At 42.1% G+C, this 72,089-nt stretch overlaps 1 long non-coding RNA gene across 1 annotated transcript; it reads right to left on the bottom strand.

Annotated features, from left to right (window-relative positions):
- Positions 1–30,218: 30,218 nt before the first annotated feature.
- LOC136406017 (uncharacterized) lies at positions 30,219–63,548 on the bottom strand. The gene is made up of 4 exons (XR_010751608.1): positions 63,158–63,548; positions 57,916–58,187; positions 55,776–55,846; positions 30,219–30,283 (listed from the first exon to the last, which is right to left on the bottom strand). It is a non-coding gene; the product is annotated as an uncharacterized lncRNA (long non-coding RNA).
- Between the last annotated feature and the right edge of the window lie 8,541 nt (positions 63,549–72,089).

Raw genomic sequence — 72,089 nt, 5'->3', positions numbered from 1 at the left:
AGGCTCCAACCTGCAGATCAGAAGCTAATCGATGGGGGCAGTTTTATGCCTCTGAGGTTGTGGGAACTTGGAACCATTGTAAACCATATATATCTCTTGACAGAGCACGAGTTCAATAAAGACGGACCAATTGTTGGGTTTTCTGCTTTGCCACTAAAACTTAGAACAGTATTTGGCACATTCAATAAATATATGTTCAATGGATGAATAACAAGTGAGTATGCGATTAAATCAGTAAGATATATCCTTCTAGTCTTGATATCATAGCATAAGAGGGGTTCTACTGAAATAAAACCAATAGCGATACTCTCTATGGAATGCCTTTCATTAACCAGGTATTCATACACATTCATTTTCTCATTTACTCAACACAACAAAGGTGTGGTGTCTCTATCTTCAAATTACCCTAGGAGGGATCTGGGGTTCTAGGTACTAAGTAACTTGACTAGGTCTACTTGGCTAAAAAGTTGAGTAAGTTACTATGTACAATAATCTAGTTTTCAAAAATTGTCAGTAAAATAAGGGTTAATTAAAAGATAGTCAAAGTCAACATGTAGAAACAGTGACCTTGAAGTATAAGAAGGGCTATTTGTTTAATCAGTATGTAGCAAAGGCATTCCTGTCCACGGCCTCATAGTTAGTGTACGTGTGTGAGAACGAAATAACCCTTTCAATACTCCAGTGATTTGAGTATCACAAAGCACAGCAATTAGATACCCTGCTTAATTGGATTCCCCATTAAAATGCCACGTGTAAATTAATGGACCACGCCTGCCCCTCATCCAGAAGGTCAAGTCACAAACACAGTAAGCATAAGCTTTCAGAGATTTCTCCGTGTCCCATGCAAGAGTGACAGGTTGAGGTCCTGTTGTTCTGGGCTCTACCCCTTACACAGTGAGTGCTCAAATGCTCATTGTTCCATGGACCCATTATTTCACACCCCTGTCTACGCTGAGGCTAAACAAGCCTGAACCAGAAGCCTGGCCTCAGAAAGTGAGCCCAACCCAGGTAGTTTTGATGCTAAAATAGTATTGTTTGTAACAGAAAGAAAAGTTGCTATTTAAATTACCAACTGTCTTAGATTCGGAGGTTGGGGTTGGAGCAGGGCTCTGCGATGCTGCATCTGATTCCTTGCTTAGTCTGGATACTGGTTACACAGGTGTGTTCACTTTGTGAAAATGTATCAGACAGTAGGCTTCTGATGTATACACTCTCTGCTGTATGTTATATGTCAGTAAAAGAGTTTACTTAAAGATAAAAATAAAAATTGTATTGAAAAGGAATTTATGACAGAGGGAGGCAGAGGGAAAAATCATTTTTAATCTACCCATCTAATGCTGCAGGTCTAGCTACAATAATAGAATTTTTAGTCATTCCTATGCTCAGTGATTAGCTCAGCTATTTCCAAGCTGCCTGGCTGGTGGCAAATTTCTTAACTCTTCTGACCTCAGTTTTTTTACCTGTCAAATAGGTAGTTTAATAGCTATGACACTGGATAAAATGAGTAAACAGGACAAGATTCTTGCCATAGGTTTCATCAAATTAAAACACACCTTTAAGAATTAAAGTAATTTTTGCCCTGGCCGGTTTGCTCAGTGGTAGAGCGTCGCCTGGCGTGCAGAAGTCCCGGGTTCGATTCCCGGCCAGGGCACACAGGAGAAGCGCCCATCTGCTTCTCCACCCCTCCCCCTCTCCTTCCTCTCTGTCTCTCTCTTCCCCTCCCGCTGTGAGGCTCCATTGGAGCAAGGATGGCCAGGGCACTGGGGATGGGCTCCTTGGCCTCTGCCCCAGGCGCTAGAGTGGCTCTGGTAGCGACAGAGCGAAGCCCCGGATGGGCAGAGCATCGCCCCTGGTGGGCGGAGCGTCGCCCCCTGGTGGGCGTGCCGGGTGGATCCCGGTCGGGCGCATGCGAGAGTCTGTCTGACTGTCTCTCCCCGTTTCCAGCTTCAGAAAAATACAAAAAAGAAAAAAAAATTAAAAAAAAAAAGAATTAAAGTAATTTCAAAATTTGGAAATTTTCAAAGTACTCTAAAATGGGTAATTGATTGAATAATTTCTGGTAAATTTCTATAATGGATTAAGAGCAGAATCAGGAACAGAACGCGCTACTTTTTGGTATTGCAATCCTACCTTATTTCTGCACTATAGATCAATACTCAAACTTTGTACATTACAGGAATGTCTGGGAGCCCAAGGAGAGAACAAGTTCTTTCAATCATCCATCCAACAAATATTAAGATCCTGCTATGCATCCAGTTTATTGTAGGTTCAGACCAAAGTGTCAGAAATGACTGCTACCTTGACACTAAGACTCCTGGCTAGAGACCACAGGCATAATACACTGCTCACAAAAATTAGGGGATCAGGGAACGTGCAGATACTCCAGTACTTTCAGCCTTCTGTATAGTGCATTTTCACCAATAAAATAAAAGTTGGTTTTACATCTCATTTCCATAATAGAACAACTTTCTTTGACTTGTCATTTGCTTTTCTGATGTTCTTGTTTAATAAAAAAAATCAAATGCTTCTTTTTTTATTGCTTCATATTCATTTTGAAATATCCCCTAATTTTTGTGAGCAGTATAAATAAGGACATTGTGAAGTACATTGTATGGTAGTGAGTGTTATGGAGACACAGAGGAAGGGAAAGGAAGTGGTGGGTGAGAAAGAGGTGGACATGCAACTTTCAAAGCGAGTGTAGGACAGAACTCACTACAGCAACATTCATGGAGTCTTGAAGAAGGTGAAGAGGTAACCACTGTGGCTATCTGGGGAAGAGCAGGCCAGGCAAAAGAAAATTACATGGGGAAGCTCTTAAATTGAAAAGAGCTACACAAATATACATGGAGATTTAGCGCCGAGGTATCATCTACACCTAAATATGCAAGTCAGGGCATGAACCGGAAGCCCAGGTGGTTCAGTGACCCAGGCTGCAAGGCTAACTTCACTGCACAGACACAGGCTGACATGACTCCTGACCTCTGAGAAAGCTCTTCCCCCTAAAACTTAATGATTGCATTCTCTGGACATTTACTATGTAAAACTCATTCTCTCTCTTGGATGGAGATGTAAGCGTTGTGAGACCACATCTCTAAGGTGGGAAAAGAGGGTATTTAAGTAAACATCTTGTTTTGACATGAAGCCAAAGAATTTAAGAGGCAGCCTCCGTGTTTACTTCAATTCCCTGGACGCTAAGAGAAGCAGAGACACCCACCTCGTCCTGCCGCTCTGACGTCACTGAGCATGGGTATCTCCTGAGATTGAAGCATCCCTGTGCTCTGGGGAGCCCCATTTCCCTGGTGAGTAACTACAGCAGTCCTCTCTGAGTCCCGAGTTCACTTTCTGCAGTTTCAGTTACCAGTGGTCAACCATGGCCTGAAAATATTTATACTAAGGGAAAAATTCCAAAAATAAACAGTTGTAAGTTTTAAATTGCACACCATTCTGAGAAGCATGATGGAATCTCATGCCTTCTGACCCTCCCCGCCCAGACACAGATCACCCCTTTGTCTCACATCTCTACGCTGTCCACCCGCCCCGTCCATTAGCCACTTAGTCACTGTCTTAGTTGTCAGATTGACTGTCATGGTACCACACTGTTTATATTCAAGTCACCCTTTTTTTACTTAACAGTCTCTCTTCTTCACCTCATTTTATTAGCTTACATTATCACAAGAAGAAAGGTGAGGACAGTACAATAAGATATTTTGAGAGAGACCACACACATATAACTTCTGTTACAGTATATTGTTATAATAGTTGTTTTATCATTAGTTGTTAATTTCTTACTGTGCTTATTTTATACATTAAATTTTACCATAGATATGTATGTAGAGGAGAAAACAGTATATATATGATTGGGTATTTTCCCGTGGTTTCAGGCAGTCATTGGGGATATTGGAATGTAACTCCCAGGAATAGGAGGGCGCTGCTGTACTTCTGTTTTCTAGGAGTTGAGATGAGCGAGCCAAAAGACAATCTTCCATTGCCAAACAAAGGCCTCCATGTAAAACACTGTAAGCCCTCAATTTACTCTGGCAAAAATACATCTCAGTAGAGTCGTATTCGGAGTCTTACTAAATGAATCACAAAAATTATCTCCTTCCTAATTGAAAAAGAATGGTAAACAGAGTAAGAAAAGATGGAAGAGAACACCCACTGGGGGTCCTACAGGTCGAGTAACGGCCCTTAATTCCTGCAACAATCTTCTGTCCCATTTCACAGCGAAGGCCCTTGAGGCCCACAAGGGTGGGCAATTGGCCCAAGGTCACACAGATAAGAAAAAGGGCAAAGAAAGAGGCAGAGCTCCCCAGACTTCAAACTCTGTGCTCTTTCTCCTACTTTTGAGTTGCATTTTGTTGAAATGTCGAAAACACGGCGCGTTTGATATAACAGCCGTGTGCTCTCACTCCGCAGCCTTCGCGCCGTTCCGCTCCTCGGGGGCGGCAGAGAGCACAGTCCTCTGTCACTGAACTTGTCACACCACATTGTAATTATCTGTGTATACACCTGTCACCCCAAAAATCTGTACTTCTCATGGGTAAGAAAACGTTGCATGTATATTTATAAATACCCTAGCACACAGTGTATTCAGGAATATCTGAGTTGTCAATCTACCCAACAGAAAGTATATAAAGAGCATAAGAATATAAATACCCCGAATTAATTAATGGCTATGAATAGAATCACATTTGCAACCTATGATGAATTCAGTGTTGTGAATCCTTAGGCAAATGCATTCGTGGATCCAATAAAGATTTCTTGAGCGGCCACCATGGTCCATCCCCTGTGGGAAACAGTGGGGACAGGCTCGTGACTGACAGGACAGCCTCCTGCCCTGGCTGGGCTTCCACTGTACAGAGAGAAGAACTAGGCCACAACAAATCAATAACGTAAATGCAGCTTGTGATGGAAATAAATCGAGGGAGGAGAGGGCCTGCTTCCAGAAGGTGAGCACAAATGGCCTCTCTCAGGAGACGGTACATGTTTAAGGCGAGGGAAATGCAAGGGCTGAGACGGGCGGAATATTGGTATAAGGTAGGCACTCTGAGACAGCTACAGAGCCTGAGCACAGTGAGTGACGAAAAGGGGGTCTGCCACGAGGTCCCAGAGACAGTCACACACCAGCCGACGCAGAAGCCTGGCGGCCCGGAAAAGGTTACACGTAGGATAACAGCCACTCTGTCCACATATTAGAAGGAGATGGACCGCTCACAGAAGAATCAGCAAAAGACTGACACCATCAAGTCGTTCATACCTGTCCGCAAGAAGAAAAGGAAATATCCAATAAGGAAAAAAATTCTGTTAAAAAAAAGGAAATACTTTCAACAAATGCTTACATAGACTCTTTCCTTACTAACGTCCCAAAAAGTGAAAAGAAGGCATCGGCGAGAAGCAGCCATGCGCCTGGGTGGTCCATGAGGACAGAGCGGAACACAGAACCGTGCCCGGGAGGCCAGGGCCGACCCGCCTCCTCAGGAGCTCCGAGCGCTCAGCAGATGCTCAGGAAATATTCTCGAACTGTTGAATTATGCTGCATTCAGAATAACTAGGAAGGATAGGGGGTGGTATTTACAGGAAGAAATCTGCTACTGAAATTTTAGTAAACTTATTTATAATTGAGACTCCATGACAATAGGTCTGGTAACAGAATTTCCCGAGTTCTGAACTTAACGATGTTTCTGGAAATTCATTGTTGCTCCTGTTGTGTTGTGCATAATTTAAAATTCCCATTTCTTTGAAAACAAAGCCAGGTGAAGTAAAAATGTCTAGCTACGTGCTCTCTTCACACCTTTCTTGAATCCATCTTCTATGTAACTTCAGGCCCCTCTCTGCCAGCTCCTCCCTGCCCCCGTCCCCCCCCCCCCCGCCCTCCCCCACCGCTGCCCCCCTCACAGGTTTGTTACAGGAACAAGATGAGCATGTGAACGCACCTTGAGAATCATAGAGGTCATATATATTTTTAGAGCATTATTGTCGTTGGGGGTGGGGGTGGGGAGTAGTTAAGTTGCCTATAATTCAACTATTAAAGCTTGGTATGGCTAAAATATTAAAAGCCTTTCCCGGGCTAATAATTAACTCACCTGTTCTGTTGCTTATCAGACTGAAACACCTGTCTTTTCTGTTAATGTTTAAATTTATTTGAGAGATGCCATCCATGTTTGTTTGGTTATAATGAATGCACTGACGTCTGGGGCTTTTATCCCCTCCCCCCATCACCTGCTTGGGCTCTTCCTGTCCTCCTGCTTTTGCAGGAAATTATACTTGTCTTCGCCCTGCCATATCTTTAGGGACAATCAAGGAGGTTTGAGTCAGGAGAGGAACAAAGGCATCCACATATAAAAGAAAATGTCACTTTAAAAGGATTCATTCGTTTGACAAGAACCAGTAGTGAAAGAAAAAAGGAGAAATTTTATTATTGTCTCAATAACGTCCACCCCCAATATTATAGTTTTGATGGGAGTTATAATTATTAGTATGCCTAACCTACTCTATTTGGGCCCCACATTGATATAGTGAATTTATTTATATTTAAATTTCATGTTAATCTTAGCCTTTTTTATTTTTAAAGCCATTTATTGTCACCTAGGCATTTCCCTCAAATTATCTCATCTGAATTTCTCAGCTACCTCCTGAGACTGGTCAAGCAAGTACTTCATTCTTAAATTGTCCCTAGGCTCAGAGAGGTGAAGTGATTTGCCCAAGGTCACACAGCGGGGTACGTAGCAGAGCTGAAACATGAATCTCACTGATGTTATCTGGGCCAGCTTTCAAATGACTCTGTCTGGAAACCAGTCCCCCTGTTGTCTGGCTGCCAATATTCGTAAGCCTTCCAGTGTTACCTCTTGATTAAATCTCTGTAATGACTAACTTTTCTGTTATGAATCTTATAATGTTATGGAACATTCACTTTAAAGAGATAAAAAAGAAAACAAAAACATGTTTTCTGTATATCACCTACTTTCCAAGCTAAGCGTGGACTATAAGGTAACCTATAAGCGCCCACAAGCAGTAGGAAGTTCACCAAGGGCTCTGTCAATACAGGGGTTAAAAAAAAACCTTCACAGGAACCTGAAATCAAATCAGTCTCTAGTGTGAGAGAGTGTTGTGCTATGAAGTTATTTTTTTTTTTATATTCAGGCTAAAAAGATCAAAATACTGTAGACAAGATAAATTTACAGGAAATGGAAGTAAGGTCACCAGCTGACACTTTGCACAGAAATGCCAGGAGCCCCATCAGCACAAGGAAAAAAAATGGAATTATTCATAAGGTTGACTTTTCAAACACCTTCTTATCGATTTTCGTTGGAAAACAGCCTTTTGGCTGCAGCAAATACTGCCACAAATCAGCTGGCCCTAGAGCGAGCTATGCTTTGACAAAACTCGCACTGCCTTCAGGAGACCCACAGGTACAGAATCAGAGAGGTAACACCAAATGCCGGCACAACTCCTACTCAGCTACGAGATGAGACAATGGAGCAAAGGCAGCAGTGCGTGCGATTTGCAGTCGGAAGAATTAGCTCTTATAATTAAAAATTGAGCAGTATTAATACTGGCACAGAATCAAGTAGAGCTACACCAAAGCACACCCGTACAGCAAAGCATTTGAAGGTTAGAAAACTGATTTCATGGATAGAATTAAACTACTAATGAAAAAAGCAAAATCCTTCTTCCCAAACTGCATCCTGACTCTTCCTGGCTCTGGTGCCTACATTTTTTGTTTCAACTAAGATACAATAGTTTGTCATCTGAGAGATGTAACAGTTTCACTCAAGCAACTGTTAGTAGAGACTAATTTGGTCACCAATATCCCTCCAGGGAAAATATCTTTGCATTATTTTGTTACCGATGAAGGTATTTTCCCATACCTTTTAAATGACTAACAATTTTATATATTTTCTTTGGCATGATTTGGAAGATATTTTTACAGTTTTCTCAAGCTCCTATTGAGGCTAGAGTTGCCTGCTAACTAATATCTTTGGTCCTGTTTATTGCAACAAGAAAACATATTAGGGCAGGTGCAGGGTTGATTGGTGTAAGCATGGGTTTGAGACCTAGTCTTGAAATGAACTGCTCCAGACCTATTTTGCTTTTAAACCAGGCTACTGAGAACCAATGTAAGAGCAGCCCCTTTGTCTGTAGGCTTAGCTGACCCCAACCTGGAATGACCCCTAATGTGGCCACAGTGACACCATTGTTATAGGGATTAAATCATGGAACACACAATAGCCTGCTTTTCTCCTTTTGAAAGTTGGATTTTTTTTTTTTTTACTGAATTCAACCCACACCAGGAATTTCTCGACTCCTCCCACTTCATTCATATCCTCTCCCTAATTTTATATTTATATGCATTCCTCACCCCCAGAAATGATAAATTCATGCTTAGGGAGAATACATCACATATTATTTGCCTTTCCTGCAGACATTTCAGTGATTAGCACCACCCTTTGCAAATAGTCTGTATTAAAATAAACACTTACTAAATAAATAAATGAATGAAATACTGTGACTTTGAATAACTCAGCCTCTACGTCCGTGTCTCAGTTTCCAATTTTATTAAATAAAGGCATAAGGACTAGAGAAGTGGTGTAACATAATGAATGGGTAAGAGTATAAAATTTGGGGCCAGGGAGATCAGGTTCAAATGTACATCCATAGTATGACCTTGGGCAAATTACTTAACCATCTGAGCTTTAATATTCTCATCTGTAGAATGAAGATAATAATAATTTTGCAAATTGTATGAGAAAAAAATCAGTGAACAACTAAAACGACGCAACAAGTTGATGCTTCTCAGCTCTCTCCCTTCCTATATGTCTGTCTGTCTCTCTCTCTCTTGCTGAAAATAATAATAATAAAAATAAATAATAATTTTGCAAATTATAGTATTAAATGTAATAATGTATATAAAGTGAGTAGCATAAAGAATAGTTAAAATAATAATTATTAATAATTTAGAAGTTGTGGTATGGCTCTGACAGACTATAAATCTATATTTTCTTTAAAAAGGCATTCCACTAATCACTAATAACTCAAGAAAGACTTCACAAAATGACTCCCTTCTGCTCACTGAGTCCTGTGCACTTAGTTATGTTCTAGCCTCAGTAAACAGAATGGAGATATGGGGGAAAAAAAGAATTTTATTGTGTTGTCTCCCAGCTTACACTAAAGGTAGGTTGTGGAGTAGGGATCAAGAGACCAGAAAGAGGAAAGCAATTACTGTTAATTACATACAGTAGTTCAGAAAGAGGTAATAGAATTCATGATCCCATTATAGCAGAATATTACTATACAGTTAGCATTAATATTCAAAAATCATTTACCCCACTGGCATTCCAATCAGCGCTGTTGTTGTCAGATAAAGTTAGAAATCCTGCTTCGGGATTTTCTGATAAGAGAGGACACACAGATGCACACGTGACATACATACGAACACCGCTACACGCACATGCCTGGTCAGCTGACAGCACCTCCGAAGTAAGACAGACATACTTGAGGGAAAATTGAGCCAGTTTGTTAGCAGAGCCACTGAAAACCAAGAACCCGACAGATTTATTTAGTGCTAAAAACATTTCCATATTGTAAAGGATTTTTAAAGCTGAAAATGAAATACTGGGTGATTTGAGAGCCACAGACATTAGAGCATGTGAGTTTGCCACTTGTGCATTTTCTAGACATGAGATTAAGGTCAATTTATTTTTTTAAGTCACTAAGGTTTGTAAAATAATTTTAAATGCAGATATTGAGTTTTAATTATAGTCTTAATCTCTTCATTCATTATTGCATAGTTTTATTAAATGTTTTTACTTGTTTGCTGTTTGCCTCTCCAACAAGGCTCTCAGCTCCACATGCACATGAAATGTGTCTGTTTTACTCACAGCTGTGCCCCAATCATCTAGCATGAGATCAGGAACATGGTAGATGTTCCAAGAAATATTGGTAGAGGAAAAGAAAATGAATTTGTCTTAGAAGGTGAAGGGGACCTTGTGAAACACAGCTCCTGATGCCTTTCATCACGTCTAGAAGTCTGGTGGTGGCCAAGAAAGTCGGAGGGTTTCCAATGGGCATGGTGCCTTGTTCCTCCGTGCACCAGCTCAGTAAGTGAGACTAAATGAAGAAATTATTTAAACTCTGAGCTTCCAAGGGTTGTGGTAAGTAGTGAATTAAATAACAAATTAAAAGTTTACATAGTAGGCAATGGATAAAAATATTGCTTCCCTTCTTGAGATGGGTCAACCCCTTTTTGACCCCTAAATTAATGAATATCTAACAACTCTCTAAACTCCTACATTCATTTGAACTTCACATAACACTTTCCTTGGAGAACATCTGTGGTTATTTGTAAAGGAGAATTATTAGCCCCAAAGAAGAACTAACGGGAATGATTCTCCCTAAATTACATGACAGTTTATAGGCATAAGGAAGATGAGAATTTTAAATAACCCACTTCTCTTAAAATTATACACATTTTCATCTTCTGAGCATAGCAGTTCAGTTTCTTATATCTATCTTGGGAAGAATGATGACCTAGGTTAGGCAGAGGAAAATACTGCTCAGTAAAACCATATTCCTCCTGCCCCTCACCAAAAAGCATTTAATAATATTAAAGTATGTCTTTGAAGTATGCTCATCTAGTTTATAGTCAATAACTCTTAAGCTGATTCTATTCTGCAGAAAGTAATAGTGGCTTTTGAAGCTAACTGACAAAGGCTTTTATGAACCATCCTGATCTGTTCCACAGAAGAAAACTTGGCTCTCAGTGGACTAGGGAAAAACATCAGTCTATTTGTTCAGTGTCATATACCCAGGGCTTGGGGACGTATCAGCCATCTGGTAGGTGATTCACAGTATTTGTTGAATGAATAAATGAGTGAACCAAGAGTGAGCCTGGGTTGCAGGAGCAGATTGTTAACTGAGCACAGACCCAGAATATCATAGTATAAACAGACTATTTCTGACCTCTCGTTCAGCATTTCATCTGCTCCTCATGGAGAATAGGTCAGAAAAGATGTCTCTGTTGAAAACTTCTCCAGACACATGAAGTCAGCTGTATGCAGGTCATTTTGGCTGCACCCTATTCTAATCACTAGTACATATTTTCTTCCGAAGAACTAAAGTCTGCCTTCTTATAACTTCTATCCAGAGGCCCAAATACTCATCTTTCTCCCAAAAACTTGATTACTAAAAGCTTCGAGAGAGCTAGCGAGCCCCTGATATACAAATTCCTACTCGTCCACTGACAAGGGAAAGGTCTGGAAAACATGCTGTTTTAGATTGCACCTATAAGTCGTATCATAAGCATTTGTCTTAAACTTATACGCTACGTATATTTATTTCTAAGTTTTCACTCTCTGTATTCTATTTACAGATCTTATTTTTTTTTCTATTGGGTCCTGTGATTGGGTTTTTTTTTTTTTTCTATTTGTCATTTGAAAGAACAAGTTCTGGGAGTTGTGAATCTTCTCTAATTTTCTTTATGTAATCTCACTTTATTCAGTTCCACCTTTACTTTTATTATTCCTTTCCTTCTTGTCTCTTAGGATTTACTCTATTGCTCTTTGCCTCACGTCTTAATTTGAACTCTGAACTAATTAATTTCAATAGTTCTTTTTCTCTGACAGACCTTTCAAACTTATGACTTTCTTTCTAATCTGGATCCCACAGGTATTAACATGTAGTGTGCTTTCACGCCATTTAGCTTAAATATGTTACAGTTCCCCTATTGTTTTCTCCTTGTATCACAGGTCACGTAATAGTATGAGTAGTATGTTTTTTTTGTTTGGGGTTTTTTTTTTACAAAGACTGAGAAAGAGTCAGAGAGAAAGACAGACAGGTACAGTCAGACAGGAAGGGAGAGAGATGAGAAGCATCAATTCTTTGTTGCAACACCTTAGTTGTTCATTGATTGCTCTCCCATATGTGCATCGACCGGGGGGCTACAGCAGAGTGAGTGACCCCTTGCTCAAGCTAACGATCTTGGGCTCAAGCCAGTGACCTTTGAGCTCAAGCCAGTGACCATGGGATCATGTCTTATGATCCCATGCTCAAGCCAGCAACCCTGCACTCAAGCTGGATGAGCTTGACCAGCTCAAGCTGGTCACCTCAGGGTTTCAAACCTGGGTCCTCCACATCCCAGTTCAATGCTCTGTCCACTCTGCCACCACCTGGTCTGGCATGAGTAGTACATTTAATATGTTGTCTAAACTTTAGCCTTTGCTACTGGTTTCTAGTTTCTGAAATTATGACTATATTTCATGTCCTGAATGGCACTGATTTTTTGAAACTTACTAAGACCCTGTAGTTTAGTGAACTTAGTGAGACTTTGATATAGTGGAGAACAACTTTAAATAATAGTTTCAATGGATATAGGTTCAAAGTTATTTTCCATCAACAATTTAAAGATATTTTATTACTTTCTCCTTGCATCCTGTGTTACTGTTGAAAATACTGATATCACCACTCTTGCAAGTATTTAGTTTTTCCTTTCCAAAGTATTTAGGAGCTTTTTTTGTCTTTTACCTCCTCAAATGTCACTATAATGGGTCTAGGTATACCATATTTCCCCATGTTATAAGACGCTACCATGTATAAGATGCACCTTAAATTTGGGGCCCGCAATTTGAAAAAGTATATTACATAAAGTTATTGATCTCAAGTTTTATTCATCATAAAATTCATACAACTCCTTATCACTCTCAAAACTCCCATCCATTAGCTTGTCCTCATCTGTGTCTGATGACAATGAGCGCAAAAACAAGTGCGAAAAAGTGGGAAATGCAAGTAAAAAATCTACAACCACTATATAAGACACATCCAGTTTTTAGACCCCAAATATTTAGGGAAAAAGTGTTTCTTATATATGGGAAAATACAGTAGTTTTTTCTTAACAATTCTATCAGCGTCGTGATTTTTTTCAGCCTAAGGGTTCATACCCTTGTCCAATTCTTGGAAGTTCTCATTCATTATTCCTTCTGCTACATTCTCTCTTTCATTTCTTCTTTACTCTGCTTCTGAAAGTCCTTTTGGCCACTGATACTTCTCCTGCTGACCCCTCTTAATCTTTCTTTCACTCAGTCCCTCTATTTATCGTTTCCTGATATCTTCCGGAAGAGCAAGCACTTCTTGATCACACAGTTGACGTGTTTGTTCTTCAGCCATACTCATTTTATCGTTCAACACATCCGTGTAGTGACTTAGTTTAACAATGTCAGTTTTCAGCTCTAACTGCTCCTGCTGCTGCTTCATAATCGTCTGGTCCACTTCTTGTCCCCCACCTTCTCTTTCATCCCTTTGATTAAATAGAATATGTTTATGTTAAGTTCTTACTCTACATGTTCCGTGAGTTATACATCTTTCATCATACATTTTCTTTTTGTGCCTTTTATTCCTAGATATTTTTTTTGCTTTACCCATATCATTATTTCTTCATGATACTTTTTCATTTCTTATTCTTCTAGATTGACACATGCCTTGACCTATAATATTTACCTGGGATGGAGGTGTTGGGGCGGGAGGAAGTTTCTAGATGCTAGACTGTGAAACTCAGGGTGGGACACTCCAGCAGATTCATTATCTGAGAATTTCCCAAATACCTTTTTTTTTTCACACATATGATGAAGCCTTGGCATCTAATTCCAAGAATTGGGGGTTAATTTTGGAGGATCATAGGATGTTAGTGTAGCTCATTTTTTACTAAAAAGACCTGAAAAGTAACTGAAAACTAGAAGGGTCTACATAACAAATCTTGGGAAGTCAAATAAACTCATTTTTTAAATCTTATCCCTTTCTTTGATATCTTTAGCTTTGAAATGGCTCCAAGTGAATGTATCCTATGAATGATAACACTGTAGCAAAGATGATTAATTCTGTTTGAATATAAAAAGGCCCGTCTTACATACAAAATTTATGTATTTTCCTAAATATCTCCCAGAGCCTTCCTTAATATAGAGGAGGAAATAGAAAAACATTTTTCCCTAATAAACAATAGGAGATACTCTACAGCATGGTCTAACAAGGTGAGAGTAAAACCCTATTAGCCGAAACCAAAAGTGTAGGCTGTAACTATCTACAAAAATGAGTTACCTGCCACCAGACAGCTTTCACAGAAGAAAACAGAAGGACAAGAGCAAGTGAAGCCTCAATTTCTTGTCAGTAAAGTGAAAGGAATATTTGATCCACATATGCCCTCCTATTAACAATCAAATTGCCCCTGTAAAGGGGAGTTCATTCCATCTATATTTTAAATTAAGGATTGGTTTATAAGATTAATATGTTTAACAGTTAAGTGAGAAAAAGGTAAAAAAAAAAAAACAATGTAAGCCAGTGTGTGTATGTGTATGTGTGTGTGTGTTAAGAATAATAGCCCCCTCAGATATCCACGTATTAATCCTCAAATTCATGGATATGTTATGTCATGTGACCAAATCATGTTGCCGAGAGAATGAATGCTGCTAATCAGCTGACTATGAAAAAGGCCAGGTTCCCCTTGATGATCTGGGTGGCTCTCATCTAATTCCAAGAGTCCCAAAGAGCAGAGAAGCTTCCCAGGGCGGTCAGAGCGATGTGACAGGAGGACTCAGCCTGCCACTACTGGCTTTGAAAACGGAGGAAGGAAGCCACAAGCCAAGGAATGTGGTGGCCTCCACAAGCAGGGAGCAGACCTAGGAGATAGTCACAACCTTGGAAGGAATGAAATTCTGCCCACACACTCAATGAGCAAGAAAACAGACTGTCCCCCCAGAGCCTCCAGAGAGAAACGCAGCCCAGGGTGCACCCGACTGCAGCCCACTTAGCCCGGCGATGGAATTCCAACCAGCAAACTGGGGAGATAATAAACTTGTGTTGCTTTAAGCCACGAAGTATGAGATAAGTCGTTATGACAGTAATGGGAAAAACCAATACTAGAGAGGGACAGAGAATATAAGGAGATCACTAACTGCTGAAACAAGGAAACTCCCAAATTTTATTACAAATGGCTAATTAGTAAAAAATGGCACAGTGCCCTGTAGTAGGATCTTAGCAAAAACCTCAGAACCCATGCCTAAATTCTTTCCTCAAAGGCAGGCCATTCCCTTTCATGAATAGTATCAGGTAGTTTTTCGTGTAGAGAAGGAATTAGCTGTAAACATATGTTTCAGGATGTTCATGGTGTCATGGCACAGGGGTAACCCCAAGGAGGAGCGGCATACTGGAAAGAAGAAGGCTGCTGGGAACACGACCCTTGTACCATTTGCTATACACTATACAGTCTTCTCTTTCTTGTTTCTTTTTCTTTCTTTTCTTTTTCTTTTTTTTTTAAATAGAGGGAGGGAAGAGGGGAGAGATGAGAAGCATCGATTCATAGTTGCTTCACTTTAGTTGTTCTTTTTGTTGATTGCTTTTCATATGTGCCTTGACCGGGGGGCTCCAGCTGAGCCAGTGACCCCATGCTCAATTCAGTGACATTGGGCTCAAGCCAGCGACCTTGGGCTCAAGCCAACAACCTTGGGCTTCAACCCAGTGGCTTTTAGCCACAAGCTGCAACCAGGGAGTCATGTCTATGATCCCACACTCAAGCCGGTGATCCTGCACTCAAGCTGGTGAGCCAGCACTTAAGCTGTCAAGCTTGCACTCAAGCTGGATAAGCCCATGTTCAAGCCAGTGACTTTGGGGTTTCGAACCTGGGACTTCAGCATCCCAGGTCAATGTTCTATTCACTGTGCCACCACTGGTCAGTCCTGCCTCCTCTTTTAGCCAAGCCAAGCAAGAGGTAAAACATTAAAATTTCTACATGATCTACACATCTACGGAACAGCTGCCTGTTGGTTTCCATTCAAGTACCAGATCTCACTACCATGTGGCTGGGCCTGAATTGGCTAAATTCTAGTAACCTATCCCAACTCTGTCCACAGTTATTCTTTCATGGATAGGCAAGATGCAGACTTAAGATAATCAATGCACTGTTTCCTCCTGCATATCCAGGAGCCAGCTGGATCATGTGACTGATGCTGATCCAATTAGAATACCCCAATGTCTGCCCTGGAAGTATTAGGCTACAGACTTCTCTACCTAGAGCCGCTGCAGCCTGTGCTTCCATGAGGAACAAAGCCACATGAGGACATGTCACAAATGCCCAAGATCATGCCCAAGGCAGAGCCTAGCATAATATGCAAACATCCGTGGTACTTGTGCTTTCTGCACTGGTCAACTAAACGAGCCAGTAAATTTCCCTTTCTTGCTTTAACCATTTAGGCTAAATGTTCTCTCACTTGGAACTAGAATATTTCTACCTGGTAGACTACTCAAATACACCCAAAGGGCCACATTCCCTGGAGAGATGACAAAGGGTGCAATGACTGCCTAGTAAGGAGAGTCCAGCCTTAGCAACAAGACCACACAGCTGGTACAAGGGTATGGTACTTAGGATGCACTACATGTAAATACATATTTATTTATGCACATACATTTGCATATTGTCAATACGATTATTTATACAATACTATCTAGCCCAATTATGGTATAAGCAGTGAATTTGAATGAGGACGTTTTATTGTCTTTATAAAATCTTGAATTTAAAATCCACTTCCCTCTAAGAGTCAATGGAGCAGAGTGGACCCCACCAACACAAGCGGCACAGAACATGGTGGTCCGAAGGCGTGGACTTGGGAAGCAGCCCTCCTTCGGGACTCCGCTCTGCAGCACACACAGAGAGGGTAAGCAAGCCCCAGGATGACCGAGTCCTAAGAGAAATGCGACTCCACTCAACTGCGTGGCTCTGTTCTGGGCAGCAGCATCATAGACAGTAAAATCAGGAAAGGGCCACTCAGTTCAGGTTGAAGGCAAGTCACTTCTCTCTCAGGAGTAGGCTTGCAAGATGAAACTGCATGTAATTGAAATCACGCTTGAAAAATTTCTTACATTGTCCATAAAGCATGGTATACATTGTTTTGTGTCTTCCTCACTCAAAAAATCAACATGTATGCATGTGAATGTGCAGTGTATTTCATTATGTATAGACATCCTGTAATGTATATAAGGAACATGTAAGCAAAGCATATTTTACCAAAGACAACTGAATTAGAGTGAATGCAATGAAGCCCCAGCATATATGCAGATGAATACATATTCATTCACAGAAGTTGGGTGGTTAATTGGTAAGCTATAAATATACTCACAAATGTGGATATAGACAGTGACCTTTGACTTCTCCCCTCCTCATACAACCTGCACCAGAAGTGTCAGAAAATTCTTTAGGTTTTACTGTCAGATCCATTTGTTTCCACCTGCATTGCTGGCTTAGGTCACTACCATCTCCCACCTGGGTCATCAGGTGGTCGGCTCAGCAGTCACCCTGCTCCACCCTGACGCCTTCGGTCTCTTCTTCACACAGCAGCAAGCGTGACCCCAAAATAAAATAACTGAAATAGATTTAGTCCATTCCAGCCCTGTAAAACATTCCCAAACCATCCTAAATTATGAAAAAAGACATGCTTTTAATTAAGAAACTCACATGTATATTTTACCAATGCATAACAAAATATATGAAATAAAAGAAAAAAGTGTTAAAAAACAAAACAAAACATAAGCCCGACCATGCTACTCTGCTTAAAATGTCCCAATGGCTCCCATCCCAGAGTAACAACAAATGCCTTACAAAGACACACACAACCTGCTCAATCCGGTCTCCTCTTTCTCCTCTCACTCCATCTCATTGTCTCTCCCTGGCTCACTCAGCTGCCCCCATGCTAACCTCGCTGTTGTGCCTCAGACCCACTGGGCACATTCTCACCGTCAGGGCCTCACCTGCTTCTCCCTGCCTGGAATGCTCACCCCCTAATGCCCACGTGACAGACTCCCTTACCTCTCTAGGTCTTTACTCACAAGAAACCTTCTCAGCACTTTCCTTAGCATGTGCTACTACCAAACACACACACACACACACACACACACATATATATATATATATATATATATATATATATATATATATATATATATATATATATATATATATATTCATCTTGTTTATTGTCTCTCTGCTCCTTAATATATAAGATATATAAGGTTCAGAGGGCATGGATTACTTTAAATCTTTACATTTCCCTCAAAACCTCTAACATCTGAATAATGCCTAGATCATAGTGGCAAATAAATATTTGTTGAATAAATGAATACATGCAGATCCTTAATGGGATCCATTACTTTAATGCCACATAAAGAGAAGAAAAGAGTTCACTGGTAATGAGAAAGCCTACGTTGTTTACTAGACACAGTATGTTGAGTAAAATTGCAGGTTATACAGTATATTGAATGAAATTATTCAAATATAAAGAGTATACAGGAATTCTTATGAGTATCTCTAATGACTCTTAACCAGCAATAAGGCTCCCTATTTGACTCAACCAGCTTGGCTGTTGAGAAGAGATTCTCCTGCAGCCTTTATAATTCCAGTCCCCTAGACTGCATGCTCTATCTACTCCCTTCTCCTTGAGTGTGGGTGGGGCCTGTGACTTGTTTGTAACCAAGGGACTATGGCAGATGTGATAGGATGTCACTCCCTTATATGGCAAAAGTGAAGAGATTTGCTGATGTAACTGAAGTCCCAGATGAGTTGGTTTCAAGGTCATCAGAAGGGAAATCGTCTGGGTGGGTCTGACTTAATCAGGTGGGGGTTCTCACAAGAGAGACCGGGCCCTTCCTCGGGTGAGATATTCTCTTTGCCACCTTGAAGACATAAGCAGCCATGTTGAGGATGTCCACACAACTAGGTCCGGAGGGCAGCCTCCAGCTTAAAGAGACCAAAAAAATGGGGTACTCAGTCATAAACTACAAGGAAGTTCATCATGATAACAACTGAAATGAGAAGCAGGTTCTTCCCCAGTCGAGCCTCCGCATGAGAATGCAGCCTAATACCTGGACTGGAGCCCCATAAGACTGAGCAGGGGCCCAGCTAATCTGACCGCATGGGAAATTTAAGATACTAATTGTGCATTGGTTCAAGCAGCTAATCTGTGGTAATTTGTTTTTAATTATCTGTGGTAATTTTACAGAAAATGAATATCGGGAGCTAACAGAATAATTCTGGTACAGGGTTGATTTTATAGTTCACACTGTCGTTTGCTAAGATTCCCACACTTTATTTCAGTTGTTACTGACTGCAGAAACGCCATGCCTTTTATTATGTGCTTGCTCGAAGTAATCTTTGGGGCCTGAGTCTTCATTAAATTATTTTTACAGAAGGATTTGCCTCCTTTCACTATGTAATAAATGCCGGTTAACAACAATGGTTTCGGAACCAGTATTCTACCTTGTTAACTCTTTTTTTTTTTTTTTTTTTTTTGTATTTTTCTGAAGCTGGAAAGGGGGGAGAGACAGTCAGACAGACTCCTGCATGTGCCCGACCGGGATCCACCCGGCACGCCCACCAGGGGTGACGCTCTGCCCACCAGGGGCGATGCTCTGCCCCTCTGGGGCGTCGCTCTGCCACGACCAGAGCCACTCTAGTGCCTGGGGCAGAGGCCAAGGAGCCATCCCCAGTGCCCAGGCCATCTTTGCTCCAATGGAGCCTTGGCTGCGGGAGGGGAAGAGAGAGACAGAGAGGAAGGAAGGGGGGTGGAGAAGCAAATGGGCGCTTCTCCTATGTGCCCTGGCCGGGAATCGAACCCGGGTCCCCCCGCACACCAGGCCGACGCTCTACCGCTGGGCCAATCGGCCAGGGCCCCTTGTTAACTCTTAACCACCTCCACTGTTGCCATCCTTTCTCTTTTCCAGCATTGCCAGTATGAATATACCCATCGTGGTCAGAGGAACAATGTAACCCTTCCCTGCCAGGAAGAGTTACTTCCTGTTGGGAGTCTCTGCTGAAAATGAATTCACCAGCGCACAGAACCCTGCGCACTGCGGTGAGATTTGTCTCTGTTCCTGGTGCTGAAACAGCGAGGGGGCACTGCTGGTTAAGAAGCCCCCCACCCCAGTGGAATTCCAGTCTTGTCAATAGAAGCTTCATGTCCATTCTCCTCTTGTTTCCCTTCTCCCTACTCTGCCGTGTGCCCTGCAGACATCTTGAAGGTACAAAGTGAAATAAAAGAAGAAAAAAAGGAAGAAGGAGGGAATGAAAAGAACAGAAGGAGAAGGGAAGGAGGGAGGTGGAGGGGAGGGAAGTTAACGCTTCTGCTTTGTCATCTACTGAGCTTAATAGTTCCGTATCAATAATTTCACCCAATCTTTGTAAAATGAAGGAAATGAAGGTATCATTTCCTTCATTTTACAGATTAAAAAAAAAAAAAAGGCTGGGAAAGGTTGAATGATTCATCCAGCATTATAAGATTAATGGTTTCCATCGATGTTTCTACAAGTTTTCTTCAAAAGAAAGCTGTGTTTTGAATTGTTTTCATCATGTGTGTAATTCTGTTGTTGGCTTTTGTTTATTTTAAGCAATTATCATATGCGATGAGGTTATGCATTTTTCAAAAATCCTTATTAAATCCCAGGAAAGAAAATGTGTTAAAATTATAAAAATTGATATACACAATTAGCTAATTTGTAGGGGGAGAGTATTCACTGTACTGCAACATAATGAATGAGCTATCTGCACCACCAACAGCAATAACTTAATATTAACCAATTTTAAGTATATAATGTTTCTAATATTTTCTTCCTATCTCTAGGTTAAAAGTCATTACCAGAGTCCCAGAGTCTTCTGTTTTGTACATATTATCAGATGTCTGAAGTTGTCTCCTGTGGCTACAGCTAAAACCCAAGAAACACAACAACAAAGCAAAAATAAAACAGATACCATGTTGCCATTAAAAGTTGGTTCAGTAAAGCATCTGTAAGAATAGATTGTTGATGATTCTTCAGTGTTATATTTCCAAAACTTCAGAGAAGAAGCAAATGTGTTATAACTTAGGGGAATGAAGACTTTTTCACTGCACTGCTATATATACTTTATAAACTCATTTAATCCTCCCCCCCAAAAAAAACCCTTATGAAAATACTGTTCTTTACATTTGATAGATGAGTTAACTGGGGCACAGAATGCAAAATGTCCCCCCAGTAAAAGCTGGAGGCAGAATATAAACCCAGGCATCCAGGCTGCCGGCCTCTGCTCATAATCACTATGCATGTTGATTCTCGAAAGATCTGTCTTGTATCTGTTTTCTTATTCAGGATGTAGCTACAGGATTATGAAATCAGGAGACCAGTGGAAGAACATGAGAGAAATACAGCACAGCACAGCATCATAAGGTGATTAAAAAAAAAGAGAGAGGAGAGAAGAATTGAATTCTGATTACTTAGTTAGCTAGCTGTGTGATTTTGGTCAAGTTACTTAATCTCTCTATGCCTGAGTCTCCGTAACCATCACACAGCATTGACCAAAGTACTGTTTCAAAGGATTGTTGTCATAATTAAGAGTTAATGCCCCGTGCCCCATTCTTAGCACAGCACCTAACACCCCCCCCCCAGAACCAAACATTCTTTAGATCCCTTCTATAGATGCTGCTGCTCTCTCTTCTACCAAACAACTTTAGTGCATATAAAAATAAAGTGTTCAAGGTAAAACCGCGTTCAGAGATATGGATCACGCAGTACAAGGCTATGTGCTGTAACCATGGAGACGGTTTAATATTTTATCTTTAGGAAAGACAGTTTTCTAAAAGCCTTTCCATGAGGTCTCTATCCTTGACTGGTGCTGACAGCAGCTCTCCTTTTATTCATTTAATTAAATTCAACAGCTTTTATGGAGCATAGCCCTCCTCTCTTTCCTCCTAATTCAAGTTCTTCTTTCCAACCTGGGTATTTTTTTTTCCAAGCTCTTCCTCCCTCAGTCCAGTGCCTTCTGTCGCTAACTCTCCATCATCAAATTTATCTCACTCTTCTGCGCTGCCACCGGCGATAACTTTGTGACAAGCAAAAGCCAACCAGATCACATCCTTCCCTAAAATATTCCAGTAAGTCTCATAAGTTCCCAAAGTAAATCCACATTTCTTAGCTTACTGCACAGAAACCTCCAAGAAGCGTGTCTGCTTTCCTCTGTAGCTGCACCTGGAGCCATTCTCCTAATCTACAAGGCCTTGACCCCACCGAAATCTGTGTCCCTCACCCCCACCCTCACCTGCTGCTTTGCACCTCTGTGCTTTGCACATAGAGCCACATCTCTGCATAACGCCCTTCTTTCCAACTCTTCCCCAGGTCTTCCCGTCGCCCTTCAACTCAAATATCTGCTTCCCTCCACCAAGAACTCAGCATCAGCACCCAGGATTCAGGATGACTCGGTTGGCCACCTCCCCAACTCTGTTGAGTCCTGTTTCCTGAATGTCCCCATCCTCCCCCCCCCCCCCCCCGTGCTAACCTCAGTCACTATACCTGGTGCCCTGACACGGGACAGCTCTGAGAACAGAAACTGTTTTTCCATCTCTGTATTTCCAGGTCATGCCTGGTACAGACCAGGGACTACGTTTTCCTATACCTAATGAATAAAAACACAATTAAACTAATTGGAAACAGGTAAGTTCACGTGGAAATTCATAAACAAACGCACAGGACACTTCTGCAAGAGGTAGAAAGCCTAGAGAGCGCTGCATATTTACGCGACTGAGCGAAGAACAGTGGTAAGCTTTTCTCGTTTATCAAAACCTCGGTAAGCCTCCATCTGCTACGTGCCAGTGGTCGTAAGGGTAGCGAGGGTGAGTCCCCTGCACACACCAGGACTGCAGACGGAGAGCAGCCACCGCCTCTTTCTGTCAGGCTGTTACGTTAAAAAAAGAACCTGGTGGAAAATTAGTTTTTCTCCTATGAAATTCGAGTGTCAATAGATTTCATGTAAAAACAATTTGACTGCAAGCAATACATTTATGAATACGCATTAATAATATTCATACTCTCGTGGACCTTTGGTTCTGATCACCTTCCCCCACCCTCAGTTGGAAGCTCTCCACGATGCAGGAATAGCTGTGGTGCCAACGAGGACATATGGGCTGCTAAATCCAACATATGGGGAGACGTGAAAGAGGAACTTTAAAGACGATCAATTTATCATTTTTAGAATTTTTCAAGATACGAGCCCCGGCACCTCACTTGTCAACCCTCGCATAATAAGCACACCTACAAAGCTGTCCCTGTAAGTGTTAAGGAGACACATCAAGGGTTGAACATAGTAGGGTGGGTTATCTGTTGCAGGGTTTAACTCTCTTCAGTTGTGATGTTTGAAATAAAGCATTTCAGGGCAACAGAGAGATGGGTGGAGAGCAGACAGCAGCGAAGGCAGGGGTCTCAGCACGGTGACGTCAATGTACACAGGCCGTCCTCTGGGTCTTCGTCAGCCTCGCAGCCCAGATCCAATCCCACGGGGCCTTCATGACCCCGTGCCCCCAGGAAGCTCCAGCCTCGGGGGCCCGGCGATGCCACTGACTGACTTTGAAATCTGAGGACTTGTTAGCTAACACACAAAATCTGTCAAGAATCACGCTACACCCCGTATTAATTTAATTAAGGGTTTTAATAAAGCAGAAAATTAACCAAAGGATTGTCAGAAGGATATGTCAAAATCAGTCTTTACCAATGTCAACGTCCTGTTTCAGGACCCTGCCAGGTCCTGGCAGCTTCCCTAATGAAAGTCCTCAATCCGACCGGATGAAACAGGAGCAGAAACCTTCAGGAAAGGACAAAAATGAAGTCTCCCTCCTTTGTCTGTGGAAGAAGAGGTAGCAGCAGATTTGTTCCCTTTCAGGCTCGTGGTGAAGAAGAAGCCACCGCACTGGAAAGAACCCAGAGTACCAGAGGGTTCCCAGTAAACGCAAGTCACGCCGCCATCTTTTCCCCCAAAAAGCTTTGGGGACCCCCCTCTTCCCTTCCTCAGGAGGCGGGGCCCTCTTTCTGTCCCTTGTCATACCCCTACTTGTGAAGTAGAATTACATTAACTGTGGTTTTTCTTTTTCTCCTCTTCATTAAAAAGGAATTGTCTCATCAATTGTACGATCCCCAGTTCAAAATTAAGAAGAATTTTTGAAAATGAAAGGAAAATGTCTATACAGTGAAACTTACCCTTTGCCTGACCTGTGGTGGCGCAGTGGATAAAGTGTCAACCTGGAACGCTGAGATTGTGCATTCGAAACCCCGGGCTTGCCTGGTCAAGGCTCATACGGGAGTTGATGTTTCCTGCTCTTCCCCACTTCTCTCTCTTTCTCTCTCTCTCTCTCTCTCTTCTCTCTAAAATGAATTTTAAAAACACCCTTTTAATAATACAGTTCTGCACACTTGGATAAGCATATAAATTCATGCAACCACCACCACCAGCAAGTTATTAAACAGCTCTGTCCTGTCCCCAACTTCGCCGGTGGCTTTTTCCTGCCAACCCTGCTCCCACTGATCACCTTTGGAAACCACTGAACTGTTTTCTGTTCCTATGATTTTGCTTTAAAAAAGAAAAAAATGTTGACCCTGGCCAGTTACTCAACAGTAGAGCATCGGCTCCGTGTGTGGATGTCTCGGGTTCGACAGCCAGGCAGGGCACACAAGAGAAGCTCCCATCTGCTTCTCCACTCCTGCCCCTCTCCTTCCTCTCTGCCTCTCTCTTCCCTTTCCACAGCCAAGGCTCCATGGGAGCAAAGTCGGCCAGGGCACTGAAGATGGCTCCATGGCCTCTGCCTCAGGTGCTAGAATGGCTCCGGTTGCAACAGAGCAATGCCCCAGATGGGCAGAGTATTGCCCCTTGTGGGCATGCCAGGTAGATCCCGATTGGGTGCATGCAGGAATCTGTCTGCCCCCCCCCCATCTTCTCACTTCAAAAAAATACCAAAAAAAAAATGTCAGATAAGTGGAATCATACAATCCGTAGCGTTTTGAGTCAGGCTTCCCTCAGCGAGCCTAATGTATTTGAGATCCGGTCCTGCCCTATCAGTTCATTCCTACTTATAGCCTGGCACTGTTTCACTTGATGGACATACCATTATTTCTTTATAGCCATTCTCTGCTTGAGAGGCGTTCGGGTTATTTCCAGTTTGAAGCAATTACAAATAAAGAGGCTATAAACTCTGTGTGCAGGTTTTTGTATGAACATAGTTTTTCACTTCACTTGGGTAAACCTCTGACAATGGGATCTCTGATTTGCATGAAAAGCATAACTTTATTTTAAAGAAATCGCTGAACTATTTCCCAAAGTGGCTGTACTGTTTTTGCAATCCCACCGCCAATGAAGCCTCACCTATACCTGGCATTTTTAGTGTTGTTCTTTCTGAAATTTTACCCACTCTAATAAGCATATAGTGGCATCTCATGTGGTTTCTCATTTGCATTTCCCGAATGACTAATTGGTTTGAAAAGCTTTCATCTGCTTATTTTATATCTACATACATATCTCTTTTAGTGAAGTGTCTTTTGCTTTCTTATTATTGAAATTTTAGAGGTTTTTTTTTATATAATCTGAATAAAGATAACTTTATCAAATATGGGATTTTCAAATATTTTTCTCAGTCTGTAGTTTGTTAAGTCATTATCATAAAACTCTTTATAAAACATAAATTTTAATTTTAATGAAATCCAATGTACAAAAATATTTTCTTTTATATATCATCTTTTTGGTGTTTTATTGAAGCAGTCTTTGCTGAACCCAAGACCAAGAATTTCCCCTATGATTTCTTCTGTAAGTTAAACAGTTTTACATTTTATATTTTTTGCATGCTGTTCATTTTGAATTAAGGTTTGTACGCAGTGAAAAGTAGGAATAAGATCATTATTTTTGCATTTTATATCAATGGTTTCAACATCATTTAATCAAAAGTATATTTTTTATTCAATTGTCTTTTCACTTTTGATGAAAATCCATTACCCATATATGCATAGGTCTATTTCTGTAATAATTATTTTTTTTCACTAATCAATATCTATCCTTTTGCTAATATTCACACCTTCTTGATTATTATAACTTGATTATTATTATATACTAAGTTGTTAAATCAGATAGCGTGAATTCTCCAAATTTGTTCTTTTTTAATATTATTCTGACTATTCTACTTTCTTTAGCTTTCTGTATAAATTTTAAATCAGCTTAACAATTTCTAGTGTGCTCTGGTTTTGAACATTAGATTTTGCCTACAATTTTTTAGATGTGTATTTCATGGGGGGTTTTTTTGGCGCTACTGTAAGTGAACTGACTTTTAAATTTCTTTTTTCAATTGTCCATTACTGATATACAGAAATGCAATTGACTTGATATCCTGGTGATCCTACTAAGCCCATTTACTAGATCTATGGAAAGCTTTTACATATTGGGGGGGGGTGGTTTTCTATATTGATAATCATGTTATCTGCAAATAGAAGCAGTCTTAATCTTCCTATCCAAGCGTTAGGCATTACCATCCTTTCTCCTGTCTTATGTGGACTATAGTCAGTTTTCGATCATAGAAGAAAAGAATAGTCTTTCCACATTAAATATATTATTACGACCGATAAATAAATATATAAATGTATTATTACCTGCAGGCTCTTGGTAGATGTCCTATTCAGATTAGGAAAGTTTCCTTCTGTTTCTAGTTTACTAAAAGTTTCTTTCATGAGTTAGTGTTAAATTATACTAAATGACTTTTCTGCATTTCTTTAATGATCATATGGAGTTTTTGTTCTTTATCTGTTGATGTGAATTATGTCGATTGATTTTAGAATACTGAACCAGGATTCTATTCTGGTCGTACTGTGTTATCCTTTTTATTTATTGCTAGATTTATTTTGTTCAAATGTTATTAATTTTTGCATGTGTCTGCGTTCATGAGCTCTGTTGGCTTTCTTTTCTTGCAATGTATTTACCTGGTCTTTGTACAAAGGTAATGATGGCCTCATTGAATGTGTTAGAATATGTTTCCTACTTTTAACTTTTCCAGAATACTTGATGTAGACTTTCTACCATTTCTTAATCAAATGTTTAGTTAAATTCATTCATGAGGCCATTTGAGCTTGAGTTTTCTCCCTGGGAAAATTTTACCAAAAAGTGCAAACTGTTTACTAGATTTAAGAATACTCAGGTTATCAAAATTCTTCTTGAATGAGCTTTGATGTTTTAGTTTTTGCATTTCAAAGAATTTTATTATTTTATGTTATCATATTTTTAGTATAAAGTTAATAAAAATTCCTAAGTATCCTTTTAATGTTCATAATGTCTGCAGTAATTTTTCCATACTACTTCAATGTTTTAATCATACAAATATAACATCATAATGTGCTTTCAAATAATATTATGACACTTCACATGTAGTAATAAAAATTTATAATATTATACTTTCATTTCTCTTCCTTTTTTTTCTGATTTTGTTAACTGTTATACATTTTACATTTGTTATAAACCCACAATATATTGCAATGACTTTTCTTTAAAACAGTCAATTTTCTTTTAGAGTGATTTAAGGTATAAGAAGAAAATATTTTATATTTATAATATATTTAAATTTTCTGGTGCCCTCCATTACATTTTATAGATCCAGATTTCTGTTGATATTATTTTTCTTTTGCCTGGAAAATTTTCTTTACTATTTGTTTTAATATAGGACTGCTGGTAATTCTTTTCTTTTTGGTATGTCATAAAAACGTTTTTTTTCCCTTCTTTTACTGGGTAAGAATTTTAGCTTAATTTTTTGGGTTTTTTCCTCCAAAATGAAAGGTGCTGTTCCATTGCCTCATGCCTGTACTGCTTCCCATGCAAAAGATGCTGCTCTTCTTATAGTTCTAGAGATAATGTGTCTTTTTTCTATGGCTGCTTTAAGATGGTCCCCTTATCATTGGTTATAAGGAATTCAATTTTTGTGGGCTTTGTTTAAATGTTTGTTTGATGTTTGTTGAGATTCGTTGAAATCTGAGTTTATTTCTTTGCCACATTAAGAAATATATTTCCGGCTCTAAAGAATTTTTTTATTTCTTCTCCTTGCTGTCTCTTCTCTTGTTTAGGGACTCAAGTTTATACAGATTAGACTGTATCAATATCCTCTTCAGTTCACCAGTGCTCTGTTCATTTTATAGAGTCTTCTTTTTTTCTCTCTGCATTCCATTGTAGATTGCTACTATTACTGTGATTTTAAGTTCACTAAACATTTTATTCTGCATTTTCTAATAATCTTAATTCCATCCAGTGTATTTTTCACCTCGGAAATTGTTTTATCACCTCTAGAAGTTTGACATGCTTAGAACTGTCTCTCCTTAACATGCTTAGAATTGTTGTATCTTTTGGAACATAAAGATATAACATAAAGTTCTAACTATTTTCATGTTTTTTGTACTAATCCTGTCATTCATATAATTTGGGGGTCATTGATTTTTATCCTCATTATAGCTTTTATTTCTTACTCCTGTAATTTCGTGTAATTTTTTGTTGGGTGATGGACATTCTGTTGTTCTTTTAAATTCTTGAGTTTTTTTCTGGGACACAGTCAAGTTACATTGACATTCTTTGATTCCCTCAAGCCTTGCTTTAAATTTTATTTAGCAACACTAGAGAAGCCATTAATCTAGGCAGCCAAATGTCCAGGAACTGTCCAGTGTCCTGGGTGCTGACATGCTTTTTTATTCAGTCACCAAAGGATTTCGGGATAGTGCATAAAACATGTCCACAGAACAGATTTAATTTACACAGAAGTCAAGGCACTCCCTGGCCAGTTGGCTCAGCAGTAGAGTATTGTACCAGCATGTGGAAGTCCGGGGTTCAATTCCTGGTCAGTGCACACAGAAGAAACGACCACCTGCTTTTTCACCCCTACCTCTCTCCCTCTCTCTCTCTCTCTCTCTCTCTCTTCCCCTCCCACAGTCATGGCTCAAATTGTTCCAGCAAGTTGGTCCAGGGCACTGAGGATGGCACCATGGTCTCACCTTAGGTGCTAAAATAGCTCATTGCTAAGCAACAGAGCAGCAGCCCTAGATGGGCAGAGCATTGCCCCATAGGGGGTTTGCTGGGTGGACCCCAGTCAGGGCACATATGAGAGTCTGTCCCTCTGCCTCCCCATCTATCACTTAATAAAAAAATTTTTTTTTAAAGCATTAACAGTGAAGTCCTTAAAGTAAATAATGGATTCTACTTCTTAACTAACATGTTCCTTGGGCTTTGGTGCTGGGAAATATTCAGAATTCCAGTCACTTCTAGAACGCCCCACAACATACTCCCAGCAGCACTACTCCTGCTACACTGGCCTCGGCACTTTAGGAAACACAGCTCTACAGAGTTTTAGCTTCTAATTCTCCATTCTTCCTTTTACCTCCTTATACCCTATTGTCTTTTCCTGCCTCTGCCCACTCTCTTATAGACCCTATCATATCAAAAGGCTCATATTTTCACCCCCAGTGGAACTTAATGGCCCAAGAAGAAACACAAAAGATCCTGCTGCTTTCTGCAGGTTAAGAAGGGATGGAACCTGAGGAAATAAATGCCTGTCTACTGTCCCAGGAACTAGAAGGTGGCTGTGTTTTCTTTCTCACATAAATCAACAAAAGCAAAGGAGAGCTATGGATCTGAACATGTAGTATATATCAGATATATACCCCAAAGGGCCAGCCTTCTCTGAGTAAGCCAGACAAGTAAACCAACCTGCCCAAGATAGAATTAATAAATGGAAAAGCTAGAATTGAACCCTTGACTATCTCATTACTTTCTTGCTCTATGTGGACACTATTCCTGGCTGCTCTTCATGACAATACGTGCAAAGCATTCATCAGACACTTTTGTTGTCCATGGATGCTGTTGATTTATAGTCTACCATTTCTTTAGATGCATATAAACCAATGTGGAGAATTTATATTCTGATATTATTGATTACTGTTTTTTTAAAAAAAAAGTTCTTTATTTACAAAAAGATCATTTACTTACAAGGGCCCCAGGAAGTAAGTCCGGTATACAATACATATGTTATTTCATTTGTTCCTCACAAAAATGTTATCAAGTGGGTGTAGCTATTATTGTTCCCATTTTTTTCAGAAAGCTGAGACCTTAGATAAGCTTAGGTAGCATGCTCAATACCACACAGTGAATAATTAACAAAGCTAGAATCAAAACCAGGCAGAAAGACGCCAAAGATCCTCCTCACTGGGTTAAACTGCCTCACAGATGAAAATACATGTTTAAATGCCATCAAATCCTTTATGCCAGTGACTTTAGAGGGTACACACATCCCCTGTGGTAAAATGGCACTGACAACAGCCAGGACAATAGCAGTCCCTTGCATGATGACTATATTGTCCTGCTAACAAAGCATCTATATACTTACATTGTTTTGTCTTCTTACAACTTAAGGCTCCATGGGCCTCCTCAAATTTTCTCTCTAAGATATGAATTGTCCTTTCAGGGAGAGAAAGAAAGAGAGAGAAAAAATATATTACTGCAACTTGGTTCTCAAATCAAAACCAAATGACCATGAAGAGTGAACCCCGACATAGGATTTCAGTGTCCCAGATAAACCTTTCTGTAAGGAAGAAAATAACACTGGTGGCGTCAGGAGCATCACAGTAAATAGCAAACTACGCTTCTCATTATGCTTGGTCCTTGTTTTTCTTTAAGATGGTGCGGAATGCAATTGAAGTTACTCACCAGCACACATCTTAATTGATAGATATCTTCCTTCTGTTTTGTCCCCAAGAATTAATGTTTGTATTTAATATCATACTGTCATTATCTTGTTTCCTCTACACTGAAAGGAGTTGTCTGTTATTTGCAGGTGTGGAGGGCCAGCTGGAAACACCATTCCCTCCTCCACCTCCCTCCTCCCACTGATCACTAGTTATTACGCATAATTACATGGAAGCGTATATTAGACTTTATTATCATGCATGACATTGGGCTTAAGTAAATTAGAAATTTGCATATCAATTCAGAAAAAAAAAACCACTAAAATGCCATTCAGGACCTTTTATTTACATCTGGAAGATTCCTAGGTTTTAGAAAACTGCTTTTCTTCTCGGGTCAAAATTTAAAACGTGGAAGATGAACGAAGCCGGGGGGAGGGGGAGGCACTCTACATCCTGGGCTGCGGTTCTTCCTCTTTCCTCCTCCCTGACATAGCAACCAGCTGGGCACTGGCTCCTTAGTAACCAGGCAGGTCAGGCTTCGGCTACCTGGAGGCACTTGGCATTTATCTTATAAGGTTTCCGCCCCCTGAAGCCAGCAGGTAGCTAGCTAGGGGTTTCAGACATCTATAGCCAAAAGAAATGAACACCAACCATGTTCCCTGGAGTGTTGAGAAATAACAAGTCACAAACTGCCCCATAATTATTCCATCCTGGCCCAGCCTGTCACTTTTTGTATGGTGCCCTTGTCTTTCCTGAGCCTGGAGTGAGCTGACCCAAGCTGAAGAATTACTTGGGAACTTCTGGACCACAGACAAGGGTACTAGAGGGTGTCATGACCAAGAAGTGTGTGCGTGTGGTGGTGGTGGTGGGGGTCTTGTTTATTCCTGAATTGCTCAGTTTTAACTGTGTGGATGCTAAGTCATTCCTGATAGAAACGTATGTCCCTCAGCTCGTTAAGGCAATTTGTACAAGCACAGCTTTGCCTTAGGAGAGTAGGGCAGCTCTGAGAGAGTGTCGCTTTTCCTCATCAAGTTCCTTCCAGGTGTCATTATGCAAATGCTTTGTTTCAGCTCCATTGCCCTGTGCGTTCATTTATAAATTCAGAAACTCAAATACCAGGGGAGTTTTCTTTGAAATTTGTTTAAATCTATGCAGTCTTTTTGAAAGTATGATTTCTACTTATTTTTTTTAATTTTCACCTTGTAAAATACTAGTTATAAAAATAGATATGTTGGGACAGAAACAGAGAATATAATAGTTATGTAAGGGCAGGGTGTCATGTATGGAATTTTTTAAAATGCATAGCTTTAATACCAATATTAAATATATACTTCCTTAAATTTCAGATTATCACCTAATATCCAAATGCTTTTACACTCAAAACATGTAGTTATGGAGTAACTTCAAATGGTGTTAGTTTTAAGGTTGACAATTTCTACTGTGTAGCCAGAATGGAAATTATTATTTGGTTGAACAATTAGATGGCGCCTGGATCCAACCCCTGTTGACCTATAAAAACAGCAGTTTCAGATGGTTCAACCTAAACAATCCAACTGGTCAATAATCTTTTTGCTTCAAACAACATATATAAAGATTTGTCTGTCTGTACCTTCATCTTATTCCATGTAGGATATAAGAGGGGTGATAACATTCTATAGTTTTTTTCCCCTTAAGGTTAAAACTCATAATAACAAGAAAATGCAAGTAATAGTCTTTTGTTATTGTTGCTTTGTTTTGCTTTTTTCCATTAGTACCCTTTGGAGTCATTAGTGCCCTCATAATCATCCTATCTGTTAAAAACATAATGGAACACGTAAGAAAGGGCATAGCTTCCCAGTGCCCTAAAGGGAGACTTGTGTGGTCTGTTCAGGCACAAGGCAGCACAAAGGAATTCTCCTTAAATGTAAAAGGCAAGCCAAAAGTTTTACCTAGCTCTGGGGAACAGCTGCCCCGGGACAAAGAACCACAATCGATTGAAACTGAGTAGGGCCCTGGACGGTTGGCTCAGCGGTAGAGCGTCGGCCTAGCGTGCGGAGGACCCGGGTTCGATTCCCGGCCAGGGCACATAGGAGAAGCGCCCATTTGCTTCTCCACCCCTCCGCCGCGCTTTCCTCTCTGTCTCTCTCTTCCCCTCCCGCAGCCAAGGCTCCATTGGAGCAAAGATGGCCCGGGCGCTGGGGATGGCTCTGTGGCCTCTGCCTCAGGCGCTAGAGTGGCTCTGGTCGCAACATGGCGACGCCCAGGATGGGCAGAGCATCGCCCCCCCTGGTGGGCAGAGCGTCGCCCCTGGTGGGCGTGCCGGGTGGATCCCGGTCGGGCGCATGTGGGAGTCTGTCTGACTGTCTCTCCCTGTTTCCAGCTTCAGAAAAATGAAAAAAAAAAAAAAAAAAAAGAAACTGAGTAGGAGACAGAGAACGCAATTGTCCCTGTTTTTATGTCTCAGGGAGACCAGCATTACTGCGCCCAGGAGTCCCAGAGTGCCAAGGGCTCCTTCCCATCACACATTTAAGGACACACATTCTGATCCTGCCAGGCTGTGATTTTCTACACAAAGTGACAAATAAAACACAATAGTCATGAAAACCAGAAAACGGAAGAAGAGCCTGTTCTTTGGGTTGAAGAGCTGACTTCTATATTTGAAAGACAACAGCCAGGTGCCATCTTCAGTCTCTCACCGTTACAATTTACACACAAAAGTCAATTCTTTTCATAAAAGCAAGGAATTGAAAATTGAAAAATATTAAGTCAATCTCTACTAACGCGGTCATATGTGTAGATCTTTGATTTTTATAGAAACAGAGTTTTAAATTATGTATCATCTAATTATGTGTGTGTGTGTGTGTGTGTGTGTGTGTAAATAAATATGCATGCCTGCTTTTGTTGCAAAACCTCAGGAACCAGATAAGAGAATAAGAACTGAAGGGATTCCTAGAGGCCCTATAACACAACCTCCTTATTCAGAACGCAGGCGGAAGTCTCACAACCTCAGGCTGGAGTTAGAATCCAATATTCCCAGGCTCCTTCCCCCACCCCACCTCACCACACTCATTATCCAATAGAATCAACCAACCAAATTGAAACCGTTAAGTTTTTTTTGTTTTTTGTTTTGTTTTGGGGTTTTTTTTTGTATTTTTCTGAAGTTGGAAACAGGAAGGCAGTCAGACAGACTCTTGCATGCGCCTGACAGGGATTCACCGGGCATGCCCACCAGGGGGCGATGCTCTGCCCATCTGCAGCATTGCTACTTGATGGCTGGAGCCATTCTAGTGCCTGAGGCAGAGGCAAGGGATCTGTCCTCAACACCCAGGTCAATTTTGCTCCAATGGAGCTTGGGCTGTAGGAAGGGAAGAGAGAGATAGAGAGAAAGGAGAGGGGGAAGGGTGGAGGAGCAGATGGGCGCTTCTCCTGTGTGCCCTGGCCAGGAATCGAACCTGGGACTTCCACACGTCAAGCTGATGCTCTACCACTGAGCTAACCGGCCACGACTCAAACTGAGTTCTGATAGCTGATCTTCTTACCTTCTTTAGTAACAGAAAAATACGTTTTTAGCTGAGTGCACTGTCACAGAAACTGCTGTCCAGCCTCCCTTTCCACTGGCTGCGCATTATATGACCAATCTCTGGCCAATAAAATATAAACAGGAGGGGACAAATGAGACTTTTCATGAAGTCTCCTTAAAAGGGAGGATATGCACCTTCCTTCTTCCCTTCCCCTTTTTTGTTGTCAGAAATTCTAATATGTTGGCTGAAACCCTGACAGCCATTTTGGACCAAGAGGAACCTGCTGTGGAGGTCAGAGCAACAGGATAAAAGGAACCTGGGTTTCTAACTACCAGGAATCCCTAATTCCCAGGTAGGGATGTCATCTTACCGCTATCCACTGGTACCGTATCTAAGAAACTTCCTTCTTACGTAAGCCCCTGGTCTGTGGGTGTTTATCCGTTGCATGCAGTCACATCTAAGCTTACCTAACACGATATGTAAAGTATATGTGCATGCAAGCTGTAAATCAACATCCTCAGGATTCTTTCTATCTAGAAACCTAAAAGGAAAAATGTCACACGCACAAACACGCACAATAGATATAAAGCTTATAGAATATTTTAATCAATCTGACTTAATGAAAAAAATTAATTTAATCTGTGATTTTTTTTTTAATCCTAGAGGGATTGAAACATTAATCAAACTTTATATTGAGCTTCCATTTCCATTCATATCCCCTGGGCATATTAAATATCTAGAGCCCAACAAGGTGCCAATATCTAGAACAGGCTGTTTCATGGGAAACAGAGAGGCAAAAGGTTATGATTTTATTTTCTGTAACTCAATCTAAGTGCATCACAATTCTAGTTACATAATTCAGCTGTTTATTTGTCAGACCTATGTAGGCAGAAGTGAAATAAATGTTTCCAATAATTTATAGGTTTAGATACGTGTGCGTGTGTGCAGTGTGTGTGTGTGTGCATGTGCATGCAAGTGCACAGCTATAAATCCCCATTCTCACGATTCTTCCTATCTAGAAACCCAAAAGGAAAAATGTAACACACATTTAAAAAAAATGTAGCATTCAAGAAGAAACAAACATTATAACTGCTCATTCTGATTGAATTTGACTGCTTGTCCCAAAATTTTAGGGTGGTTCGATCTATTCCTTCTCATTTTTATAATCAACAGTTACTCTCTAAATCCTCTGAAACCAACATCTCATATAGGAACAAGAGAAAAATAAGCTAATTACAGTATAAGTAATAATAATTTTACTTCTCCAATGTGTTTTCATATGAAAAGCTCCAAGTGCCTTCTAAATTATATAACAGGGACCACTTCACTTCCTACTAAAAGGCTGCTGCTTTTTAAAAAAAATTCTCGGTAGCGTTGTGCAGCAGGAAAGAAAGACGCCATGTCCATGTGTAGTCTCTGGGTGAGTTTTAGGACAGCAGAGTTTCGCTCCTTATTTAGTGGAACTAAAAGCTTTGAACAGTCCCTTTTAAAAAATCATTAAGAGAGCTTTTAATCACCAGAAGTGGTCAATTCTTTATTTTGGGTCTCACCTAACCCAAGTGGAAACTTCAGCGATAAATCAGCACACCAAATATTCAGGGGTTATGGAGTCAGGTCAACGGCATTAGTAACAGTGCATTTGACAATGACTGTGTCCAGTAGGGAGAATGGAAAAGATCAGAAGGCAGGTAAAAATTGTTACTCCTGAAGCTGATAAGAACTAGACTGGGAAAGACATACAACCAGTTGCATGCTGTCCACTGTTTTTGTTCCATTTATTACATTGATTTTGGTGATGCTAACGTGAATGTATAGATATGTCCAAACTCACCAAAGTGTGTACATTTGTCACATGCAGTTTTTGTATACCAATTATACCTCAAAAAACTGGGGGGTCGGGGGGGTGGAAATGAAGCTTCTTAGTATGGATACTATTTGTCCGTGTAAACAAATAGTTTTAATTACTTGTCAACATCTCATAATGGCATTCTCTCATGTTTACCAGGCTAACCGAACACAGATATCATCTCTTCCAAGAAGACTCCCCACTGGTGGAAGGTGCCCTTTCAATGTGTTCTGGTGACATCCAGTGTATCCCACTTAGACCAGTGAAGTGGTGGGAGATGTGGGTGAAAAAATGTTGGAGTTAGTAGGTAGAGCTGTACAAGTATTTACATTTCATGCTGAAACACCGGGAATTTAGTAAACAACAAGGACATAACTGAATAATCAGATTTGCGGTTCAGAAAAATTGTTCTCATCAATCTGTGAGTAGAGTAGACTCGAGGAAAGGAAGACTGGAAAGAAAGAGGGAGTTGACAGGGTGCCACTGTGGTCAAAGACAAGCATGAAAAGAATCTGAACTAGGCCAATGGCGAAAGGAACATAAAGGTAAGTATGGATTCAGGAAGTACGAAGCAGGTGGACTCCACAACCCGGGGGATCTTTCTGTAGGAGTGAGCCAAGAAATAAGTTGTTTAAAAGAAGCAGCTGGGTTTTCAGAAGAGATCATAAATTTGTTTTGGGACAAGTGAAGTTTGGGTATTGGAGGGCTATCCAGAAAACAAGTGTTACAAGGATAACTGTCGATTCATATCTCTATCAGGCGTCCCCAAACTACGGCTCCCTGAGGCCATTTATCTGGCCCCCCGCCGCACTTCTGGAAGGGGCTCCTCTTTCATTGGTGGTCAGTGAGAGAAGCACTGTATGTGGGGGCCCTCCAACAGTCTGAGGGACAGTGAACTGGCCCCTGTGTAAAAAGTTTGGGGACCCCTGCTAAGAGAGAGGCAGACAGGAGATGTGGACTGAGGACCCACTGTGGATTATATGGTCTACCCACACAGGACCTTGTCGGAGCTCCTACCAAAATGAGAATATCGAGGATAATGACTCAGAAATCGATCCAAATATTTACCAGCATCAAGCAACTGAAAAGAAAATGGCATGCTAACAGTTTAAAAAAAATAGTATATGCTCAATAAATAACAGATACTGACTTAATTTCATTCAAATTACAGAACAGAAGACAAGACCATAGCACATCCCATGCTGTTTGTTGTTCACAATTCCTAACATTTGATAATCACCTTTAATTGTCCAAAAGAAAACTCTCTGACTCCCGAATTATAAATATAAAATGCTGGAGTTCATTGAAATGTATCGCACATTAACATGCTAATGTGCTCTAGATACGGCTTTGGCACCTACTGCCTTATAATGAAGATGAGTTAGCTTCCATATTATGTTCCTTCTGCTTAAATGGATCCCATTACAAGTTTCACAAAGTACGTTAGTGCATTCTTTGCATCCATCTGAGTTCCATAATGAAGTTTAGCTGGTTATGATATGTAGCAATACTATGACAGGATTCAAATACCTTACTGAAAGCAAACAGCATTGAAAAGGAAATTAAAATTTCATTAGTGTGAAATTATAATAAGAACTTACTATGAATCAAACACTATTCATTGACTCATTTGTTCTTAGACAATCACAAGAGATATACCACCACCACCACCACCACCACCCCGCAAAAAACCAAAGCACAAAGAAGCTTGTAACTGTCAAGGTCACAGGGCTTATAACAGGTAAACCTGAACTTGAGACATAGGCTGTCTGAGTCTAGAACCTGTTCTTCAAATCATTTAAAGACCATGCATTGCTCTCTATAATTTCTCGGTATATTTCTTTTGGGGAGACTAAAAAAATTCAAGTACTCCTCCCAGGAACACAAAGTAGGAGATAAAAAATTAAATGTTGACATGATGCTTTACAAATAATGCATGGACATTCTATATATTATATTTATTATGGCATCCATCTCACCAAAATGCCCCTGCACTGACGCTGCTGCCCCTACCTTGCCAGTCTATTAGCTTCACCTGACTTCTTTTCTTGTAGCCCATCCTGTTTTACACACAGTGGTTCGTCATTTCAGTAGGGCCCTTCCTAGCACTGTAGTGTCACCCCTCAAACTCCTACTGGACTACTAAATGCAGCCTCCACGGTCCCTGTCCCTGCAGGAGACTCTCCGCCAGGGCAGCCTCCGAGGGGAAGGACTTAGTCTCCCAGAGCCCCGTGCTCAGAAGGGCCCCATGCTTGTTATAATGTTTCTGCTGTTGCTGTCTTGAATTTCCTTATCATTTTTGAACGAAGTGCCTGCATTTTTATTTTGCACTGGGCCCCACAAATTATACCGCCAGGCCTAAACTCACATAAATCCATTCTAACTGCAAACCAGCCTTCTCTTGATTTATTCTTACAATGATTTATTTAGTTATATTTGGGGAAAGGCAGGATAAAGGAAAAGAGGAGTGCTATGAGAATGTGTAGTTAGCGGAGGTAGGGAAGCCTTCTTTAGAAAGTCAGATTTGCAGGTTTCCAGCCCTGGCTGGGTGGCACAGTGGATAGAGCATCGTCCCGGCAGGCCAAGATCACGGGCTTGATCCCCAGCCAGGGCACATTGGAGAAGGAACCAGTGAGCGCACAACTAAATAGAACAAGTGGAAGAATGAGTTGATGTTCCTCTCTCTCTCACACATCGATGGAAAAAAAATCTTTGTAAAACGTCAGGTTTCGTCTGGGTCCTGGAGGCGGAGTGGGTAGTAGCAGGGAGGCCGGGAGCTGGGAGAAGCATGTTCCAGGCGGAGCCCTGAAGCAGGAAGTACGGGGTGGGTGAGCGGGACCCCACGGAGGGCATGGACCCCAGTGAGGACCTGAGCAGGCTGAGGCTGCCCGGGGAGGCAGGCAGGAGCCTGCAGGGCTCCCCCAGCCGGAGGGTGTTGCTCCTCAGCCCCCAAAGCAGTGACAGCCACTGTGGACTCTAAATCAGGGCAGTGACGGGACCTGATTTTCATTTAACAAGATCACTCTGAGACCACACGCCTTTAAACTTCAAGCGATCCCTCCTCCTGCCTTGACATTTACCACATCTGCAGTTTTTTTGTTTTTTTTTTACAGTTCCTCAGCTCCAAATGGCTCCTTTCTACACTTAACAGATGATGGCTTCATCCACTATTACAAAGAAGCTTGAAGCTCCCCAGTGTTTTGTTATATCTTCATCCCCTCTGCCCCTAACGTCACACGATCCTCAGAACATGAAGATGGGTTTGTGTTTACGTAGACTTTACCTCCTCCCTCTTATCTTGACGAGTGTGTAGCCTTCACCTCTCCCCAGGTTAATCCTTCCAACTCTGGTCTTAAGCCTACGCTCTTTCATCCGCCCTGCTCTCACTACTACTCAATGGAACAGTCAGTCACCAGATTCCCCTCTTTTCCCAGCATCTTAGGTCTCAGAGTGTCCAACAGCTCTCTCCCCGTGGCCCACAGCTGCAGCTCGAGGCTTCCAGGGAGGGTGAGGAGGCAGGAGAATGCCCTTCTCTTGAGCCTCCGAAGTTGCCGTCTCCACTATAACTCTGACGTTTGGATTGCTACCTTTCTCTTACACATAGCACCAAAGACTCTCCTCTCCAAAAGTGTACTCATGTGATTGGCTTTTGGGAACCAAGTAAAGGCATCTTAAAATGACATCTTCGTGTGAAGCTATTGACTCAACTTATCAAGATCTTTTGGGCATCCTTAGTCTGAAAGCCCACATATTTTTTTATCCTTCTCGATGTGTGGGATCTGTGACTTTATAATGTATGCCTTCCGTGTCATCATGACCTTGTAAAGTGAATGGGAAAGGGGAAAGGGTACAATGTAACACTACTTTTGAATATGCTTTACCATATCCACAAAAATGGTACTGTAATTTTCTGCCTGTTTTTTAAATTTATTCTTTGAGATATTTACATTTTCCACTAGTAAATTTACATTCAAATTTTCACTGAATGAATGTAAGGTTAAACTGCTTCTGTCATTTCTAAAGGTGCCAGAAACATTAGCAAAAATATAATTAAATTTAAAAAAAAATTTTTTTTTGCCTGACCTGTGGTGGTGCAGTGGATAAAGATTGACCTGCAACGCTGAGGTCACTGGTATGAAACCCCAGACTTGCCCTGTCAAGGCACATAAGGGAAACAATTACTATGAGCTGATGCTTCCTGATTACCCCACCTCCTCTCTCTCTCTTTCTCTTCTCTCTCTAATTAATCAATAAAAGTATTTTTTAAAGTAATTTCTCAAAAAAATATTTTTTAAGAAACTTCTAGGATGTATATTTGAATAAAAACATAGAAATAGTGAGTGGAGGAGGGGAAATATGTTTATAGTTGAAAGAAACAAAAGCTCAAGTGTCTTATATCCTGTCAAACAGTCCTCGTTTTAGGCAACAATGGTTTTCCCAGCATGCCTCAGAACATGACTACAGTTTCCCATGCTCCCCGGTCTTATCAAAGTAGCAAGTGTGCACATAGTCAACCTGTTGGTTTACAAAGGTTTCCCCATAGCTAAATGAGAGGGATGCTGAATGGGAGAGTACTAAGATCTTAACCTTTTATTTTTTTAAATTTCTACAGGCTTAAAATTAAGAGTATCTAACAGACCAAGTAAGGATCTTATAATTAGGATAATCTTAACGAGCATTGTATCTGATTTCAATAACTACATAGCAATTACATGATTATTGATGCCCAGTAAAAATATACTATTCAGCAGTAAGGAAAAAATGCAGACAAACAATAAGCACACTGTATTTTACATGTAACCTGAAGTATTATAATTATCATGTGCTCTAATCTCCGGAATATAGCTAACAGTGTGAAGACTATTTGAGAGAGAGAAAGGGAAAAAAGAAAAAAGAAAAACTTCAATCTGGACCAACTAGGAGCTAAAAATAAACCAGCTAAGAATAAGCACAGGCGATTGAGGAAAATAAAATAATATGATATTAAAAAAAATAATATAATATGATAATGACCAACACAATGTGATTCCTACCACCAAGCCCGTGGACTCTGCCTCTTGGGTCCCTCCCAGCTATGGCTACCCAAGTTCAAGCCATCAACATGTTTTGCTGGGACCTGTGCAGTACTCTTGTATTCTCCTAAATAGTACCCTTGCCCCCAACCTCTACCAGTACCTGTTAACTCTCCACTCAGCTACTAGAATTCTCTTTCTAAAGTAAAACCCTAATCATGTCACTCCCCAACTTAGAAACCTTCCATGGCTTCCCACTTTTCATACAATAAATGCCAGATTTCTTAACATGGCGATTAAAGCCCCTCACTAGTAAATCCTCACTAACCTACAGTCTCAGCACTAGACAACTGCCACACTCACTCTTCCAGCCTCTACTCTCTCCTAGATTACATTCAGAACTGACAGATGGCCCACCAGGTGCTCCCACACACCTGTTCTTGATGGCTGTGGGCAGCTGAGTAGAGTGCTTAGAATCATGGACTCGGGATACTAAGGGCCTAGGTCCAACCTCAACAGTGCCTCCTCTTAGCTGTATGACCTTAGAGACCCTTATTTAACTTCATTATGCCAAGTCTTCTCAACTTTAAAATGGGAATATAATAAAAGTACACAGCATTTCTGAAAGACTAAGATGAGCTATCACAGGTACAATGCTTAGAGCAATGCCTAGGACATATTGTGTTATATGTAACTATTAAGTTTTTTAAGAGAGAGAGAAAGACTGAGACAGACACACAAGAAGGGAGAGAGATGAGAAACATCAACTCATAGTTGTGTCACTTTTAGTTGTTCATTGATTCCTTTCTCATATGTGCCTTGACCAGGGGAGCTCCAGCTGAGCCAGTGACCCCTTGCTCAAGTCAGCAACCTTGGGCTTAAAACAATAATCTTAGGCTTCAAGCCTGAGATGATGAGGTCATGTCTCTGATCCTATGCTCAATCCAGCAACCCCACACTCAAGCTGGTAAACCTGCGCTCAAGCTGGTGGCCTTGGAGTTTCAAACCTGGGTCCTCAGCATCCTAGGTCAATGCTCTATCCACTGCACCACCATCTGGTCAGGCTTAATTTTGTTTGTTATCACTGACTTTTGCTACCCCTTCTTCACTATGCAAATTCTTAGTAATCTTAGTGACACTAGTCAAATGACATATTCCTATAAGCCTCAAACCTCTCCCTTATCACTGGTAGGCAGGATAGACACCTCATTTTCTCCGAGCTTCACAGAACTTTTACCATAAATCATTTAATTAAAATGGCCGTTACAAGCAATAAAAATACTAACTACAATAAATAAAGTAGATATAATGATTATATAATGACTACCATTATACAGAGAAGAAGACAGAGAATCAGAGATGCAAGTAAACTTATTCATCCAGCAGACAGAAAAATCAGAATTCAAATATAGCCCTAAATGATCCAAACCTACTGTCTTTTTTCCACACAATATTACCCCTCAAGTACAAGACTCATTACTCTGTATCAAAGATAGGTACTTATACAGCTGTTTTTCTCTCTGGCTTGTGAACTTCATCTCATTAATCTTTCAATCACCAGAAACTTGCTTAAGGCCTCGCACATTACATCTGCTTAAATAAGTGTGTGTGACTGATCTTTTGAAACCAGTCTAAGAGAGCGCTGTCCAACAGAAATATAATATCAGCCACATGGGCAATTGTCTAGTAGCCATTTAAAAAAGATAAAAATAAGCAGACAAAATTTATTATAATAGTATTTTAGTTAACCCAATGTATCTGCAATATTACTGATATAAAAATCATTAATGAGATATTCTGCCTTCTTTTTTTCAGCTAAGTCTTTGAAATCTAGTGTATCCTTTACACTTACAACATAACTCAACTGGAAATGATTAGGGGCTATTATAATGGACAGTGCAGTTTTAAAGACTATAAATTGTAAACACAAAACTAAATTGGTATCATACGCTCTGCTCTGTGGAGGTCAACTCAAACAGTAGGAGTAGACAATACATATTCTCAATCACGGGTGAGTCCTCCCATTATGTTCAAACAACAGATCTACCCCCCATGCTAGGTCACTGGGATCTTTTGTAATCCTCTGAAATGCATGGTTACCTTAGCTCTTCACTGCCTTAGATAAAATCCACTTGAGATTATTAAGCAAAACTCCTTTTTCTTTTTTTTTTCTTTTTTTTTTTTTTCTGTATTTTTCTGAAGCCGGAAACGGGGAGAGACAGTCAGACAGACTCCCGCATGCGCCCGACCGGGATCCACCCGGCACGCCTACCAGGGGGCGATGCTCTGCCCCTCCAGAGTGTCGCTCTGTTGCGACCAGAGCCACTTTAGTGCCTGGGGCAGAGGCCAAGTAGCCATCCCCAGCGCCCAGGTCATCTTTGCTCCAGTGGAGCCTCGGCTACGGGAGGAGAAGAGAGAGACAGAGAGGAAGGAGAGGGGGAGGGGTGGAGAAGCAGATGGGCGCTTCTCCTGTGTGCCCTGGCCGGGAATCGAACCCGGGACTTCTGCACGCCAGGCCGACGCTCTACCACTGAGCCAACCGGCCAAGGCCCAAAACTCCTTTTTCAATCCAAAGTTGCCTTGGGAGTTTGAGCTCCCACTGCCTTCCAGACACATTGCGGGTCGGGGAGGTCTGAGCACACATCTATACCCACAGTATTTGATTTGACCTTCCTTTGTGGTATTTTTAAAGTTCTGTCTTGCGTTTGAACCAACTGCCTACAGAACTACTCTGCACATGAGATTTTAACTTAGAAAATCCCATGTGTTTGACTTGACAGCCGGCTAAGCACCAAACGGTACACTTTCTCTTGTTTGGCAGTCAACAGTCATGGATAACGAGTCTTAAGAAGTTGACCATGGATTTTGAGTCAAGTTCAAATGTGGGAGGGGTAACTGAGGGCAGAGTTGGTCACCAAAGTCTTCAAGGTTGAAATAGAAGCAGACTTAGAAACAAGCCCTGAAGTTGAGAAAAAGGTCATTTCAGATAGAACAAGTAGTCCAAAAAACTCACAGGCAGGACATTGTTTAATAAATATTCACATAGCATATAGTATGTGCAAGGCTCTGCTCAAAAAACTTTCCGAAGGTTAATTTATATAAATTTCATGCCAACTCACTAAGGGTGCCCATTTTTGCAGATGGGGAAACGTGATGAAGTGACTTGAAAGCTTAGTCTGCGATAGAGCAGCGGCACTGAGGTCTGAACACAGACCTCTACTTCCAAGGCCCATGCTCCTGACCTCTGTACCGTGCTGTCCCTTCATGGCAAGAACCTTCTGCAATTATATATACTCTAGGAATTATGCCTGGCCCTAAATTATCTTGGTTCCTGATGGGATAGTCAGATGTTTTAGACTATTCTGAAGTAAAAAAGAGATGCAGGAGAGTTTGGATGATAGATACATTAAGATGGTATTCTGCCATCTGAGGAAATCAGCTTGAAGAGTTGAACTCAACATTACGTCTTCAGAGCTATCCATTCACTTCACAGAAATGCATAGGCAAGGTCTCTCTGCACGTTCTCAACGAGGGCACATAATGCCTACCCAGATTAAGTGAGGGCAAGGAGGTTGATAGGACGATTATTAGTTTCTGGATTGAGCCATGAGATGAATAGTGAGGGTGGTAACCAGGAGAGAGCAGACACTGTTGAAAGAGAAAGATGATGACATGAGGATGTGGAGGTCGATGTTGCCAAGCAGAAATACTACAGGAGAAAACAATCCATTTAGGCTTCTGATAACACCGATCTATCAGACAAATCTGCCATCTGTCCACATGTACTATTTACTTTGTGTTTCTTCTAAAATAAAAGAGCAATCCATCTTGACAGTCACCCCAGCTCCCAGGCTTGGCTATCCCTCCTTACCTGGGAGGCTCATTGCAAAAATGGGTCAGATTAAAGCAAATCAATCAAGTTGTGTCTGCCAAGTTAACATCTCTGCAGGAAGTTAATTGACCCTGCTTCTGAAACAAGGCCGCATGACAAATGAGAAGTGAGAGGAGATGGGACACAGCCAGCAGTTTGTGACGCCAACAATACGGAGAGGGGCTCCCTTGAGAAATGGAGTTTTCCGAACAGCAGGTGATCCAAGGAGCAGATCTGTGGGAAGGTTCAGAGGGTTAACAGGTATCTGAGGGTGAAGACAGCAGGCTTGCCGCCACAGCTGCCATGACAGCTCCAGGAGAGCAACCAGACACAGACAAGGACAGGCAAACACCGGGGGGGGGGGGGGCTCCTCTCTCAGCCCGAGGGGAAAAGAGGGGCGCAGAGCAAAGGGGGTGAAAGTGCACCTGGCTTGCAACAACAAGGTCTGGCTTCACGGACACACTGCCTAACCTCTCTGAAATTAGTTAACCCATCGTTACAGGGAGGTGAAATTAGTTCACTCTTCATTAAAAGGAGGTTATAGTACCTAGCTCACCTCTTACCAATCAGACAATATGGGACAAGTTACCTACTCTTTCAAAGTCTCTCTTTTCTCATCAGTAAAATGGGCTGACATTTGTCTTTTCTTACAAGACTATGTCAATAAGTAAAGGTAGTAATTTAATGGAAGGTGCCCAGCAGAATAAAAATTGGTTAACATATTCTAGAGTCAGGGGGATCTTAGATCAGCAATTAAAAGAGAAAAGTTCTCATCTCAACTCTGTTATGTCCTAAGTTTGAGACTTATCAAATCACTTAATTTCTCTGGATCTCAAAACAAAGAGTTGGGGATAAGTGGTCCTTACCTTCCCTGTAGCTCAAATATTGTATGTTTCAGGAATACGGGTTAGTCTACTGGCACTTTGGGGTTATAGAGAAGTTTCTGACAGCCTGGAGAGAATGCAGAATTCAGCGGTAAGATCTGAATTCAATTTCCTTTCCAGCTTCTTAATAACTAGTGACCTTGGGGAATTTACATAACCTCTCAGAGCCCTGGCTTTCTCTTCTGTAAAATGGATCTGAAATATCAGGTCCATTCCTAGGCATAAGGAACTAAATTAATATCAACTACTTATTGCCACCTTGGCTGAATTCCAACCTGAATCAACCAGCCCAGCCTAACAACCTTTCCGATGCTTTTCAAATCCAAATCAATAAAAACCAGCTCCTGACCACATGTAAGCCAAACACCCTTGCCTGGGGTTCCAATCATGCAAAACAGGGAGTAAGCCATGTTTATGGACTAGATGTTTATGTCCCCCAAAATTCCTATACTGGAACCCTAATCCCCAATGTGACAGTATTAAGAGGTGGAGCGTTTGAGAAGTAAGCAGAACTAGATGAGGTCACGAGGGGATGTCCAGGATGATGCTGGGTAGATCAATTTCCTCTGTTCTTTCCAGTTTCCCCATCTGTGAAATGGTATAGCATAAAGACGTACACCGATGAATAGAAGACCATTCCCTGAAGTTAAACTACTTTTAACTTTCACTTGCTATTCTCCAAGACTGCAGACTCCACTCAGCTCAGTTAGTTCTCTCAAGGCACAGCCTCTGGGTGCAGGGGCCAGGTGACAATACACGTAGGTAACACACGTAGACATGTACTCACTTCTAGAGAAAGGCAGGAGCTAATTTGCTCTGAACACTTACAATGATTTCAGACACGGCACTAAGCACTTGACAGACTATGTCTAGTTTGAGGTAGCTATAGAGAAAACCCGCTGACAGGATTAAAGAAGTGACCCAAAATCACATACCTTGTGAATTTTGTTTCAAGTTCTGTTTACTTTTTGCTCTTGTTGTTTGTTTTTATTCTGAGTTTAAAGTCTTGCCCGAATTCCTGGCTAATCTGACATTTGGTAGAAAAAAATATTTAATTACATACAGTCTATTATTTCAAGGAAATGCTTCACGTTCCCACCTATTACAGCAAACCCGTTGCAGAGGAGAACAGAGGAAGCCCTTACATTTGGGAATAAAGCTCAATATTAGTGCTGAACTTGGATGAGGCAGGTATGAGGAGAAATGCAAACTGTCATGCTATCATTTGCAGTTTTTCTAGAATTAGCATCCCAATGAGTATATCAGATTCCTGTTGTACTGAACTTCTGGAATGATAAAAAAAAAAAAAAAAAGCCTTCTTCACCACAACCACCACTTGTGCGTCCCTACAAGACAAAATCAGAAGCCTAAAGTCTGGGTCCTCCTATTGTCAGGAGACCAGGAAGCTTTGGGAGTCGACACAAGCATGCTAGAGTTACAGTGACTAACCTTGCCTTCATCGCTTCAGCATGGTGGGACCTTAGGCCACTCACCACTAGCACGTTTGCTCCAGAATTGCAGGAACTGTCTCTACCTTGCGACCTGCTCCAGCCCAGCCCCTGGGAATATATCTGACACACAGGGAGGGGAAACCAGCGCTTTTTAATCTCTTGAAATCATTTGACCATGCAATAAGTACACAATAAATAGGATGTAGAATTTATTCGGGATTCAGGATGTAGAATTTGTGTCGAATTGAAGGTATCCAATGGTAGAGGTGGAAAGATTTCAGAGACCATGTCTATTTGTAGCTGAAAAAACTGTAGCCTACAGAATGATTTGCCCCAAGTCACCTGGGCAGGATTTAAACCTGGAACTCTTGACATATTTTGGCTACCCCTGTTTATGTTTTATATAACCTTACAGAATTTTAGCCATGGCCATTTAATAAAAATAAATAAATAAATAAAAACGGGCACAGAGGTTTACATATAATGTCAAGACTCTTATGTATTCAATTGCTAAAGAGAAAACTAAAGATAAAGCTCCAAGGATCCCCAAGTTGTTGTGAACTCAGTAGAGACGATGCTGGAGCTGGGTCCCCAGGCCGGAGGCAACCGCAGCCCCTACAGACTGATCATGAATGGCGGGACAGCCCCGGGGTCCTTCTTAGTGAACTGCTTAGAGGGGAAAAGCTCCTATGCTCTCCTCTGGGTCTAACTTACAGGAGGTAGAAACTCTGGGACCTCACACCCAGGACATGTAAATGATGCCTGGGCTTGAGGCAAATTGCAAAGAAAAAGAAATGCCATGGAAAAAATCAAAGTATTCTTTGTGCAGAGAAGGAAATAAAAGGAAAGAAAAATACGGGAAACAGCTGAAAACCTGAGCCACGCGGCTCGAATTCCGCTCACTAATATTTCTTTGGTTGTTGTGTTCTTGGTAAGGGATAAGCTGTAACCTAGTTCAGTGGTTTTCAACCTTCCTACATTTGGGGACCGGTGAAAATAGGAGAATTATTTCAGGGACTGCCACAGCAGAAATCACCCTGAGCATGAGTGAATTCAACGAAGATCACGGGGTCTGTAATCCTCATCCAACGTCAGGGTCCCTCTTTTGTGGACCAGCACAAAATTCTGGGCAGCCTGTCTGGGGACTGGTGGTTGAAAAACACCAGTTTGTACAAACCATGGCCACAGTTGCAAAATTTTGAGAGGGTTTACCTGCATTACCTCCCCACAACAACCCTTAGACATAAGGTTACCCCCCTTAGACATGGCAACCCCCATCAAGGGAGGTGGTTAAGCTCATCTCTCCTAGTAGCTTTTCCAGGCTCCATGTAGACCTGCTTTTCTTCTTCATAATACTTAAGAATTAATAAACACACAAAGTCTTCACTCACAGCTCTGTGCAGAACAATGTTTCTTATCTAAGCCATATTTTGAGAGTCTCCAGGAAATACAGCACCTTGCTCTGCTACCCTCTCAGAGGTTTCCATTTCCAAAAGGTCAGCATGAAGTAGAAGCTGATTGGCTGGGAGTTTCATCAGGAGCTCCTGCCAGACCAGTAACTGTGAGCAGCGTCCCAGCTCTGGAATGATTTGCCTCCTCTAATGAAAATCCAGGATTTACCCAAGAACAATCCCCATTAGTACCAATCCCAGCCAGCTTGGGGGTTACCTGATTGGAAAGCTTAAGGTCCTCCGTCTCTCCTGCTTTCTTCCAAATAACCCTCAAATCACTACACTTTTTTTGGGTTCTTTGTTTTGGCTTCTTACTTTCAGGCAGCCCCATTGGAAAAACACCTGAGCTTTGCTCTGTAAAGTCTTTCAAAGGGGAGCGGCCCTTGAGTGCCCAGGAACTTCGTTCGTTCTTGCGCTGACAGCAGAAAGGCGAGAGCAGAACTGTCAAATGGCTCCTGAGACACAGATATAGAATGGCCATATTGTTACTTGCACCATATTCTTAGGGGAATAAATGAAGACCACCCAAATGAGAGCTAGTGAAGGTTATTTTTTTCAGAGACTGGTATAACAAGGGGTCAGCCATCATCAGTCGCATTTGGCAGAGATGCCAAGGCAGACAGAGGGGTAAGAAAGCCCCGCAGTGGGGAAAGGGAGGTTTGGGGGACGTCCCACCTGGAGGCTGTTGGCGTGGGAAAGCGGTGGTGGGCTAACACTTTTGGGTAGGGTGCACATTTAGCTTTTTTTCTGGTTGGTCCTATTTTGGAAGTTGAAGTGAAAATTTGGAGTGCTCTCAGTTATTCATCAAGTCCTGGCCATTTGAGGTCAGTCGTTCCAGGGGTTACCGTTTGGCTTCCTGGACTCACTACTCCAGGTCATGGTCTCACTTACTATAGATAGTGGGTTGGCTTCCTGGGCCAGTGGCTGCAAGTTGGAGGTGAGAGTTCTGTTTTTATAGATAGTCTGGCCACGACCTATTTGCATTCGGTCTATCATTTTGTTGACAAAACAAATCACAAACTTAGCCTATATTCAAGGGAGGGAAAACAAACTAGATTATTAAGGGAGAAGCTACAAAGCCATGTTGTAAAGGATGTGGACACAAGAGTGTCACTGACTGAGTTCATTAAGGCAAATAACTTATAACAAGTATCCAGGATGTGCTAAGGGACTGGATATGAATTACGGGAAAAGAGAGAGGCAAGGATGACTCCAAGTACTTTTGCTCTAAGTAACTGGAATAACAGAGTCATAAAATACAGAAGGCAGGGAGTAGAATTAGCATGTCCATTTTGGATTTGATACCTGCAATATCATTAAACATCCAAGTGGTGATATCATCTGGACATACAAGTCAGGGGGCAGTTAGGCTGGAGTAATAATTCGGAAAGGAGTGACATAAAGGTAATGTCTTAGTTCAAGTTGCTATAGTACAGTGCCATACACTGGATGGCTTATAACAGCAGAAATTTATTTCTCACACTATTAGGGACTGGAAGTCTGAAATCAAGATGCCAGTATGATTAAGTTCTGGTGAGAAACCTCTTCCTGGTTTGCAGGCTTCTCATTATATCCTCACATGGCAGAAAGAGGCCAAGAGAACTTTCCGGGGTCCTGTTATAAGAGAATTAATCTCATTCATTTGGGATCCACCTTCATGACTTAATCACCTCCTAAAGGCCCCATGTCTGAATGCCATCACATTGGGGGTTAGGATTTCAATGTATGAATGGGAGGGGGGTATACAGACATTCAGTCCATTGCAGGAGAAAAGCAATTTATAAGGCTTGAAGATTAGAGAGATGCAGCAAAGTAGAGTAAAATTGAACAGTACATTAGTGGGGATCCAACAGAGGGTGGTATCTCAGAAACAAAGGGATAAAGATCATCTAAGAGAGCATAAACAATATAGCCAATCTGTGTCAAATGTAGAATGAGATGAGGACACAGAATTGACCTTTGCATATGGCAACCTGGAGCTCATTAATGACCTTGACACTGGTGACCTCCTAAAATTATTTCTAGACTGTCTTTTTCTTCTTCTCTACTCTTACTATGTAGACAGCCAGTACCACCTCTCTCCTAAAAGATGGCAACAGACTTAAAAGTGGCCTCCCAGATTTATCTTTGTCTTCTTCCCAACCACTGCCCACACTGAAGCACACCCTCTCCTAGCGGCCACCACCATCCTATTTAAATCTCTATAATAGCTTCATATTTCTTGTAACAAAGCCCAAGCCCCTAATAGAATTTCTTCCTACATGGCTTCTGTCTGTGTCTTCAACCCTCTGATGACACTCCCACCATAATGGCCTTCTCTTAGTTCCTGAGGTGCTATTCTCCCTCCCACCAAAAAAATCTTTTTATAGGTCATTCCTTCTCCCTGAAACATTCTGCTTTCCCCACCCCAGCACATGAGTCGTATGCATGCACGCATGGACACAGGCATGCACCTTGTTAAATCGCAAGCATCCTGCCTCCTTCTGTTTAAAAGGGAAGGAGTACATGACTATCCAGCCTCAGGAATGTCCCGTAAACACTTCACCCCCTAGATCCTACTCATCCATTACCCCATATGTCACATATCCTGTATTTAATTTTAGCAGAACTTTTCAACATTATTATTGCATCACTACTCTTTTTAATATCTGTCTCCCTGTAAACCTATTGGCTCCTTGAAAGCTGGCATATCCCCTGACTCAAAATAGAGGCTTAATTAATATTTTTAAATAAATAAATGAACACTGAATGAACTGTATGAGATGTATGCCCTTGTCCCCTTTTTACAGATGAAGAAACTAATACTTAGCAAGATCGAGACCTTGTTCAGGATTCTAATCTAGCTCTTCCAAACTCCAAAACCCTACCTCCCACCTCCTAATTGTGTGTGTGTGTGTGTGTGTGTGTGTGTTGTTCACCACTATCTAGACTTTCTTGAGAGCAGTTTATATGTTATTCATCTCTGAGTTAGAGACTATCCCTGTATTGTTAGCACTATTGGGTCTAGAAGTATTGGTTGAATTGAGTTGTAGAGAACTGAATTTCATAGGTTTAAGTTGAATTGAGCAAACATACAAGGCTTGTAAAAATATGTTTAGGTTTATCTTAGGAATTTTATATTTGGTTTATAATGGTGACTTCTGCCCCCTCCTCTTCCCTTCAATGCTATGGTTTTTTTCTTCAGGGAAAGATTATTTTGCATTCACGTTTCCAGCTAGCTGCTCCTGGCAGGCGTTACCTCCTGCCTTTTCTTGCTCACCTCAAGCACTATTTGTGTGTGTCTGCTAGCGAGAAGACGCAGCCCATTACCAAGCAATAGAAATCCTGCGAATGCTCTCAGCTTGAGAGTCAGTGCACTTACGGGAAGTGGGGCTCCTAAGCGCCTGCGCACTGCGGACAACTCCTGGGAAGCGGAGGCCGCCCGCGAACCACCAGCCACCCTCACTCCCGCGGGGGCCGCCCCAAATGAAAACCACACCCCAGGAAATACAAGGCTGGGGCTGCCGCTGATGGGCTGCCTATGAGACAATGTCTGCTTTTATTAAATAACATAAACAAATGACTGACTACCAGAAACCAAGCCATGGATATAATAGTAAAAGAATCAAGCATTTAATACCGCAGCCCACAGAACACCTGCTTCTCCAACTGCGGATTACCAGGTGGTCCCCCAAAAGACTTCAAGAATAATTAAAGTGGTATTAATAGTGATAAAAAAATAATAAATAACAATATTAACTTGGGATACTACAGTAAAATTTATAAAGAAGTTCAAATTTGTTCTCTTAGATCTTACTTAGATACGGTAAGTCTGGGAAGTATCGAACAGGAATATGATGACCATAGAGCACAGGTGAGCGCTCAGAAGGGTTGGGTGACAGCCAAATGCTTCATGGTCAGGAAGTGACAAAGCCAGGACTGCAGACGCTAAATACCATTAAGGGATAAGTCACAGGTATACACCTGATCGGCCATCTTGCTGGTTTGGAACCCTGGTACCCTGAATTATTGTTCCCAATGCTTGACTTGCTCTCTGATATAGATTTGTGCATCTAAACACTTTGCCATATAACTTCTTTTTTCTCCCACTACAGGTGGTGATAATTCCCTGCCTTCCTATGTCTGACTGACTGTGTTACTTGCTTTGAACAATGATATGTTAATGAACATGGGAGTGGTAACTTTGGAGGGTTTGCACGGCTTGAAAGACTCTCTTGCACTTCTATCACTACTATGAGAAGAGGCCGGAGGATCTGGTGGAAGGGGGTTGAAAGTTCCTTAGAGTAGGCTGTATCCAACCTGCCCCGGGAAGCCAAACCCAGATCAATGCATCCACGTCTTCCTAAAATCAGCCAAAGACCAAGCTACTTGTAGACCCACGGGGGAGAAAAATAAATGCTTGTTGCTATAAGCCAATGGATTTTGGGACTATTTGTTATGCAGCATTATTACAGCAAAAACTAAACAATACAGGACTCTGCTTTGCTTTCTGAGAGTGGATTGGCTAAAAAGTGATGAGCTCAATGAGCAGAGGAACAATCGCAGGCTTCTCAGTCAAAACTGAAAGAACGAGGATATAAATCCCCGTCCTACCACGCCTTAGCTGGGTGACTTTGAGAAAATTACCTGACAGTCTGAGCCTTGTTTTCTTTACCTACTAATAGGGATAGAAGTACCTCATTAATAGAGCAGCTGTACAAACCAAATGAGATATATGTATTATGTAAAAATCAGAACAATATGGTAAACATAATTGCCCACCATTGTTAGTTTCTTTCTCAGATCTCAGTAAAACCTCTGCTTATCTTTTTTCCTTTTTTTTTTTTCACAACATATGCTACATTAAGGTTAGCATAGGTGTCTTTAGTTCTACATGCTACTTCTTGAATACCAGGATTTAACCAGCATTTTTTATAAAGCAGGGCACAAGAGAAGAGGAAAACAGAAGGAAGAAAAGAAGAAAGAAAGGAGGAAAATTATAATTAAAATGCAACTAACTTCAAGAACACACATAAAGAAAGGTGCCAGCTCCCACATGCCGTTCCTCTCAACGGTTTCTCTCAGCCCGGCTGCTAGGGCACGGAGAGGTAGCCCAGGTGCATGTGCACAGTCTGCACATGCTTTTTACAAAGTATGAAGAGTACAAACGGGGACGTGAATGTTTTTCTTATGGTTAGGAGCATGTTAATCCCAGACTGAGCGGGAGCTGGAAGCACCTAACTCCTGGGACTACTTGCTTCACCCTCCGTGTGCAGAGGCGCGTGGCTGGAGCTCAGCAACTCTGTGCTGATTGGGTACAGAATGAACGAGTGACTTAGTGATGAGGGGTCATACAAGCCAATGAGAACCTTCTACAAAGGAAGAGCGTATTTGGCCATGGGAAGGCACTGAGGCAAGACCGTGCCATAGGCTACCTAGACCAGAGGGTCTCAGTGTCCGTCCAGTTCTAAAATTCTATGAAGATGGTGAGGAAGAAAAGTACAGCCCAAAACACCACAAGCAGCCAGTTGATAGGCCAGTTGCCTGAAAAACACATTTGTTTGTTATAGGATAACATCAATGTTTCTGTTTCTGACACAATGTGTTACTTTTCTTTATAATTAAGATTACATAAGCATTGCATTATCATGTACTGTATTGATGTATCTAAAACCAACAAAATTTGGCCACTCTCTTCAATATCAACAGTTGATATTTTATTCTAGACAATTCTTTGGATGCAGAGACCTCTCTAAAAAAGTATATGTTACTTGCTATATGCCCTGATTAGCTAGGCATCGAGGATGCAGAGATAAAAAACAAGTCTTTTTGTTCTCCACTCAGTCAAGTTCTTCATGGGTTTGGCCAATCAGTTTTTGGCTCCTTATTGAAAAGCAATTTCCCCAGTACTAATGCACAACTTTCATCAGTGGCACTCTACAAACCTTTCTTCTCAGGAGCTTGGTAAAACTCTGAGGATATTTACAAACATTTCAGGAGGTTTTGACTCTCCGCCTTTATCCCAGTCCCTCTTTTAAGGATAAATTACAGGTTGGGGTATTTTTCCAGCTCACTGTGTTTCTCCTTTCAATTATACTATATGCTCCCTGGTCACAGCCAAATGATTCAGGGCTAAAACCCAAGAACCAAACCAAATTGAATACATCTTCTTATTTGAGAAAGTGAGACTTGACTCAAGAGACACAGAGGTGGTATACAAGTTAGCTGCTGCTGCGTAACAAACATCCACAAATTTTAATTATAGCAGCAATTTATATTTATCATAAGTCTATGGGTCAGTGGAAAATTCTGCTGATCTGAACTAGGTTCGGTGGGGCTTACTCATGTGGCTCAGTCAGCTACATGTGGCATGGGCAGTTATCAAATGAGCTCTCTCTCATAGGTGGGGGCTTAGCTCATACAGCTGAGATCACTCAGCTTCTCTCCATGAGTCACATTATCCAGGAGGCTAGTCTGGGCACATTCTCACTGCAAAGATGAGGAACATGCAAGAAAGTGGAAACCTGCAAGTGCTTTCTCGAGTTTCTGATTATATCAGATTTGCTACTGGACCAATTTCAGAATCAGAGTAAGAGGGGACTATAGAATTACAGAATAAAGGGCGTGGATGCAATGAGGTATTAAAATGGGACCATTAATGCAACTAACCACAGATTAGAAGTCAGTAACCATATAGCAACACCCCAGAAAGAAGATAGGTATCTGGAGGCTCCATACTGATGTCCCTAGAGATTCCTGGATTTCTGCCTTCCCAAGATTTGATCAATTATGCACACTACCTTTCTTCAATTACGTGGGCTATGCCAGAGTCCTACTAATAACTCAGCATCTCTGCTTAAGTTCATCAGTTTCTGCTACCTGCCACCCAAAATCATCATTGTGATCATCATCATCATCATCATAACTTTTATCTAACGCACCACATTTTGTCAATTCTGCCTATAAAAATTTCTCATTTTCACCCCTTTTTTATCACAGGGTTATTGCTTCAATTTGGACTTTCATCCTTTCTAACCTGAAACACTGATAGCACTTCTGAACCAGAATGTTAAGCCACTGGACATGAACTTCACTGCAAATTGAGCCAAAGTCTTTTGTATTCATCCGTGTGAATACTGGCTGTTATTGCATCTGGTGATTCCCAACTCTCAGGTGTTCCACACCTTGTAATAGGGGAACAAGTTGGTGATTTTTTTTTTCCTGAAATCTAGTGAGAGATAAGGCACTCTTTTCACTTTTTACATACTTACCCTTGATTTTTGTAAAGAAACACATTTTTCACTCTGTTTTAGTTAGCATCCTGTTTTGGGCCTCCCAGACTCTGTTTGTAGAGCATGTAAAAATAAACAAACAAACAAATAGCAAAGAATTGTTTGAAATGTATCATTCATGGTATCTTCAGTTGAGAACACAACATTCTCGTTTTACTTTCAAACTAAATTTTTATCTGTTCTGCTTTATGATATTGGAATTGTTCCAACAATGTGAGGATCCATTGTATATGGGAACTTATGAATGACATTAAAATGACAGGAAGGGAAGGAACGAGCCACCCAGCTGGAAAGAACCCTTAACAGATTGCATGTGTCAGGGAATGCTTTGACCTGGTCTTTTGTGGTTCACTGAGATAGAACCTTGAGACACTAGACATGCATTTATTTAAAGAAGAGTTTGGTTGTTTTCCAGGCACTGACACAGTCTATCAGTATATATGGAATGGCTCTTCCTCTCAATATGTAAGGTTTGGTTGGTTGGTTGGTATTTAGTCTGAAGTTTGCAGGACTTGGCACACTAGGCTTGCAGATCAAATCCTATGCACTGCTTATTTTTATAAATAAAGTTTTATTGGAACACAGCCATACTCATGCACTTATATATTGTTGATAGATGGTTTTGTATGACCAAGTACACTGAGTAGTTGTGAAAGAGACTAGATTGCCCACAAAGCCTATTAACTATAGTCATTTCCCAAAAATGCTTGCTGACTCTGATCTAAAGGAGAGAAGACTGGCTTGGGGACAGCAGACATAGATCAGAACCTCACCTCTGCCAGTACAAAAGGGGTGACATGGAAGAGATGAGTGCTTTTCGCTGAGCCTGGCTTTTCTCGTTGTCAGATGGAACCAATGACACCAGCCTCATGGAAGAAGTATGAGGATAAAACAAACATCCAAAGCACTTGGACTAGAAGAGACCTCACAAACACTGTCACATCCTGCATCCCTCACCCTCCACGTACAGCCCACTCCCTTTCTCTTGAGTGCTACAATCTCAATGTACAAAAAAATTTAATAAAAATAAGTTCACTGACATAAAAAATTTAAAAAATAACAAAGCTTTTTATGATTCCTAAGTGAATGTAATTTCCTTTATTTTTTTTCTTTTTCCTGATGCATTTCTGAAGGAATGGAGCAAATAGCACACCTACCAGTTTGGTTAAGACATGACCTTATTATGTGAGAGCAAATCAGCATGTTAAAGGCGTAGGTGCTGCCCAAAGTTATTCATAATCAATGCAGTTTGAGGACCACAGAATGCTTCCCCTCCAGTTAACAGTGGAGTTCACCTGCACCTAAGGTTCAGCATTCATCAACTGGTAATAATGTTTGACAATCCAATTATAAATGGTCTCCCACAGATCTTCTCTCTAAAAGGGACAAATTCCATAGTTCTATTAATCCTTTAACTCTTTTGCTGTAACTTTCAATGGCCCTTTTGTACTTCTGTGATTGTGAAACAGACGTTCAAAAAGATTACCTCAATTTTCAAGCTCCACCCTCATCCACGAAAGCAGGTTCACTGTCCCCTAAACCCAGCTCACGTGTTTCTATCCATAGTCTCTGATTCCACCTCGCCGGCAAACATAAAGGCAAAGCTCTAGCTCTGGAGAGGGAAAAGTAGTTCAAGATTCCAGGTCAAAATTTGCCTGCAGTGTTTACAATAAAATAAGGTGATCAGAGAAGCGATGTTCAGCAGGAGTGAAAACAGGATTAATTCGGGTTCAGTGAGTAGATCCTCAATAGAAGCAATAATCCAAAATAAAGTCAAGAGAAAAAGCCCAGTGTGACAATTCCACAAGAGCAATACCAATAATGACAACAACTGCCTTTTTAAAAATACATTCTTTGCAGTGGGCAGCATACTAACGGCTCCAGTAGGGAGACTAAGCATCTGTTCTCTGCACAGTACTGACCATGTGTAAACAGCATGGCTAGAGTCATGCCATGCTCAGTGGATAGTCTCATTCATGGCAGACCTCTATACATTATTGCACGGTATATTCCCTACATGCTTTACACTCATTTAGTGCCTGAATCAAATCTGGGAGGGAGATTTTGTTACCTTCTTTAATACAGGTCTGGATACCATCAATGAGGTTACGTAACTTACCCGTGTCTACTCTGTGACTAAGGAGAGGTGCCAGGATCCAAACCCAGGTCTGCCTTGCATCCTGCCATTCCCACCATTCCACTGTGCTTCTCCCGCATTTATTGATCGTCAGTGATGTGTTTCAGAGCAGAGAGGAAGTGGAGAAGCTTTTACAGTTTGCAGTATTCCTCCAGGACTTAAGCAATTTTCCCGGAATGAAATGGGAACACACAGAAGAAGACAGAGTGCTTCGAGGTTAGGGGACATCACTTCATACACTGCTAGACTAGCCCCTGAAATGGAAGAGACAGTTATCAGTTCTGAGATGATGTGAACAGATCGCACAGCCTCCCGGAGGGTCGGCTTCCTACTGGAGGGGAAGCATTCACACAGGGATAACCTGGTCAAAGGTTAACTGGGTTTCTGATAAGGTTTTATTTCCCACCATGACGGTGTCAGAAATCATCCCTTCCAGTTTTAATGATCAACCCAGTCTCATTCGGACCCCTTCACCTCATCATCTTCCTTGAACTTGAACAGAAATATAATAATTAACTAAGAACCCAAATAAAAATTTTAAAAAAACCAAACAGTTTTTTATTGACCACGGGCAGCAAGTTTTCTCGTCGAGTGCTTTGAAGAAAGATTGTAAAGGTAGTGCTGCATGCCAGAGAGAGAACAGAGCCAAAGATCTACCCAACCTGGTGAACTCTACCCAACATCCACCTCATTCTGGAAGGCAGCTGGACCTAGGAAGAAAAACAGACTTTGGAATCTAGAAGGCCTGACCTTTAATCTCCCTTCTCTTTAAATTAGAATGATGATGTCTGTCTTTGCTGGGGTAATGTAAGGATTTATGAGAAATGACTCATAAAGGACCCAGCAGTGGTGCATGGCACATAGTGGACATTGTGGAAGTCATTTCACTTTCTTTTTTCTTTTTTTTTTTACCTCAGGTGCCTGTGATCTGTGGACCCTGGTCATCTGCTTTTAGAATCTCAATTTACATCAATCTGTCAACACTTGATTGTAAGCAATTTGTAAGCAGTTCCTTTTGGTTATGTTCAACACAGAGGGTTTATCTTTTGGGTTATATTCAACGTGGAATATCAAAATATACCCCCTACATAGTACATACTCAATAATCATGTGTTTAATTCCTTAGTTAATTAATTGACAAGAATATATGGAGTGGTTAAGGGAGAGAATGTTAACCTTAACTGAGTTTAAAACCTTAATACTAAAGAGATAAAATTATAATGGAGAATTCAGAAGTCAGCTGGAAAAGAGAAGACAAAAGACCATTGGGGCTTTTAGGATGTTCCACTATTTGGGAAGATGATGTCTAATTGCTTTTCTCAGGAACTGTATTATTGGCTATTTAAGCTGATGCTAGGAAAGGTTAATGTGATAAAGATGACTATCAATTCCTCCTCTGTGCTCCCTAAAGGCAGGGCTACTCACTACCGTCTGACATCATCTTTGCCCTGCCAACAGGCATTATTCATTGGTCTATGGAAGGACACCAGCCCAAGGATCAGAGAGAATCTGGGTTAGCCAGCTACCGGCTCCCAAATTATAAAACCAAATAGACTCAAGAGTTAATTCTCCCATTTTGGGATTGTCAATTTTAGGGCCACATATGCTAAGAAATAAACAGAGAAGGCTAGTTTGCAGAAGATTGGGGAGAAGAATAAATCAATTTTTCAGGGAAACAGAGATGGGTGGCCATTAATTTCTAAAGACAAAGAGAGCAATGGAAATGTTGGCTAGTTTTTGGAAGCCTTCTAATTCTCACTATCCATGCTTTATAACAGCTACAGATATTTGGGGCTGGGTTAATATTGATTTAAATGGCATGTTATAACCCTTTCCAAGAACTAGGTCAAAAAAATTTTAGATTCTTATCTTGGAAATGTAGACTATTGCAGAGCAAAAATAAGCTTTATTTATTAGTTGCATGTTTGAGCATCCATTCTGTGAAATAATCAAGATTCATGCTCATGTACAGAAGAAAATTTCATTTTAGAGCCCTTCTATTACCCAATCAGTATATTTCTTGCTTGAATATCTACCATTATCAAACAAAAGGTATTGTGCTTGCAAAGTTTGATAAAAATATAATACTAGGAAAAGAATTACGGAGGTATAATACCAGTTACAATACAAGAATACCAGAATTTATGTGACTGCACTGACTTATGGTGCTCCAATGTTACTGAAGGAAATAGAAGCTTTTAAGGAAGATGTTTGGGGATTCAAAGATAAAAGATCAGTCAGGTGTTTCACCAATGTGTCCCACTTGTGATGCAAGAGTTTGAAGATATAGCTCCTTCTCTGGAGCTTGCAGAGGAGAGAGGGCACAACATGAGACATTAGAAAGGAAGCAACCCTCAGTGTCCCTCAGTGTCACCCACACCCAAGGGAGGCACCTGATTCCTATGGCTGTCAGGACTTGGAAGAGAGCTAACCTGCCAATCAGTCAGATAGAGCGGTGGTTTTCAACCTTTTTACACTTGGAGACAGGTGAAAATAGGAGAATTATTTCAGGGAATGTTAAGGCAGAACTCACCCTGAGCATAAGTGAATTTGACTAAGATCATTGGATCTGTAATCTTCTTACAACATCAGGGTGACTAAATCTTTGTCACATTGGCACAAAATTTCTGGAGAACTGGTCCTTAGACTGGCGGTTGAAAAACACTGAAGAGGAATAGAGACCAACAGGCAACCGTAGGTCGAAAAGTGATTGATTGGTCGACACATCTCTGATGAAGTGTGCAGTGGCCCCAGTGCTCCCCTCTTCCCTGTTTCCGTCCACTTCTACAGTGTCCTTCATTGTGGATGTGCTTCTACGGTGTCCTCCACTGTGGATGTGCTTCTACGGTGTCCTCCACTGTGGATGTGCTTCTATGGTGTCCTTCATGTGGATGTGGGCTCTCCTGTCACTTGACTTTGGACTCAGCCATGTGGGCTGCTTTGACCAAGAGCACGAGAAGGAGATGAGGTATGTGCGCCAGTGCTGAATTTAGGCTTTAAGAAGTCGTGTGTGCTTCCCCTGGCTGTCTGGCACCTCTGCTGTTGCCATCCCAGGAGCACACATGGCCTGGTCCGAGCAGGAGGAGAGAGACACGTGGAGCGGAACCACCAGCAGCCCAGTCCAGCCTCGACCCAGCAACCCCCCATCGACTCACAGCCCGTGGGAAACCACGCATGGTTGCTTTCTGGAATTCACTTGCTTCGCACCATGTCTAACCGCTATAGTTGCTACTTCAAAAATGTTGTGTGCATAATAAAATCAGAGGTACGATAAGACCCACCAACAACACAGAATAAAACAGGAGCCAGGAAATTAAACAAAGGTAAGAGGGGAGAGATATGGGTGAGTAGCAGACCTCTGCATTTTTCTATGGGGCCAAATATCTTAGCCCTGACTGCATTGCAGTACAGAAGGAAAACAGCAGAAAGGAGACCAGAACCCATGGTCTCACCAGAGAACAGTTAGCTGAAGCACCGCTGCCATGGAAAGACCACAGGCCTCGGGTGAGAGCTTGGGCTATCGATTGCTATGACCATGTCCTGAGCTCCTTTTCCTTCACCAGTTAACACAGGAAAATAATGCTCTCCTTTTTATAGTGTGAGTGTGGGGATTAGAAACAGTAGTCTAAGAGAAGAAAATAGGGCCCGGCAGATAAGCAGTAAATGATAGGTGGTAGTGTTGGTAATACACCGTATCAGTGTTAGCTTACGTTCCTGGTCTTCGTGCTCGATCTTTTCCCCAAGGTCTGGCTGATTTCTTCCCTTATACCTACACACCCCTGTTCCCTTTGACTTGCTCCTGACCTGTTGAATGCACCCTAATCTGAGCCTTCTCATCCAGCTCCGGACAGTGACGGAAATGATGACGTCATGATGTAACTGTAAAAATAAAGACTGTTCAGGTTTATGGAGATGCTTATGAGGCATGCTACTAAGCGTTTTATTTGCATTACACCTTTTTCTCCACACACTGGCCCCACGCTTCTATCATCACCTCCATCTGACAGGTGAAAGCACAGAGTATTAGAGACACTAGTTACCTTCTCCAGGGGACTGCCGTCAGAGGCAGGGAGGGGAGTTTAGTGCAGGGCTTCAGGAGGCCAAGGCTCCAGGGCTTCACTGTGCCCTCTGCACAGTGACACCACGGCACGTCCCAGACCTTCTCCATGCCTGCATGGGCTCATGACTAGTACCCTCTGCTTCTGTCTGAGTCACCAACTTCCCAGTGGTCAGGTGTGACAGATGGCTTAAGGTAGATGCTCTTGACCTCTGAGCAGAGAGCCCATTGACCATGTCAACCCTGTAAAGGGGACTGACAGAAAAACTCTACATTCCTTCTCGGGGAAGTCAGTGAAGAACAATCCCTCCTGCCCGGGCCCCAGGATTCCCTGGCCCACAGAGCCCAGGCACGGGCATGGCATGGAGGGTCATCTGGGGCTGTCCCCACACAGACCCTCTTGGGTCCCGGGCACATCCATCCCCTCCACTGTCAATCCCGTGGCAGGTCAGCAACTCCATCAGCGCGCTCTGGGAGGTCACACTCTGGGCAGACTCACAATGAATTAAAATTTCATTTTAGAGCTTTAATAGCTCAATCAATAATTTAGGGAGCAAAGAAAACATTTTCTGGGAAAGCATTAGCTTAAAACTGAAAAGTAGCCGCTCACCCCCTAGAAATAACAGGATTCTAACAAGGGTTGGGTAGAAGGAGCAGAGGTCAACACACGCCTTCCTTCTGTTCTTCTCCTTCTCCTTTCCTCTCTCTCACTCCTCCTCTCAACCCCCCTTTTCCCTTTTTCTTTCTCCTTTTTCCTCCTCCTTCTTCTGGCCTCTCTAGTCTTCTCCCTTCTTCTTCCCCACTACGGCTATTACTATTTCATGTCTTCTCGTCCTTCTCAAAACTGTGCTTGCTAGTGCAATACCTAATTAGGACTGCAACAAATCTGTAGCTATGAATAATTCTTTTTTCTTGGAGAAAACTCAAAACCATCACCCACTAGTGTTGTTTAATTCCATTTTGAAGTATTTGGTTGCATTTAAAATAAAAAAATCTATCTTAAGGAAACTGCTATGATTCAAATCAAAATTTTGTTTTTTCCAATATGCTTGGCTGACTAGAAATATTTAATTTAAAAAATGTAAAAACAGACAAAGAATCTGAGAGGTCCAGAGCTGTTTTGAAGAATTCATAGGGTGGTTAATAACATATCAGACTTGCTATTACCTTTGATTTCCAAGACAGTACTTCAAAATAAATTTCTTGTCCTCTCTTCCTTCCTCTCTCATTGTTGCTGATTGCAGGCACACCGAAAAGATCCATTTGGTTCTGGAAGAAGCAACCCTTCAAAGAACGTCATCTAACAAAGTTTTGCCTCGGAAGTTGTTCAGCGGGGCTGAATTTTCATGCAAAATACACAGCCCAAGGATCCAACTGCCTCATGCTTTTCCAGCCTCCTCAGCAACGACTCACCCAAGCATTGTAAAATACAGACAGAAATTAAGCTTGTAAGAGAAAGTGAGCCCTGTGGCTGTCCCTGAAAATAACATAGAGAACAGAGGAGCAGCAGGTATCAAAGAATAAGGAACTTGTCCTCTCTCTCCTTAAAGAATCTGCATTCGGGCAGACTGGTGATGTGAGCTACAAGAATTCCGACCTCCCATGCCACATTGTGCCTGGCGCTGCACGTCCCTCTAACACCTGTGTCTAAGAGGATTAGAGTTGTCACAGGAGAAAATCCCGATTTGGAATCCTAAAACTAGGTGATCTTCAGAACCTTTTCTCAGATCTACAGACGTCTTTAAAACTGGATTGTCGCTCAGGTTTAGATGGCAAAGGTTACAGTGGAAACCCAACATCCTGATCTCTAGATCAGTTTCTGTTTATTGTGACTGCCTCCCCAGGCTCTAACCATAGTCCTCTGCACGTGGTGGCGTTAGCATGACGAGGAGTGCAGGCAGACACCTGGGTCTGTCACCTGCAGGCACCGCCCTCGGAGACAGTCGGGCTGAGGTGCCACCCACTGCTACTCAAATCTCTCAACGTTCAGTCAGTTTCCTAGATGGTGGGTCTCCCATGTTACCGCAGCAGAATAACCAGGGTGGAAAACACAGCTTGTCTGCTGTACCCCCAGAGTTCCAGACCCAGTAGGTCCAGATGGGCCCGTGGGTGTGACTTTCCGGCAGGCGCTGTGAGACAGAGCACCAAGAGTCCCTTGTCCTTTTCTCACACCTTGCGGACGCACTGGCGTCCTCTTCCCTCTTCTGGCCCTTTCCCAGGAGTTCTGTACAGTGAAGAGCTCTACAAGACGGAGATAGTAAAAGACAGGTCTGTCTACCGTCCTGAATACCAAACATAATGTCGCTCTCCAGGCAAAGTTCGGGCAGACTTACTGTCCATTATAAAAAATTAGAGATTCCCCAAGCTCATAATTTTCCTCCTGGAATATAAACCATTGTGCATGTGCAGGCTTCATCTGGCTCTCTTGACATCACCCTATGAGAACGAAGGCTCAGGCACTGATGACACACCTTATCAAGTACATACTTTAATGGGTTTATAAGGTTTTTATCCACACCTCCTTTCTCACACATTCCTGGAGTTCTAGGACTTCTTCTGTGCTCACTCATCTCTTGTCTCCAGGACCTAAAACAGGGCAAGGTATGTAATAGGTGCTCAATAAACATTTGCTGAATGAATGAATGAATGAATATGAAAGAAATAAATGAGCAACCACTCGAGTAGGCTAGCATAACTTTTAATTCCATCTTATAGATGAGGAAACAGAGATCGAGAGATTTTGAGTAACCTGGCCAAAACCACACAGCTAGGCAACTGCAGAGCTGGGATTTAAACCTAAGTCTCCTGACTCTGCCACTTAAACCTGACATACTTTCTCATGACCCAAGATGGCCTTGCCCCGTACTTATCCCCTCACTTAATTCTCCAGATCTGGTCTGAGCCCAACATTACTACCTTTTTTTTCCCCCCAAAATCATGTTGTCTCCCATGGCAAAGATTTGCAACTGCTGAGGAAGTTACAAGAAATTGACATAAACTTTCATCTCAACCCCCTGTAGAGGTTCCAAAAATAGTCTGGAGCGTCTTTAGAATTGGTGGCTTTGTCTCTAGAAACTATTCACTTAAACATGAACTACACTTATTTCCTATAGATAAGTTTCAAAGGTCAATGTCCTTCCATCAGGGTCATAGCTCAGGTTTTCCTTAATAGTAATTCTTTGAAAAATGCTTGTCCTCTTATCTGGCAATTCTATCATAATGCCAGCTAGCAAGAAGCCGCCTCCCCCCACCCCCATACTCCCTTGCCAAGACAGCTCAGAGCTTATTCGACTCACAAAGGGGGAGCTGTGTCTCCCACAGCAGCATTTGGCCCCGTGTAATGCAGACTCACTAAGATAATCAGTGTACATCATTAAAAGAACACTGTTCTGTTTACAGCTCTCAAGCATTTGGGACATTCTCCTTTGTTCATTATGCTCAATTAGAAATTTGAATGAAGGTTTCCATTAAGCAAACACTGATCTCTTTTCCCACGTTTACTGTGGAACAGAAGCCAACAAGACTCTTTTAATTTCCTTCCAAGTTTTGAATATGAGTTGCATTGTTGACAATGGGGTTTGGTAATATAATTGTTCTCCCTCTGTGAGTTTGGGCCACTTGGTAGAGAGAGTACAACTCAATCAACTCTTCTGGAAAAAAATAAAAACACACATTATAATGTTTCAATTTAATGTTCTGAGGGTTTGGAGACACATCTGTAGAATTTTGTGAAAATTGAAATAACACATTCTGCACATTGGCAGTGTAAGTACTCAAATGGTATGGTGAGGAGGACATCACTTTGGAAATCAAGAAATCTAAATTCACGTCCCGTTTCCATTGTACAAGGCAGAAGGGCAAGGGGAAGCTTTTTACCTTCTCTGCACTGACATTTTCTCACTAGTAAAAAAAACAGGTTTATGATAACAGTGCTAGGCACCTCATAAAATTATTGGCAATATCTAGTGAGATGATATATATAAAAATGTGGATAATGTTTATTATTTAGAATTCACAGCCACATCAGCAAGTCTCGTTGCATGCAGGTAATCTTCAAAGATGCACCTAATTTATAATTCGATGCTCCAGAAACGCTTCATTACAATCGTCTAATGTCTCATTGGAACATTTAATCTATCAGCAAAGAGCACAATAGAAGGACAGTTTCTATTTAATCATGCAAGAATAATTGTAATAGGAAGGTTACACTTGAAGCATCCGCTCCTGGGGGTGGAGGGATGTGGGTGTATTATGCATTAGCTTTCAAATTCACAGAAATGTACTCTTCCCTCTTGTGTGGCATTTCACAACAGTTGTCTACCCTGGGAACCGGGCGGGGCAGGGGCTGCAGAAAGAGGAACAAATTGGAAAGGTCTCATTTCTTTTCAATTAGATAGCCAGACTCCAAGGACATCATTCACAATGGGTAGTACACGGAGACACTCCCCCACAGAAACACTTTAATTATGGGCTGCTGGCGTGCGGCCAGGAGGGGGCTGGCCAACGTAGGCTAGGACGTTCGTTGGAGCTAGGCTTTCAACCGGCCAGATTCAGAAAAGGAAATACCCAGAGGGGGACACACAGTAATTACCATCATCAGGAGCAATTACAACCACGCCGGAGCTGGCCTCGGTTGTTCACAAACAGGCAGTTCCTTTTGTGCAGACGTTCGTGTTGACCCCCGGTACAGACGCTCCAGAGGAAAAAAGCAGGGTATAACCTTTTCCTTCTTAATCATCAGCATTTAGCAGGGTAAATGTCATCTGCTGTCTGACTTTTCATTAACCGCAGAAAATCCTGGGATACGGTCCTCCACTCAGAGACAAGCTTAAAAAAAAAAAAGATTTCCCCTTCCTCTTTCCTTTTTGTTTTAAAAATCATTTCATTTACACACACACACACACACACACACACACACAATGCCCCTGGGGATTGTTTGAGGTGGCAGCCATGCCAGCTTCTCATCAGAAGTTTCTTAAGGTAGAATTCTTGGAAGCAAATTGGGCAACTACACTAACGAGGAGTCTGAGGAGACTCATTTCACTGTCATTGGGGAATGATAAAATAGCTTATCAGAGATTGAGTGTGAAGGAAAGACCCTGAAGATTGTCATGTAAGAAGCGGGACGTTAAACTGTGTGGGGAAGCTTTCCTGTGGCTCATTGGGACGTGTGTGTCTTCTAAGTGCTGAGATCCATGTCTGGCTTGATCACTCCGTGCCATTCAGCCAGCTCCCATGTAAGCTGGGTTAAGTGTTGGGTCCAGAGCTGAATGGAATAGCTGATCAGAAAAGAACCTTGTGGGCCCTGGCCGGTTTAAGGCTCGAAGGGACACCAAGGGAACAAGCCGCCTTTGGTTCACCTGCTGGAGAGGGATTAGCTGGAATTAACAGGAGCACCCCTGGGGATTTCTGCACAGATCATCTCAAACAACAGTTACCCGACACCAAAATCTTAAGAAACAGTTAACCTGGTTTTGCAATCCCACACGCATACCATAAGAGGGGTGTGTACATCTGGGGTTTCCTCTCCACGGAACACAATGTCACTGGGAAATTACTGAGATAAAAACACATTCACTCATGTCGTGACTAGGAAAATTACGTGGTGGTACCTGGTTCTGTGGATGTCTCCATTTTATACCCAGGCCTGCCAGTCACGTAGGTGTAGCTCCAGGAGCAAATTCCCCCGGCAGGGTTAGTGGTTGGGGGAAGGGAGTGGGAAGCCATCAGTCAGCTAGGAGGCTCACTCAGCAAGCAGTTCGCCAGTCTGATTCATTCTGTCTAAGCTGACAGTCAGTCACGCGGTTTAGGACAAGGACCACATCCAAACTCCCATCGTAGGTGGTCCTTACCTAAGCCTGGGCATCATTTTTATAACGCACTAAATGTATTCCTCAGTAGACAGTATTAGAGAGAAACAGGGCTCTCCCTCCATGAACCGACACGCTGTTGGGAGTAAATGGTCCTGAGCAAAGAAAATTTCAAGCTACGGTTTCAACTGTGCAGAGTCATAGATTCGGCGTTGTGGTTTGCCATCAGAAAACCTGGGTTTGGATCTCGGCTCCACCGCAGAAGGCATGACTCTGGGCCAGTCACCCGAGCTCTGAAACCTCCTCTCTCAATGATGGAGAAAATCAGAGAGGACCACCCCGTAGGATGAAGACAGGCACCAGTCTAAGACGTGTCTCTCAAACACACTGAAGGATCTCAAGCAAAGAAGTATTTCACTGAATGGACACTCAATCCAAGATGATCCTGATAGTAGTTCATTTAAAAATAGCAATGGTGGGCCTGACCTGTGGTGGCGCAGTGGGTAAAGCGTCGACCTGGAAATGCTGAGGTCGCCGGTTCAAAACCCTGGGCTTGCCTGGTCAAGGCACATATGGGAGTTGATGCTTCCTGCTCCTCCCCCCCCTTCTCTGTCTCTCTCCTCTCTCTCTCTCCCCCTCTCTCTCCTTTCTAAAATGAATAAATAAATTAATAATTTAAAAAATAAAAATAAAAATAAAAATAAAAATAGCAATGGTGATTAAGTAATATCATAGAATGGAGTTTTTATAATATCAGTTCATCTTTTCTTCAAAATGAACCAGACTATAGAGTGGAGAAAATGCATTTCTGACTCATTCAATATCCCCATTAGTTGGGCTGCTATTCATTCTATGTGATACTATGAGAGAGTGGAGTGTATCTCATCTGTATTCTTGGCAGAAGGAAACTGGCTACCTTCATAAGAAAAAGATGTATTAGAACTTTATCAAAGGAACACAGAATTGAGAAGAGGCTTAAAACCAGACTTCGGATGTGGCAGGTGAGCAACAAAGACTCCTCCTTGACCAGACTTTCATAAGGCTCCTCTGAGCCCACTCATCAGCTACATCGCCATCTTGGTTCCCGGCCAGGCTTTGGCCTGCTTAGCTCAGTTTGGGCAAGAATCCTGCCAAGTCAGTTAGGCAGAATCTCCCAGCCTTGATTTCTGGTCACCCTTGACATCAAGTTCCTCACCCTTCACCTTTGATGTGTAAGCCTTTGGCCTGCATTTAGCAAGAAGCTTGTTAGGTCAGTTTAATTTAAAAAAAAAAAAAAAAAAAAACACAAAAAAACTCCCTACCTTAATTTCTAATTCATATTCTGTCCACTCACCATCCTCTGGTCCTGCTCTTGACTGTAAATCCCTGGCTGTCCTTGTCCTCAGAGTTGAGCTTCATGTCTCTCCCTTACTGCAACAGTCCTGACCTCTAATGCAGTAATCTGGAATAAAGTCTTCCTTTATTTTTTCAACAAGTATCAGGACAATTTTTCTTTAACATGTGAAAGAAAGCGGCTTTACCTGATCCAGAGCACAAACAACTTTTCTCAAGAATCGTCTCTTCTCCCACCAGAGCAGCACCACGACACCCTGGATGGCCCCCAAGTTCTCCTGGTTCTTCCAACGCGGGTTCCCAATTCCGTATTCGGGAGGGAAGTATCAGAGTGTCTAGGACTGGGTGAACCTCCCAAGCCCTACTTCTCAGGCGGTGGAAAGAGGGTCAGTCTTCCCACGGGATGCCATGGACAGAGGTAAAGTAGTTGGGGTATTTCCCCAAATAAAAAAGAGAAGTAGATTCTGAGCAGCAGATGTATCAGCTCACTACTATGTCCAGGTGGTGGGCATGGCCCGTGTGTGGGACACTCTTCATAGCTCACTTCACGTGACCCTCACAACCACTTGGGAAGAGGAGGTGCTGTTACACCCATGCTAGAGATGAGGAAACTCGGGCTCAGAGGAATCCAGTGCCTTTTTCAGGGATTGTGCGTCTTCTAAGTGCTGAGATCCATGTCTGGCTTGATCACTCCGTGCCATTCAGCCAGCTCCCATGTAAGCTGGGTTAAGTGTTGGGTCCAGAGCTGAATGGAATAGCTGATCAGAAAAGAACCTTGTGGGCCCTGGACGGTTGGCTCAGCAGTAGAGCGACGGCCTGGCGTGCAGGGGACCCGGGTTCGATTCCCGGCCAGGGCACATTTGCTTCTCTACCCCCCCCCCCTTCCTCTCTGTCTCTCTCTTCCCCTCCCGCAGCCAAGGCTCCATTGGAGCAAAGATGGCCTGGGCGCTGGGGATGGCTCCTTGGCCTCTGCCCCAGGCGCTAGAGTGGCTCTGGTCGCGGTAGAGCGATGCCCCGGAGGGGAGAGCATCGCCCCCTGGTGGGCAGAGCGTCGCCCCTGGTGGGCGTACCGGGTGGATCCCGGTCGGGCGCATGCGGGAGTCTGTCTCTCCCGTTTCCAGCTTCAGAATTAAGAAAAAAAAAAAAAGAACCTTGTGAACAAACACAAGAAGAAAAGACCCTGGCCGGTTGGCTCAGCGGTAGAGCGTCGGCCTAGCGTGCGGAGGACCCGGGTTCGATTCCCGGCCAGGGCACATAGGAGAAGCGCCCATTTGCTTCTCCACCCCTCCGCCGCGCTTTCCTCTCTGTCTCTCTCTTCCCCTCCCGCAGCCAAGGCTCCATTGGAGCAAACATGGCCCGGGCGCTGGGGATGGCTCTGTGGCCTCTGCCTCAGGCGCTAGAGTGGCTCTGGTCGCAACATGGCAACGCCCAGGATGGGCAGAGCATCGCCCCCTGGTGGGCAGAGCATCGCCCCCTGGTGGGCAGAGCATCGCCCCCTGGTGGGCAGAGTGTCGCCCCTGGTGGGCGTGCCGAGTGGATCCCGGTCGGGCGCATGCGGGAGTCTGTCTGACTGTCTCTCCCTGTTTCCAGCTTCAGAAAAATGAAAAAAAAAAAAAAAAAAAAGAAAAGAGAGAGTGATGAGGAATAAAATCAGGGTCTCCTACTGCGTCTGTGAATACAAGGCGAGGTGCCTCCTCTGCTTGGGCGTGCCTCTTCCAGAGCACGCGGTAGACAGCGTAGGCAGGCACGCTCCGGGGGCTCACTGCCCACAGCGGCCGAAGCTGCGCCCTGCCCTCGAAGGAGGAGGCTGTGCCTTGCGGTCTCTGTGCTGCGTGCAGCTCACTGCCCCTCAGACCCTGACGTTCCCCGCACCGTGACTGTTTACGATCCCTGTTGGCCAAGCACCGATGGAGGCCGGTGTGTCCTGAGAGTCGTGCCCATCTGAAAGGCCCTGTCCCCCCCCTGGAGAGTTTCCTTTCCTGCCAGCTGATGACATTCACAACAGTAATGGAAATTCCTGATTGTGAGCTTTATGTCTTCAAGTTTTAACCATTTCTATTCATATGGGGCCAGACAATTTAGTGAATAATAAGAGACTGCATTTAATATCTAAAAATGTTTCACATACAATTATAAAATTTTTTATTCAATGCTCTGGACAGGCTAAAGCATAAAGATTAAAAATAAAAGCTAGGCTAGAATCTTTGCTTGGCTATTATTAACTGGGTATGTCAGAGGAAATGACCGAACCTCTCTGTGCCTCATTTTCTCCATCTGTAAAACGGGAAGAGTAAAAGAATTGGCTTCATAAGGCTAATATGAGAACTTTGCACAAGGCCTGCCCTGTAGTAAGCATGAAGCAAAGGAGACTTATTATTGTCTTTATTTTACAAATGAGAGCCCAGCGAAATTAAGTAATTTGCCAAGATCACAGACAGCAACAAAGGCTGAGACCTTGTCTTCTGAGTTCAAACAAGGACATTTCCTATCACATCTCTTTATCTTACATTCCATATCCAACTTCCTGCTGGACTTGATACTCACACTGCCTTGCTGATTCAGGGTTATTTCTGCGTCCACGATTATTCCAGAGAATGAGGAGGAATTCTGCTCTGGGCCCAGCAGCTTGGCGACCTGTGAACATAGGTGTTGTCTTCTATTGAGCGCACCTTTACTGGGCACACCTCCAGCACCTCTCCTCCCCCCTAGTGTCCCACTAATAACGGGTTTCTGCACATCTGCATGCAAGAATTTCCCAAATTTCCTGTTGCCTTCTTACTGTATTCTCAACATGTACTCCCTGCTTGGTGAGGCAGGACTTCCTTGCCTGAGAGGTATTTGTCACTCAATATAGGGTTATTTATCTAAGTACAAACTATAGCCATGATCCACAGAGTCATGAAAACAACATCCGGGGAAGAAGCTCAGAGAAGAGACACCAACGCAGCACATGAGAA

The sequence above is a fragment of the Saccopteryx leptura genome, chromosome 5 (genome assembly GCF_036850995.1).
Source record: "Saccopteryx leptura isolate mSacLep1 chromosome 5, mSacLep1_pri_phased_curated, whole genome shotgun sequence".
NCBI classification, from domain to species: Eukaryota; Metazoa; Chordata; class Mammalia; order Chiroptera; family Emballonuridae; genus Saccopteryx; species Saccopteryx leptura.
Note: the sequence above shows the minus strand (reverse complement) of the source record. Positions and strands in the feature narration are given on the sequence as shown.